This window comes from Lathyrus oleraceus, chromosome 7, assembly GCF_024323335.1.
Source record: "Lathyrus oleraceus cultivar Zhongwan6 chromosome 7, CAAS_Psat_ZW6_1.0, whole genome shotgun sequence".
NCBI classification, from domain to species: domain Eukaryota; kingdom Viridiplantae; phylum Streptophyta; class Magnoliopsida; order Fabales; family Fabaceae; genus Lathyrus; species Lathyrus oleraceus.
In genome coordinates, this window is record NC_066585.1 from 462,677,107 (window position 1) to 462,749,195 (window position 72,089).

At 38.1% G+C, this 72,089-nt stretch overlaps 2 protein-coding genes across 3 annotated transcripts; one reads left to right on the forward strand and one right to left on the reverse strand.

Annotated features, from left to right (window-relative positions):
- Positions 1-19,775: 19,775 nt before the first annotated feature.
- On the forward strand, positions 19,776-21,702 carry LOC127108274 (metal tolerance protein B). Of its 2 annotated transcripts, none has more exons than XM_051045726.1 (2): positions 19,776-20,147; positions 20,402-21,702. In XM_051045726.1, exon 2 carries the CDS (start codon positions 20,406-20,408, stop codon positions 21,678-21,680), a length of 1,275 nt encoding a protein of 424 aa, XP_050901683.1. In that variant the 5' UTR covers positions 19,776-20,147; positions 20,402-20,405; the 3' UTR covers positions 21,681-21,702. The 2 variants fall into 2 exon arrangements, with proteins under 2 accessions (XP_050901683.1, XP_050901682.1); XM_051045725.1 differs by having other exon boundaries at positions 19,799-20,147; positions 20,396-21,702.
- Positions 21,703-23,984: 2,282 nt separating this feature from the next.
- LOC127108276 (ras-related protein Rab11C) lies at positions 23,985-26,474 on the reverse strand. Its single transcript, XM_051045727.1, has 3 exons — positions 26,127-26,474; positions 25,745-25,937; positions 23,985-24,776 (listed from the first exon to the last, which is right to left on the reverse strand). Exons 2-3 carry the CDS (start codon positions 25,907-25,909, stop codon positions 24,291-24,293), a joined length of 651 nt encoding a protein of 216 aa, XP_050901684.1. The 5' UTR covers positions 25,910-25,937; positions 26,127-26,474; the 3' UTR covers positions 23,985-24,290.
- Positions 26,475-72,089: the final 45,615 nt, after the last annotated feature.

Below are 72,089 nucleotides of genomic sequence, written 5' to 3' on the forward strand. Positions count from 1 at the left end.
AGAAGTGGAAGAATTTTCTCTCCTCCAGCTACCTCAAAAAATACAGTTCTTCCAACTACTACCTCCACTTCTGAGCCAAGTACTGATGCTCGAGGCAAAGGTCCTGTGGTTGAACCTGTGCAAGCTGAAGCACCGACTGCTGAAAATCTCTCTAAACAGATGAAAGAAGTGTTGAAGATCATTCGTAAGAGTGATTATGATATTGTTGACCAGTTGGGGCATACTCCCTCCAAAATTTCCATGTTGTCTTTGTTGCTGTGTTCTGAGGCCCATGCTAAAGCCTTGATCAAATTCTTAAGGACTGCTCATGTACCAAATGAAATTTCTGTGGATCAATTTGAAAATTGTGTTGCACATCTAACTTATGATAATGGGTTAGGTTTTTCTGATGCTGACTTGACTCCTGCCAAAAGAAACCGTAACAGAGCTTTACATATCTCCATTGAATGTAGGGGCACTACCTTGTCTCATGTGTTGATAGACAATGGCTCTTCATTGAATGTACTTCCCAAAGAGGTTCTGAACAAGCTCAGTCCTGAAGATGCTGTGTTAAGATCAAGTAATATAGTGGTGAGAGCCTTTGATGGTTCAAGAAGAGTGGTGCATGGAGAAATAGATCTCCCGATCAAAGTAGGCTCTCAAGTCTTCGATTCTACCTTCTATGTGATGGATATTCGTCCTGCGTACTCTTGTTTGCTTGGGCGCCCCTGGATCCATGGGGCAGGTGCTGTGACCTCCACTCTACATCAGAAGTTGAGATATCCAGTGAAGGGAAAGATCGTAACTGTTTATGGAGAGGAAGAATATATGGTCAGTCATGTGAATACATTTAAGTATGTTGAAGTGGAAGGTGAATATGTTGAGACTCCTTGCCAGACATTTGAAGTAGTTCCTTGGGCCGTTCCCGCTACTGAAGCTCCTCCTGTGGTTAAAAGAGTTCCTGTGGTTACCAGAGTACCTCCTATAATGGCTTCCCTCAAAGATGCTAGAGCTGTGGTTGAAGAAGGTGGTTGTACTATTTGGGGTCAGCTTCCCGACATTCCTTACAAGTCTGACAAGTTTGGTCTGGGTTTCACTGCAGAGTCCCAGAAGGCTGTTCGTCGTGCTCGTGCTGTTCGTATCACCAATCCAGGGAACATGAAAGATCAAATCAATGTTGTGGGTGACTATAATGAAGACTACAATCTGGATAACTGGATTTTTCCTACTGTGGGTGATGGGCTCAACAATTGGAAGACTGAAGACGTTATTCCTATCTCCTTTAGTCAGGAGTAAATACTATTACTGTGTTGTTATTTTTAAGTTTATAATTAAACTTTTAAGCCTTGTGCCTTACCCGGGGCACAATGGTATGCTTGTTTCGGGATGTCATTTCATTTGCATACTTCATTCAATAAAAATCAATGGACGTTTCGTTTTCGTAAATATTGGGCTCTTTGTTTTTCTTTTATTTTATTTTCATCAGCTATGTGTTCTTACACACACCCACATCACTAAAATGCAGATCCTCATCCACTCTGGATCCTGTTGATAACAGTTCTACTATTGCCAATTATAATTTCGAGAATCCGATCTATCAAGCTGAAGATGGAAAGGATGAAGATTGTGAAGTACCTGTAGAGCTTGCTAGGTTAGTACAACAAGAAGAGAAAGCTATACAGCCACATGAAGAGCCAATCGAAGTTGTGAATCTGGGTACTGAAGTAGACAAGAAAGAAGTCAAAATAGGAGCAGGCTTGGAAAACAGTGTCGGATGTTACGTGACTATGTAGAGGTTTTCGCTGGAAAAATCAAGAGATGATATGGAATGATGAATGTCAAGAAGCTTTTGACAAAATCAAGAAGTATCTCCAAGAACCTATAAATCTGATGCCACCAGTTGAAGGAAGACCTCTAATCATGTATTTGATCGTGTTAGAAAATTCAATAGGGTGTGTGTTGGGGCAACATGACGAGTCTGGTCGAAAAGAGCATGCAATATACTACCTTAGCAAAAGGTACCGACTGTGAAACAAGATACTCCCAGCTCGAGAAAGCTTGCTATGCTTTGGCTTAGGCTGCTCGCCGACTAAGACAGTATATGTTGAATCATACCACTTTATTGATTTCTAAGATGGATCTTATCAAATATACATCTGAGAAACCTGCTATCTCCGGAAGAACAACAAGATGATTGCTGAACTCTGCACGCAGTTCAAAATAAAACACCATAACTCTTCTCCGTACCGGCCAAAGATGAATGGCGCCGTGGAGGCTGCTAATAAGAATATTAAGAAGATCATACGAAAGATGACAGTAACATACAAAGACTGGCATGAGATGTTACCCTTGCTCTTCATGGTTATCGCACTTCAGTGCGCACTTCGACAGGGGGCAACTCCTTTCTCTTTGGTCTACGGAATGGAAGCTATTTTACCAGTGGAAGCTCAGATTCCTTCCTTAAGAATCATGAAGGATGCAGGCTTGGATGAAGATGAGTGGATTCGGACTCGACTCGACCAGATAAATTTGATTGATGAGAAGAGGTTGGCGGCTGTTTGTCATGGTCAGATGTACCAGAAACGGATGATCAAAGCTTTCAATAAGAAGGTTAAGCCAAAGGTATATCGGGCTGGTGACCTGGTAATCAAGCGTATCATACTACCACAGGGTGATCCTAGGGGCAAGTGGACTCCTACATATGAAGGACCATTTGTGGTCAAAAGAGTATTCTCAGGAGGTGCCATGATGCTTACCACTATGGATGGTGAAGACTTTCCACAGCCTGTAAACGCAGACATAGTTAAAAAATACTACGCATAAAAAGAGACCCGCTAGGTTGACTGGCCTAGGAAAAAATAAGGGCATCCCGGCAAACCAAAAGGGTTCGGGCAAAAATTAGGGATATATATAAAAAAAAATGTACACCCGGCAAGTCGAAAACCTGAAAAGGCGGCTTGGGCAAAAAAGGGTATCCCGGTGGATTGAAAACCTGAAAGGGCAATCCAGGCAAAAGTTAGGGATTAAAGCGTATGACTATGTCTCGTTTGGATCACTCATGTAACTTCAACTGATGGTGCTACCTAAATCAAGTTCAAACAGATAAAGATCAATCCAATCGTTTCTATCTCAACAGCAGAAGATGAGATATTTGAAGATAATGGCAATAGTAGAATTGAAACTCAATAGGATCATTTTTCACATAGCTGTTTTCTTTGTTTTATAAAAAATTTACGACGAATTCCTCTTACTAGGATTTCTGTCTCCTTGTACAAACTTGCCTATGTATAGGTCACTTTGTGATATAAATAAAATTTCATCTTTGAATCCAGATTTACTTTTACTCTATTTACATAAGCGAAAACGTCCATTGGTTGTGTTTGAATGTATGTATGCTTTTGAATACGATTGATGTTTACCAGAAATGCATAAAATGCAGTAATAGTATTTACTAAGGACGAACGAGGGTAGTAGTTCAATGAAGCTTCGCCGGTTCATCCCCACTACAAATCCCCAGTAGAGCAAATCTATCTTTATAGATGCTTCGAATTACGCCTCCCCTTGTATTTATGTCCATCTCTTTTATCCTCAGTCGGGATACTCAGGAACTTATTCCTTCAATAGAAGTACGACGAACGAATACGGGAAGTGACAAATACTATACTATCAAACAAGACGGGAACGAGTTCCTCATATTCTTCAGCAACGAATCGGGATTTATTTTCCCTAGCCAGCAGTTGTTATACAAAGATATCCGGACGCTTCAGGCCGCATGATTCATACATACATCATTTACATCATACCATAGCATATCCATAAGTGCATAATACATTTACTTAGATGCACCATGCCATGCATGCATACATATTGCATAAACTAACCTTTTCCTTGCAGGATGGTTATATACAGATAAAATACTATCAACAATTCACAACAGGTCAGAAACGATCTATACGAAGATCTAGTGCTGATACTTAATCATTACTCAAGGTGTCCTTGGATAGTAGGCAAACGGTCTATACGAAGATCTATTCCCTAGTCCAGGATGTTTTCAGGAGAGTTAATCCTGATACTCTTTTGTTCTTGGATAGTAGGCAAACGGTATATACGAAGATCTATTCCCTAGTCCAGGATATTTTCAGGAGATTTCATCCTGACATTCTTTTGTTCTTGGATAGTAGGCAAACGGTCTATACAAAGATCTATTCCCTAATCCAGGATATTTCCAGAAGAGATAATCATCACGAAGATTTATTTCTACTGGTCTATTCAACAATTCAAAACAGTTCAGAGACGATCTATACGAAGGTCTAGTGCTGATACTTAATTCAGAAAGAAATCGCCACGAAGATTTGGTTCTGACACTTAAATTAAAAGTATGTTCTTAGATACGATTCGGAGACGGCCTATACGAAGACCTAGTGCTGATATCCAGTATCAACATCAAGATATTATCACCTCCTGATATTATGGATGGCATCTATAAGCCCATCTCCAGTTCTTCCAAGTGGCATCTTCAAGCCCACTTAAGCATATACAACCAGTCATCAGTGTTACTTTACGCACCGGCGAGTGCAAATTTTTGGACTTTTGTGTTCAATCCCCTTCAACCTTCCAAGTCACGAATGGCACACAGGACAATCTAACTCCTCAGGTTTCAGAAAATTGAACAGGGGCAGCTGTTGCACCCCAAAATTTGCCCTCTATTTTTAACTCTAACCAATTTTTTGTTTCACATTCATTTGCATCATCTTCATAGCATAACATTTTTTTCTGTCTTAATATTAGCCGGAATAATTTCTCGGAATTTACAAACAGACTGGTCAAATTAACTTTTTAACTGTGCCTAAAATTAGTCAACGAAAAAATGTCAAGTTTAAGTTTGCAAATGTCGGTAACATTAATCTGCGGTTCACGTGGTTTAATTTGACATGCTAAAAATATTTTTACGACTATTTTTGGTCATATGTTGATCAGTCTGAGCAGTTTAAACGGTCATAATTTTTATTTCAAAATCCGACCAAATGCTGTATTTTTCCGAGTCATTTATTTCGCGCTGATTATTTTGACGTGTTCATTTTATTTTTTCGAGTATTTTGGTGCCCGACTTTTTTTTTTTAGTCTATTTATTTTTATATTGGGTCTAGAATAAATAAATAGGTTAATTAGTTTTTATTTTAATTTTAACTATTTTAATTATTTAACTTTATTCAGTTTTTAATTTAATATTGGGTTTCAAAATAAACTTAGGCCCATTATCATTAACCTAATTTGTTCCTATATATATTTACTAGCATGACTGATAGAAGGAGGCAAAAAGACAGAACAAAAAAAGAGAAACTGAGAGTGGTTGATCTATACTATCGTACACACAGTTTGGTAATAGTTTATATATGATATATACTTTATCTATTTTGTTGATATATTTGTTACTGTGTTTCAAATACATGTTCATATGTGTGACTGTGTTATGTATTCCAGATACATGCGGTTTGGTTAAATATATCAGGATATCGCCGTTTTGCTTTTTTATGCACATAAATATAACATGTATAATAATTTGGTTCATTGTATTATGTATTTGATGTGTTTGTTTTTATATAAGTTTTACATGTCTCATAGTATATAATATAATATAATAATAATTTTGTTGTTAATAAAAATGCATATGGATCATATAATATATAATTTATAATATGTAACTAGTGTGTTAAATATATATATATTTCTATTTTATGTTATAATTTGATTATGTTTTCGGATCGGATCTTGTAAATACGCCGTTTTCACATATACGTGTATGAGGCGTGACATTTGTGTTATCCGATCCAGTTGCGATGATCGCAATTTTGCGCTAGCAACGCCGTTGTTTTTTTTTAATTCATTTTTTTTATATATATACATATATTTAGATCTGCACATTTTTTTTCATAACTAACTACCCTGATTTTTCCTAAACCCTGACAATTTCGCCACAAACTCTAAATTTCAAACCTAAAACTTTAACCGTGTTGTTTCCTCTAAACCATAAACCTTTTCTTAAACCTTAACAAACCTTATTATTATTTCCTATTTTCTCTCATATTTATGTTATTCATACACCGTAACTGTTTCGCCCTTGTAATATTTTAAGTTTTAACTTGTAATATTTTCAGTTTTACTTTTCGCCATCTTTATTATGTAACTGCACCAAAGCGTTGTAATAATTAGGGTTTTATTTTCTGCCATTTTATTTTTCTGCCATTTATTTTTCTGCCATTTAAATTCCTGTCATTGATCCTATATTAACTTCGTGGTTTAGTAATGTAGGGCGTGAAAACCTACTAAATTAATTATTTAATATTTTTCTATAACCTTTATTTTTTTTTGTAAATAAATAATAAATACTAACTATTTTAATAACTTTTTTTTTTATTACTTACTTATAATAATAAATTCTTATATATTTTGTAAATAAAATCTAATTGACCATTTTTCTAATTGAATAATAATAATAAACCTATTAATCTAATAATTTGATATTTTCTATAATCTTTATTTATTTTATAAATAACTAACTTAATATTTTTCATATAACTCTTTTATTTTATAATTTGTACATTAATGTATTTTAAATTCTTTTATTATTACTAACTTATTTTAAACTCATATTTTTCTAATAACTTCTAAAAAAATCTAACTTGTTTAACCTAAAATAATTTCTTTTAAAATTCTAACCTTTTTATTATCACTTTATTATTATTGTTATTTTATTATTGCTTTATTACCATTGTTTATTTATTATTTTATTATTATTTGCTTTTATTTATTTTTGCTTCATTATTTTCCTTATTTTAATTTTGTTTTATTTATAATATTAGGAACAAATGTATAGGTTGTAAATTTATTCTTTCTCGCCTGATTATTATGTATCTGTCCCATAGCCATGTAATAGTTTAGGAATTTATTTTTCTTGCTTTTAGTTTTGTAAATATTTATTGCGTGGTTAGTAATTTAGGGAGTGCAAAAAACTAACTGTAAATAATTGAACTTAGAAAATTAAATTCAAGACAAATATCTGAAAAATAACACTCACACACGTAAGTCGATCTTTGATCGCCATCTGTACTTCCTAGGGTATTCCTCTTGGTTGCCTTCTTTAAATGGTCAAGTCCCTCGAAAATAGGGGTGTCTTAAGCAAAGTCCCTTCAAACAGAAAAATCATCAAGTCCCTATAAACTTAAAAGATCAAGTCCCTACGAGGTTGCCTACGATATAATGATCTTGTCCCTTCGGTAAATATGATGATAGTCCCTACGAGTTGCTAAAGACACCCCTTATGTTGCCTTCATTGACCATACGATGACCCTACGCCCGTCCCTTAAACACATCCAAGGTAATGACTACCTATTCCTTAATAATAGGGACAGTCTTACCATTAAAAGAATATACGAGAACACGAAAGACTTAATCTAGGGTAGGTATCTCATAGTTACTTTCTCACACTTTTCAAAATTACTTTTACACCTCACAATTTCTAAACTAGGCTTTGTATACACCCATACGAGGGTCATTACAAAGTACTTAAAGAAACTTTTCTAATCACACACTACACTCTTGCAAACAAACAAAGTGAGCTAAGTAACTAAGAGCCCATGGATAACCATGGATATAAAGGGTGCTAATACCTTCCCTTTGTATAACCTACCCCCCGAACTCAAAATCTTTTTAAGGTCTTTCCTGTTCTTTTATGTCCTTTCCTTTTGGATAAAATAAAAGTCGGTGGCGACTCTTGCTATCCGCAACATTTAACTAAAGTCAGTTCTCCCACCGTGTTACACTTCCTTTCTTTGTTTTTCTTGGATGGAGCGTTTGGATGAGTAAAATGTTGCACTGGAGGATTCCTTAGATTACCTTACTCCTCTCTAGCCTCTTGATTCTTGGCCTTCCTCTCTTCACTCATTTTTTTCTCTAACTCTTCTTTTTCATTTTTTTCTCCACTTTTTTCAACTAATTCTTCCTTTTTATTCTTTTATTTTATTTCTTTTTCACTTTCTTCTTTTTCTCTCTGAAATTCTGGTATCAGATATGAGATGTCGAAGGTAATGTCACGACACTAATATCTGAACAATATAAACAGGATAAAAGATAAAGAATAGTAGTACAAGTGACACAAGCAATTGTTAACCCAGTTCGGTGCAAACTCACCTACGTCTGGGGGCTACCAAGCCAGGAAGGAAATCCACTAAACAGAATTAGTTCAAAGACTCTCAGTAAACAACTTCAAGTTACAATCCTTTCATCTAATCTCTACCCGTGTGACTTCTATCTAAGAACTCTTAGATAAGAGATCCTACTCACTCCCCCTCAATCACAACAGTGATGTAAAAATAAATATTACAATGAAAGAAGACACTCTTCAAGAACACATACTTGATCTTGCTTAAAAGCTTCAACCAAGTAAACACACACTCATGCTTCAAAGCTTAGAGTGGACAAATTACAACTCAAAAGTCAGTCCAATTCAATCATCTATGGATGAATGAATGGCTCACAATACACACGACCACACAAGACTAAAACCCTTATTCTCTCTCACTATTTCGTTCGTTACTTCTTGTGTGTTAAAACTAGGTTTCAAGAATAGATTATAAACTTGTGTTTTATTGATTTAATCTGTCAAACTCATGTTTGTAGTAGTAGTATTTATGTTAATGTTAAACAATAAACAAATATTATTAATTTTTGTATTATCATTTAGATGAGTGAAAATTCCAAACAAAGTTGAATTGTTTTTGTGAGATACTGAATCGAATTCTAATATGGTTGAAGGGTAGCTTTTTGGTTTGACATGACTTTAGCATGCCGTTAAAGTCTCTTCACATGTTGCAGTTGAAATACGTTAGGATTGTTAGCATGTCGAAAATGGCATGTTTCTTATTCCCAATTGTTTAAGTTAGTTTGTTTTCTAAGTTAGCTTGTGTAATGGGCATGTGTGTAAAAGTCCATTAGTTTAGTGTGTTAGTTTTCTTATAAATAACACATTAGTCTCTCATCATTGTATAACGCAAATCCTAATTAGGGTGAAAGGTTATTTCCTACTCTGTAACACTTGTAATCTTGTTCCGAAGAAAAAGTAAAGAATAGCAGTTTATAACAATTTCATTGTGTTCTTCTTGCTTCCCTCTTTTCTATCCTTGTGGGTTTCTTGCCGATCAAGGAACTGATTATACTTTGTTATTTCAGAATCATTTTTCACAACATATTGGTGCGTGAGCATGGAGAAGATGTCGTCAACAAAATATGAGATTGAAAAGTTCATCGAAATGAACGATTCTGGTCATTGGCGCTTGAAGATGAAAGTTCTACCAGTTCAACAGGGTTGTTTAAAAGCGTTGAAGGGAGTCGAAGCCATGAACATTGCGTTAACGGACAAAGAAAAAATGACTATGGTAGAGAAAGCCCGTCGCGCCATCTTATTGAGCCTTAATGATAAGTTTCTTCGACAGGTTTCGAAGGAGACGATGACGTCGGGGTTATGGGTGAAACTTGAAAGTTTGTACATGACTAAACTGTTGGTCAATCGTCTCTACCTGAAGCAAGCTCTGTATTCATTCAAAAAGAATGAAGACAAATTTTTGACTGAGCAGTTGGATATGTTCAACAAACTGATTCTTGATCTTGAAAATATCAAATGTCAAGATCGAGGATGAATATCAAGTTTTATTGCAATTGTGTGCTTTACCTAGATTACATGCTCACTTCAAAGAAACTCTCTTGTATGGAAGAGAGTTTATGATCTTTGAAGAAATTCAATCAGGCTTGAATTATAAGGATTTAAACGAACAAAAGGAGCACAAGTCATCTTCGACTGGTGAAGGCTTGTCGGTTAAGGCGAAATTCACAAAGAGAGGTGGCAAGTTCGACAAGAAGAAGGGTAAAAGTTAGCATAAGTCTTATAGTGGTGATACATATGGTATTCGATGTTGTCATTGTAAGAAGGAGGGTCATACAAGAAAAGTGTGTCCTAAACGCCTGAAAGATCATGGAGGTAAGGATAATGGAAACACATCCATTGTTCAAGACGATTTCGACTCATCTGATGTTCTTGTGGTTTCAAGCAGTGACTCGAGTAAAGATTGGATTATGGATTCATGTTGCACTTGGTACATGTCTCAAAACAAAGACTTGTTCAAGGAACTATGTGATCAAGATGGTGGATATGTATTGCTTTGAAACAATAAAGCTTGCAAGATTGTAGGTGTGTGAGATTCAAGCTTCGTGATGAGTCAATAAGTTTGTTGACTGAAGTCAGGTATGTACCTGATTTGAAGAGAAATTTGATTTCTCTTGGTGAATTTGACAAGAAAGGATATGTTTTCCAAGGATGTAAAATTATTCTAAAAATCATGAAGGGGTCAAAGGAAGTCTTAAGAGGTGTGAAGAAACAAGGCTTGTATACCCTTGAGGCTGAAGTTGTCAGTGGTTGTGCAGATGTTGCATCCACGAAACCTTTGTCGAAGACAAAAAATTGGCACATGAGATTGGGCCATGTCAGTGAAAGGGTCTGGTCGAATTGGGGAAACAAAATCTACTTGGTGGTGGAGAAAAAGTCAAAAAGATGAAGTTTTATGAACCCTGTGTACTTGGAAAATCTTGCAGAGTGAAGTTCAATAAAGGCAAACAAAGAACACATTGATCCCTTGATTATATCCATGCTGATCTTTGGGGACCTGCAAGGTGCCTATCACATTTAGAAGCAAGATATTTTATATCCATAGTTGATGATTATTTCAGGAAGTTATGGGTATTCATCCAGCAGAGTAAGGATGAAACTTTTGAGAACTTCAAAAGTTGGAAGACTCTGGTCGAAAATCAGACTGGAAGAAAGGGTCAAGAGGTTGAGAACCGACAATAGCCTTGAATTTTTTAATAAGGCGTTCGACAATTTTTGTGCAGACTCTAGTATTACAAGGCACAAAACTATTGCAGGTACTCCCCAACAAAATGGTTTGGATGAAAGGTTTAATCGAACCATTTTGGAAAGAGTTAAATGCATGTTGACTAGTGATGGGTTAAAAAGGTATTTTGGCCAGAGGCTGTTTCGACATCAACATATTTAATAAACAGATGTCCTTCGACTGTGTTAGATATAAAGACATTTGAAGAAGTTTGATCGGGACATCCACTAGATCTCGACAAACTTAGAGTATTTGGCTGCATAGCCTTTACTGATATTAGGCAAGACAAGGTCGAACCTAGAGCTTTGAGATGCATGTTCATGGGATACCCTGGATGAGTCAAGGCTTATAGGCTATGGTGTGTAGAGTCAGGTCACATGAGGTGTATTACCAGTCGAGGTGTAGTTTTAAATGAAGCTCAGATGGTTTTTAAGAAAACTGATGATGTTAGTCGAAGTGCATAAATATTTGAAGAGAAGCTGGAACAGGAAGAGATTCCTATTGAGGTGTAGCATGTCAATGCTGAATTACGTATCCCAGATCAAGTCAAAGAAGAAGCACAGGATGCTGAAGATACTGAGGAAGTTGAGGAAACTGCCAATGACTACCTGTTGGCAAGAGATAGGCCGAGAAGAGTCATCAAGCCACCTTAAAGACTTGGGCAGATCTTATAGATTATGCCTTAATCTCAGTAAGTGAGGTTCTAGATGAAAAACCTAGAGACTATAAGGAAGTTATGAGGAGTCAAAATAGGACTAATTGTTGAAGGTCATGGATGATGAGATGAAGTTTCTTCATGATAACTACATTTGGGAACTGATCAAGAAGCATGTTGGAGCCAGATTAGTCAATTGTAAGTGGATTTTCAAAGTTAAGGAAGGAGTCAAAGAAGTGACGTCGAAGAGATACAAGGCAAGATTGGTCGCAAGGGGTTTCACTCATAAAGAAGGTGTCGACTTTAATGATGTGTTCTCTCGTGTTGTGAAGCACATGTCCATTCGAATGTTACTTGCCATAATGTTACAATTTGACCTAGAATTGGAACAAATGGATGTGAAGACTGCTTTCTTGTCTAGAGATCTTGATGAAACAATCCTGATTAGGCAACCTAAAGGGTATGTAGAAAAGAGAAAGGAGGATTATATGTGCAAGTTGAATAAATCTTTATATGGACTAAAACAGTCTCCTCGGCAGTGGAATAGGAGATTCGACAAGTTCATGGTACACATAGGTTTCATTAGAAGTCAACTCGACCACTATGTTTACTTCAGATTCCGATCTGGAAATTCATTTAATATTTTGTTGCTTTATGTGGACGATATTTTATAAGGGTCAAATTATGCATATAATTAAGAGTATTTTGTGGGCCTTTTCACTTGGTTTAATTGGAATTTCATGGCAAAAACCTTAACTTTAGTATAAATATTTGGTTTTTAGTTTTATCGTGTAAATATCATAAAGTTTGATCATATTAATTTTATTTTGTAGGTTTTCTTACATAGTTGAAGCATTGGGCACTTAAAAGGCAAAAGAAAAGCTTCAAGATGATTTTTTGTTGGAAATCAAGAAACTGAGCTTGGGCTTAACGCAGTTAAAGCGCGCTTAGAGAGGGCAAGACAGAGGGTTGCATGCTAAGCGCGCTTTGAGATGGTCATGCAGGAGGGTGCACGCTCAACGTAATTTGTTGAAAAAGGCAAGCACCATATCAAAATAACTCTGGTTATCAACAAAGAGGAAACAATGCACAATATGGCCAAGGGTGGAGACAAGAAGGAGGACCATCCAATAGATAAAATCCTTATCTGAATTTTAATCAGAATCCTCAATCCCAAGAAAGACCTTATAAGATTGAGGACACTTTGAATCAATCCATGCAGATGTCTATGGCAAATCAAAAGAGCAATGAGCGGCCATCAAGAATCTTGAAACTCAAGTTGGTCAATTAGATAAGCAATTAGTTTATCAACAAAAAGGAACATTTTCTGCAAATACTCAAGATAATCTGAAAGAGCATTATAAGTCCATTATAACTCGTAATGGTAGAGAAATTGGCAAAGGCATTGGTGATGATATTGAGAATGAGGAAGTTGTGGTAGAAATAGAAGAAGAAAAAGATGAGGTTGAAGTAGAAAAAAATAAAGAGGAAGAATTAGTTGAAAATGAGAAACTTGAAAAATAAGAGTTAGAAAATAAAAAAAGAGTGGAAAGAAGAATAAAAATCAAGAGGGGAGGGAAAAGATGAAGATTATTCTGGTTCAACATTTACCTTATCCACATTCTCCTTCCAAGAAAGATAATGCAAGGCATTATGCAAGATTTCTGGATATATTTAGTCGTTTGCAGATATATATTCCATTTTTTGAAGCTCTTGAACAAATTCCAATTTATGCTAAGTTTATGAAGGACATTCTCACAAAGAAAATGAGGTATACGGATCAAGAAATCATCAATCTCGATGCTAATTGTAGTGCATGTTGGTGTAAGCCCTAGAGGCCAATACTTCTGGTACTTGTATCGAATTATTTATTAATAATAAACGGATTTTTCTTTATTATGTTTGTTTAATAAAGTCCCTAGAATAGCTAGTCCGTTTAATGTATCAAGTGTGACTTAATCATGAGATTCCATTAAGAATAAGGACATTATTCTTAAAGTATATGTAGTCGAGCTTTGTTGTAAAGTGGGATAACATTAAAGCATTAAGACTATTATGTATATAGACTGATGATCACATCTCATGGGTCATGGATAAGGAGTTATCAAGTCTTAAACATGGGTATGAATATTAAGAGTAATATTTATACTGGATTGACCCGCTATGAGAATACTATATAGAATGTTATGCAAAGTGTCATAATTTATTCTCATGGTGATAGTGGTGTATACCACCCTTCGACCTGAAACCACTATGGACCCTAGATGTAGAGTCGAGTGCCTTATTGCTGATCAAACGTTGTCCGTAACTGGATGACCATAAAGACACTTGATGGGTACTCCACGAAGCATGTTGAGGGACATGAGTGACCTAGATGAAATTTGCCCATCCTATATAACAAGATAAATGTCTAAGGGCCCAATATTGAACTGGACAAGGATGACACGATTTATGCCTTGTGTTCAATATAAAAATAAGGGCAAAAGGGTAATTGTACACATAAGTATTATCACAAAAGGATTTGTTAGATCACATGACATTTTCGTGTCTTGGGTAGCAGTGATGTGTTGCTAGATACCGCTCACTGTTTATTATGTTAAATACGTGATTTAATATAATTACCAATGTCGCGAGAACCTACAAGGTCACACACAAAAGGACGGATTGATGAGAGATAGAGTAAATAAGGAACACCGTAAGGTACGATGCACTTAAGTGAATTATAGAACATCGTAAGGTACGGTGCACTCAAGTAGAATACGAAATATGGTAAGGTACACGTGCTTAAGTGATTTTGGTATATCATAAGATATGGGCAACATATACTTAAGTGGGCTTTTAAGCTTACAGCCCACACAAGTGGTTCTATAAATAGAACCCTTATGCAGAAGCATTAGTGAGTATGAAATTTCGTCTCTCTCTCTCTCTCTCTCCCTCAAAGCCTTCATTCGTAGCAGCTAGCACTGAGATTGAAGGAATCTGTTCGTGTGGACTGAGTAAAGGCGTTGTCACCATTCAACGTTCGTGATCACTCCTTAGATATGCATCAAAGGTTTCAATCGCCACAAGAGGTAACGACTTTATCACTGATCATGCCCATTCGTAAGGATCACTAGAGGGTTACCTTACTTATCACCATAGGAAATGTATACATTAGCAATGCATTAATTGACTTAGGTTCTAGCATAAACTTGATTTCGTTGTCTGTGGTTCAAAGGTTAGGTAACGTTGAAATGGAATCAATAAAGATGACATTACAATTGGCCGACAAGTCTATCACTCGTCCACATGGAGTAGCTGAAGATATTTTAGTTAATGTGGACAAGTTCTTGCTTCCTATTGATTTCATTATTATAGACAGGGAAGAAGATGATGACGTGCCTTTGATTCTAGGTCGACCTTTCATGAAAACTGCAAGAATGATTATTGATGCCGATGATGGCTTAATGAAGGTTAGACTTCAAGATGAAGAAGTGTGTTTCAACCTCTTTGGAGCCATTAAACACTCAAAAGATAAAGGAGATTGTTTCCGGGTGGATTCCACTGATATGGATGTGAAAAGACAAGTTCATTTATCCACTCCACTTGAGAAAACTCTTACTGATGCACTCAAAGTTCTTAATGAAGATGAAGAAAAAGAGATTGAAGAATGCTTAAGAGAACTTGAGGCATTAGAAGAAATTCCTCCTCTTGAAGCCAAAGTTGAAGAATTGAAATATGAGTCAAAGAAAGATGACTCCAAACTTGAATTAAATATGCTACCCTCAAACTTTAAATATGTGTTTCTTGAAGAGGGCGGTCACAAACCTGTGATTATTAGAAATGCATTATCTAACAATGAAGAACAAAAATTGGTTGGAATTTTGAAGAAAAATAAAAAGGCAATGGGTTGGGCGCTTTCCGACTTGAAAGGAATAAGTCCAGCTTATTGTATGCATAAAATCATGATGGAAGAGGATTACAAGCTGGTAGCTCAACCACAACGTCGTTTGAATACTACTATGAAAGAGGTAGTAAGGAAATAAGTAGTGAAATTATTGGAGGTTGGCATGATTTATCCAATTTCGGATAGTGTTTGGGTACGTCTTGTGCAAGTGGTACCCAAAAAAGGAGGGATGTCGATGATTACAAATGAAAAGAATGAATTGATTCCGACAAGAACCGTGACGGGATGGAGGATGTGTATAGATTATCAGAGGCTCAACCAAGCCACTAGAAAAGACCATTTTCCTTTACCATTTATGGATCAAATGATTGAAGGATTGTTAGGTCAAGAATTCTATTATTTCTTGGATGGTTATTTCGGGTACAATCAAATTACCGTCAACCCGGAAGATCATGAGAAGACGGCTTTTACATGTCCTTTTGGTGTTTTTGCTTATAGAATAATTCCTTTTAGATTGTGTAATGCTCTTGCAAGTTTTCAAAAATACATGCAATCCATCTTTTCTGATTTAATCGAGAAATGCATTGAAGTCTTCATGGATGACTTCTCTGTATTTGGTCCTTCTTTTGAATTATGGACATCGTACTGAAGCGGTGCGTGGAAACCAATCTGGTTCTAAATTGGGAGAAATGCAACTTTATGGTCACTGAAGGCGTGGTTCTTGGTCACAAGATCTCTTCCATAGGCAATGAGGTTGACAAAGCAAAGGTTGAAGTGAATAAGAAGCTTCCACCATAATTGAAAGTCAAATGAATCAGAAGCTTTTCGGGACATGTAGGATTCTATCAAAAATTCATCAAAAACTACTCAAAAATTGCCAAATCGTTGAGCAATCTGCTCAATAAAGATAATTCTTTTGATTTTGATAATGCTTGTTTGATTTCTTTTGAGGACTTAAAATAAAAACTGATAACTGCACCCATGATCATCGCTCCTGATTGGAAACTTGATTTTGAACTAATGTGTGACGCGAGTGATTATGTGGTTGGTGTAGTTCTTGGTCAAAGAAAGACAAATAATTTTCATGTTATACACTATGTAAGTAAGGTTTTGAATATAACTCGAATTAATTATGCTACCACACAAAAAGAGTTGCTTGTTATAGTGTATGCATTGGAGAAATTTAGGTCTTATCTCATTGGTTCAAAGGTTATTGTTTATACTGACCATGCAATGATAAAATACCTTCTCACCAAGCCTGGCTCAAAGCAGAGGCTTATTAGATGGATTCTTTTGTTGCAAGAATTTGATCTAGAAGTTCGTGACAAAAAGGGTTCGGAGAATTTTGTGGCTGATCATTTATCTAGGTTGGTGAATGTTGAGGTGACCAAGCAGGTAAATGAGGTTATGGAGGAGTTTCCAGATGAAAATTACTCATGGTACATGAAAGACCGTGGTTTTCCAATCTAGCAAATCACAAAGCAACTGGGATGATACTTAAGGATTTGACTCGGAGCCAGAAAAATAAATTCCTTTTTGATGCAAAATACTATGTTTGCGATGAGCCTTACTTGTTCAAGATTGGAGCTGATAATCTTTTGAGAAGGTGTGTTACAAAAGAGGAGGTTAGAAGTATTCTATGGTACTGTAACAATTCACCTTATGGTGTTCATTATAATGGTCTAAGGACGGAAACAAAAGTTCTTCATCCGGGCTTTTATTGGCCTTCCTTGTTCAAAGATACACATATGTATGCTCAGAATTGTGATAGTTGTCAAAGGGTCGGAGGAATAACCAAACAAAATGAAATGCCTTTACAAAGCATGTTGGAGGTGGAAGTCTTTTATTGTTGGGGTATTGATTTTGTTGGTCCATTTCCCGCATCCTTCTCAAATGAGTACATTTTGATGGTGGTATATTACGTAAAGATTCAGTGATAACCATATTGGAGATCCAATTTGGAAAAGAATTGTGCACCATACAATTCGTCCAATAATTCATCAACATTAGGTAACGGAAAGTTGTCCTTCACCGTAATTGCATTTAACGCGCTGTAATCAGTGCAAAACCGCCATGTGCCATCCTTTTCTTAACCAATATAATTGGTGATGAAAATGGATTAGTATTAGGTTGGATAATACCTCGTGCAAGCATATCTGCCACCATTATCTTAATTTGTGTCTTTTGACTATGCGGGTACCGATACGATTCCACCCTGATGATTTGAGAAAATTGATGAAATAACTATTTTGACTTGTGGAAAGTTTAATTCACAGATGTGTTGATACAATCAAGATTACACAAGATGCAAGATTATATCGATGGTTGAAGAGCTTCCGACCAACATGGAAGTTGCACCATAAAGTTTTAACCTGGTTTTCGACATGTGAAAATTCTTGAAGTGATTTAATTTCAAGTGAAGTATACTCTTCTTTAGGTGAAGTGTGATAGTTTTTTAAAACTATGATTGTCGGTGAAGACAATGTGAAAATTATTGGAGTCGTGTAGCTTCAAATGACTAGACTCTTTATGGTGAAGTATGGTTGTCGATGAAGACAATGAAAGTTAATGTATTATTTTCAATCAAGGTGGAGATTATTGGGGTTGGTTAAAAACATACATGTTGAAGAAGTCCTACATCGCTTAATTTTGTGAATGAAGAGAAAGTCCAAGGCTATATTGAAATCCCACATCGCTTAGTTTTGTGAAGGAAGAGGGAGTCCAAGGCTATATATATAATTCAAGTTCTTCATTCCAAGATGCATCAGTCAAAAGCACTTTAAGTTTGTATTTGACTTTCTTTTTTCTCTCTTATACTCTTGTATTAGAATGTTGTGAGATGTAGTTAAATATTTATTTTGGAGAGTGTGGGTGTACTAGGGGTTTGGGTTAGTTAAGCGTATATTATGTGTTGTAACAATTTTCACATAATGTTATTCTTTGGTTGTATATGTTCTTGTGTTGTGATTGTGTTCCTCTTTTTTCTTTATGCTTTGTTTATTTTTTTCCTAACAACTAGTATCAGAGTCGTGGTTCGGCTTAGTGGGGGAGCAGGAGTTGGATCCGGTTTTGGATCCTGTTATAGGATGTGAAGGACTCACACTTGTGGGGGAGAATGTTTGGTGCAAGTGTGCGTGGTTAAAGTCCCACATCGCCTATGAATGAGTGAAATCTTGGATTTATAAGAGAGATGATTCATTTACCTAACACCTTAAGGTTTTAATTGAGATGTGATGTCTTTGTCTCTTGTGGTCTTAGAGTTTTAGTCTCATTGGTGCTATCGACTCTTTCGAACTTCCGATATCATAGTCGTGGTTTAGCTTGATGGAAGAGCGGGAGTCGGATCCGATATTAGATCTTGTTATAGGAGTCTGAGGACTCAGACTTGGCATCCAGAAATTTTGGTTGATGGAGGGAAAAAAAGAATTTTATAAATATTTTGATTAAAAAAATATTATAAATTATACATATTACATGGTTATAATTGTTTTTTTATAAAAATTACATTTATTCCTTATTCATTTTCATATTCTAAAAAATATTTAATGATATTTTTAGTATTAATATTATCAAATATATTCTTGAACTTTGAAAGTCCACCATAACTCCAATGAATTTTAGAAGTTCAATTCACCTAAAATTTTAATAATTAAAAAATAACATGTATTGTATATAAAATTAAATATTCGTTCACCCACTCGTCATTTTACGAATATTCTATTTTCTTCAAAACTGACGGTAGAAATTTTTTATTTTTTCTAACAGAATTAACCATATATGTAATACTTTTTCAGAAAATAAACTATCTAATTAAAAAAATCATTTTTACAAATTTGGAAATTTTTTAATTTTTTAATTAAAAAGGAAAAGTAGTTACAATAAAATTTAAGAAATGAAAAATTAAAATAACTTTAAATTAAAAAAAACATAAAATTATGGTGCATAATAAAGTTTAAATTATTGGGAGTAATTAAATTTAATGGAGGCTAAACTTGTCCTACTTAGGACATATATCAATAATATAATTCAATAAAAAAAATTATATATAATAATTTAAACATTTATTTTTTAAAACAAAATAAGTAATTTTAAAATTCTAATTTAATATATTTCTATTTTTAATATATATAATAATTTATATTATTATTAAAATTAAAATAACTAAAAATGAGATGGAATATCAATTAGGTCAACTAACCTCTACTCATAATCAAAATTAATTGTCACGTCAGAGTTTGAAATAAAAAGAGATTAAAATCCAGATAAAATTAAAATAGAAAAATAATAAATTGGATTTTAAAAAATAGGATCAAAATTTTAAAAAATAGAGAATCAAAGTTGGCCTTTAAAAAATGCATCGATATAATCTCTTTTTATTTTCCCCTAATTTATGTCGGAAATCCATATAAGAACACATTTTGTTTGTAATTTAGTATAATTATGCTAATTCTCTGCCGAAGGATGTTCAAAAAGACAATATACGAGGTCGTTAACATCAACCTATGTCTGATAATAATTTGACTCTTCGTCTTCGTCTTCGTCTTGCTTCTCCATAATTTTTTTAATTTATTTATTCATTTTCGACCTTTTCTCAACTACCTCGTTCCCTCTTCAACCATTCTCAATTTCCAATTTTCAATCGAGTTCTTTCTCTCCTTGCCTCCACACGTTATCTTGTTCTCTACAGGTACATTTTTGTGTTTTTTTTTTCCAATTTGTGTTTTTTTTTAATAAACCTATATGACTTTTTTACTTTACCAACTTTACGATTATATTCATAAACCTTATAATTTTATGTTTATTATTTACATTTCTTCAATTTGAAATAGTCAATTTTGTTAAATAAAAAAGATTGTCAAAGGTGAATAATTCACCTAACCGTGGCCTTGATTGTGATTGCTTATTTTTCTGAATGACTTGTTTGTTTTTATGAAGACTCAGTTGAATGAAGCAAATGGAACAAGAAAAAGCACATATCTTGGAAGCAAGAGCGGGAGAGGAAATTGAGATGCCAATTGTGTCTGACTCAGACAGACTTGATCTTCTGACAACGACGGCGTCGGTCTGTCGTTTTTCGAGAAAGGAAAACAGTGATGGTGCGTCGAATGAATCGGTGAAGAAACTTTCTTTACTGATAGTTTTCTATGCTGTTGTTATGGTTGTTGAACTTATTGGAGGAATGAAAGCTCACAGCTTGTCTGTTATCAGTGATGCTGCACATTTGCTTTCTGATATTGCTGGATTTGCGATATCTCTGTTTGCAGTGTGGGCTTCGGGTTGGGAGGCAACGCCTCGTCAATCTTTCGGATACAATCGTCTTGAGGTTTTGGGGGCTCTTTTATCTGTTCAGTTAATTTGGTTCATATCTGGTTTTTTAATATATGAAGCAGTTGGTAGAATTCTTTATAGAAATGATAGTGTGAATGGAAAACTCATGTTTGCAATTGCAACATTTGGTTTTGTTCTTAACTGTATCATGGTTTTATGGCTTGGTCATGATCATAGTCATCATCATGGATTTGGAGATTCACATGGTCACGATCATGATCATGATCATAGTCATCATCATGGATTTGGAGATTCACATGGTCACGATCATAATCATGATCATAGTCATCATCATGGATTTGGAGATTCACATGGTCACGATCATAATCATGATCATGATCATAGTCATCATCAATGTCGTGGAGACGCGGATCATGATCATGGGATAGAGGAACTGTCTAAAATAACTGATGAGGAGAATCTTACTATGATTTCAAATGGTAAGAGAAAAATGAATGTTTTGAACATTAATCTCCAAGGGGCTTATTTGCATGTGATGACTGATATGATTCAATCTATCGGAGTGATGATTGCCGGAGGAGTAATATGGGCTAAACCCGAATGGTTTATAGTAGATCTTTTATGTACTCTCGTTTTCTCGGTTTTATCCTTAAGTACTACTCTAACAATGCTTAAGAATATTTTTGGCATTCTGATGGAGAGGACGCCGAGTGAGATTAACATCATTCATCTCGAAAATGGTCTTAGAAGTATCAAGGGAGTGCAGGAGGTTCACGATTTGCACGTTTGGGCTATAACGGTTGGTAAACTTTTTCTATCGTGTCATGTAGTAGCCGAACCGGGCATTAGTTCTATTGATTTACTTGATACGATGAAACAGTATTGCGAAAACACTTATCAAATACAACATGTAACCATACAAATTGAGTAAGAGTATGTTCTTTTCTGTTCCATTATTTTCACCTTATTGTTCATCTGTGTGATGCTTTTTAGTTTTTTTTAAGGCTAAAACATAATTTTATTGAAGATTGGCATGAGTCATACTGATACCAATATATATTCATTATCAGTACAAGATAAAAGCCTCATGACAGTAAACAGACAGAAATCTAGCAGGTTAGAACAATACAAACCAGACCAATATCAAGCTAATGCATGGAAGAATGCAAATTGTGGTGCTCTTTAGTCTATTTGCAAGAACTTTAGATAGTACTTTGTGCAGGTATTCATCGAAGAATACACATATTTTAATATGGACTAGTATTTTGATAAGTGGGATGCATATGTTTTAGACAAATTTTAACATGGATATCGATATAATAGAATAATAAAGAGTTGGATAAAGATCATGAGTCAGTTTGGTTAAACTTAAAAAAAAAATAGATTTTTATATATTTTAAAAATAATTTTTATTAAAATAATTTTTAAAATATTAAAAGTTTATTTAAATTTGTTTTATATAAATTAAAATATTAATTTTCACATACTATAACATAAATCTACGAAGATTAAATTATAATTAAAATCACAATTTTTTTAAAAAGATAAATTTTAAAAATATTTGAAATATATTCAAATTTATGTGTGTATCAAATTTTTATATAAAATAAATTATAGCAAAATAATAAAATATCTAAAATAAAATTTTGAGAATGACTATATAAATCAATTTTTGATTTAGAATTTATTTTATAAATTTTTTTCAACAAAAATATGTAACATTATAAAAATTATTTAAAAAAAAACTGAAACAAACCTATTCAATTATCGTGTTAGACAATATTCTATTATGTTGAGAAAAACATGATAAGAAATATAATAATATTATTTTATATATTTATTACACACTTAATAATAACATGATAAATAATTAATAAAATCAAAATAAATAATAAACAAATAAGTAAAATTATAGAAATAATAACATAAATTTAGACAATTTCAAAATAATATTATTGACATCAGTAAATAATCAATTCCCGTTGAAAACAATCATGAATAAATAAATTATTTTATTATATTTGTTAGATATGTCATATAAGAAGTATTATATATTATATACAAATTGAAAAGCTACTATTGTAATAAAATTATATTTAAGTTTGAAAACTTTAAATTATATAACTATTTTTTTATATTTTTAATTATAATTATAATTATAATATTTTATTTTTAATAAACATAATTATTATTTTTTAAAATATTATATATTATTGTATATTAATATTTTTCTTTATTTATAATTTTTTAATTTTGATTATTTTATATTTTAAAATATATCTTATATAAATAAATAAATTATTTATTTTCTTATCTTATTTTGTTAATTTCTAATCCAACTTAAATTCAAAATAAATTTATACTTGATAAAAGAGAGTGGGTGGAGTAGCTCAATAAATACGTATTATTTGACTTAAAAGTTTTTAACCACTTAAAAATAATATGATATACAATTATCATATTGTGTCATTTTCATTTATATGATTGAAATAGTAATTTAATGATAATTATTTCAATAAAAACAAAGATACATTGAATAATCAATATATTTGAAAAGTATAATAGATTTAATATATTGATTATCCATTGAATCTAAAAAATTATTTTTTTAGTTTATAAATAGAACCGAAGAGAATATTATTTTTAAAAACATCATGGACCAAAAAAATTGGAATTTTAATAATGATAAGTATTGGTCAATGGTGAACAACCTAAAAAATTTACCCCTTTCTTAACCATTATACACTTTAGTTATTTGAACATCACTATATTGTCTAAATAGAGTACCTCTATTGGTATTTGATCCTTTTGCTATTGAAAGTTCAGAAATCATTTTTCATTCTCTTTCCTTTTTTTTTCCTCCTTAAAACAGCATTTCTCTCGTTCCCACTAAAATGCAGCTATTTTTCAGCTAATGAGGTGCAAATTTACCTCCCAAAGTAGGTGGCGGGTGGTAAAAAGATACAAGAGCCTTAAAAAGTACCCTTAAAACATTGTTTAAGGAACTAAAAGAGATAACTTTTAAGAAAAAACATTGTAATAATAATTACATTTGAAAGTGTTTAAGCTGTATTTCAGGATGAAATCTCTTTATTATCTGATTTATTAATGTCCTTTGGACACAAAAAGATATGGCAAAAGGAATGATGATAATACATTATGTCAGAGAGATCTCAAGTAGAGCCTTAAATACAACAAAAATCTAAAACAGGTTTTATTTAAATCTTACACCACCTCCCTGAAACGTCAGATTCTCATTAACCATGCTATATAATCAAATATCTGTCAGCTCCAATAATATTACATCAATTCAAAAGAAATTATCACATCAAGGAAGAAATAACCAAAAGAAACTAGCAACACTATAGTTTTGAATCTTTCACAGGCTTCCTCATCGCAACTCAACAAAGTAAATGTACTCTACATGTTTCTATCTCACCCATAAAGAAGGAAATAAAAATAGAGAAAGAGAAAGGGGGCAAAAACAGAATTGGGGGGAAAAATACTATCTGCTAGTAACAATTTTACTGAAAATCTCACATTACGCGGTGCAACAGCCTCTCTTTGTATTGGCAGAGGTATCTCCAACATTGATGGTGGTTCCTTGGCCAGGAAGTGGGGTACCAGAAGCTGCTTCCTGAGCAGCAAGTGCTTTTTTGCTTACAATATGATAGATCTCTGTCAATATGGTTTGGAACGCCTTCTCAATGTTGGTTGCTTCCAATGCGGATGTCTCAAGAAAAGAGAGACCTTCCTTCTCTGCCAATGCATGACCGTCGTCTTCTGAAACAGCTCTAAGATGGTTCAAATCAGACTTATTTCCAGCCATCATGATCACTATATTAGAATCCGCATGGTCCCTTAATTCACGCAGCCACCTATTAACATTGTCAAAGGTTTGCCTCTTAGTTATGTCATATACAAGAAGAGCACCAACAGCGCCTCTATAATAGGCACTGGTAATGGCACGGTAACGCTCCTGACCCGCTGTGTCCCATATCTGTGCTTTTACAGTCTTTCCCTCTACCTGTGGAGGAAGTCAAGGAAACAAGCATCAGTAACATTGTAATACAAACAAGTATTCATAAGCATAACTTCATATTAGTGTATGTTTGGTTTAGCTTTTGGAAGAGTCAAAACCAATTCTAAATACATAGAATTGATTTTGAAATGATTTTAAGGTGTTTGGTTCTTTTGAAGTAGAATTGATTTTGTCTTTAGAATTGATTCTACTTGAAGCTAGAATTTGTAGTTTTTGAGTTTTAACGTGATTTTTACATTGAAATTTAATGTTCACCTCACTTCTCCATAAATTTATCCAAACATAAATCAATTACCTTCAACTCACTTTTAACTAATTTTACAAAATCAATTCTTTTCACCACAGAACCAAACACGCTGTTAAAAATAACTTCAACCCTAGCAAGTAACAGAAAGTTTACTCTCAATAAAAGGGAGTAAAATATAATACTAGTACTAGTTTAAGTTTTAACACTAAAAGTCAATGAATTCAGAATATTCTTTGAAATGGGAATGTTTAGAGACACCCTAGTCTTCCTGTAATCACGAATAAAATTTCATTGACTTCTCCCCTAGGGACTAGTGGGAACTAGAGCCTGCAACATGTCTGATACAAGCCCTGTCATGCTTCTATAGGTCAACCCTTTCGAATTTAGAACTCAGAATATTTGGTTACTGATATGCTTGGACACAAAAGATGAGTTTTCTTTTGAGAAAGGGAATCTAAAAATCTAACAGTACAACTAAACATCAACCAAAAATATACATTTGCCAACGATAATATGAACTTGAAGCTAAAGTCATTCCTCTATGAAAAACTAGTCTCACAGAATAGATGATCCTCATTAGCTAAAACTTGAAAATTTCTAACCAATCAATGCTTATGATAAACGGCAACATACTCAAATAACTTGAAAATTCAGAAATATGAAAAAACAAGCCATAGCTTCCATCGCACAGAGAAAGTTCTGATACCTGAAGAGTCCTGGTGGCGAACTCAACTCCAATAGTAGATTTAGACTCCAAGCAAAACTCGTTTCTTGTAAACCTAGAAAGAATGTTGGATTTACCAACACCAGAATCTCCGATCAAAACGATCTTGAACAAGTAATCATACTCATGATCCACCCTATGCGCCATAGATCTTCTCCTCTCCGATCTCTAAAACCTATACCAGATCCAACCACAAACACCGCTCAATCATCATACAGATCCAAATTGAACACGTCAAAAGCGTACGAACGTCACAAAACGCAAATCAAAACGAAAAACGAAACAAGCCAATTTTCACACAAACATGTATGTACGAAACGAAGTAACAGATCTAAGAACTAAATCGGAAAGCGATAGAACTTACTGTGAAATGGATTGATTGATCAAAAAAAGATGACAACGACGGGTTGATGATTGAAAGGTTTTGGAGAAAGAAAATCTTCGTAGTGAAGTTGGGAAGTTGAGCGAGTGTGGAAGAGGACGGTTCGGGTAAAAAACCGAACCGCAGAGAATTTTAGTGGAGAAGATAAAGAAAAAGAAGAGGAAGAGGTAGAGGGTGGAGGCTTTTTTTTTTCAGAGTTGTCGAATTGGCCAATTGGAGAAAACGGAAATATCGATGAGTGAGAAAGCACTTCCAACGGCAAATAAATAAAAACGTATTATTTAATTAATTAATGTTTTTTTTTTGTTTGAAACAAATTATAATCTTTTAATAATATATATTTTTTAAATTTGGTGTGGTTTTTATATACAGGGGAGGAACGGTGTCGTATTAGAGAACAAGACAGTTATGCTGACGGTAAGCATTGGCAAGCTGGCTGGTGGGTGAACTAGTATGAAAAGTACACCATGTCAATTGCCAGAGATTTTACACGCTTTTCTTTGTTGGCGTTTTTTCTTTTCTTCTTTTTTTTTTGTTGTGTTTTAAATTAATTTATAATTAATGTATTTAAAGACCAAACATATAGAGTTCTATTTTTATTTTTATTTTGTTGTACTAAAAATGGTGATGGCAATTGGAAATTTAAATTGCATAAATATGTAAAGAGATAGTTATTGACTCAATCCAATGCAGTTGTCAATTTGTTTTTTGATATCTATTTTTACTATTTTTTATTTTGCATCGTGTATTCGTTTTAGGCATGGGAATGTTTGTTTTGTATAAAAAAAGAAAATCATGGAAATGGAATGTTGGAAATTTTGTCTGGAACCCTTCCAATTAAACTGACAGCCCCTAAAATCATTTTTCGGATCTTTCATAAAAATTGTGTTACTTACAGGATATTTTGAGACTTCTACCGGATTTTTATAAGCAAGTCAAATTTCAAAGCTTCGCAAATTTATAGACATTTTTATGTTCATGCCACATTTTTTAGAAACCAATTAACTTTTATCGACATTTCGGGTAAAATCCCATTAATTGCATGAATTTATATAGATTTTTTTTTAAAATCCAGTAAATCAACATGCATTTTATCTATATTTTTGAAATATTCGATAAAAATGCATATATGTGTATTGTTTTTTTCAAAAATACTAGTAAAGAGGTTGTAGGTAACCGAATTTTTCAAAAACTCCGAAAAAATTGTGTCTTTTTCTAAAATTTTAAAAATCGGATAGGTTATATTTCTATTTTTTATGTAGTGAGGACCAGAGGACGACATGATATTTATACCATACTGGTCGGGAGCCTCACATACCATGAAACCAGTCTCAACTAAATCGTCATCAAACAGTCAATCATAGGCATAACACAGACTATCAATTAAAACGGATATTCCATAATAGTGAGGACCGTAGTATGGATCGAATGTCAGATGTTTTCTGATACACAACTTTCTCAGTTGAGACAGGTGTAGAGCATACTTGCATCTATGTGGGGAATTATGATATGAATATAGTAACTAAAGCTTTTAGGGAGAAAGAAAGGATACTTAGAACATAGTTGTTCTTGAACACACAAAGAGTTTTTATTTGTGATTGCTTCATGAAAATATGTTACAAGAGCTCTCCTTTTATAGGCAAGGAGGAGCATAAAGGACAAAAGAAACACTATTTACAAGCATGGCATTATATAAATGTATTTTTCAAAAGTCGGACACCCTTATCTCTAAAGCACCCATAATGGAATTACTTTTACACAAAAAGACGAGAAAATATTATTCATAAGCATGCTAATGGCGTATAAGGGACACTTGTCACCTAGCCTTTGAAAATGGGTTCATGAGATGGGGACATGTTCTGATCGGATAAGTTCTCATCAGAAAAGCAATCTCCATATCGTGATGACTCATGTTGCCAGATGTCATCCATCATGTAAGTGTGATCCATCAATTTTCTATTAGCTTCTTCCACTTGTCCTTCTGAGAATTCAGCTTCCATTGGAGAATCTGGATTCTGTTGTGTGGCTTGAGCTGAGCTTTCTCCAACTTCTGGTCTTCTGAATTTTCTATGACTTATACAAGTTGTACTATCATCAAGGTTCTTTGGGTCATAAAGATTGATGCAGTTGACATATTCCATTAATTCCCTTGTAATTTTTAGACTGGGAGGATAATCATCAATTGTTTCCCATAAGTGAACATAACTCTTACAATCTAGTAACTTTGTCCCGGGATCTGTCTAATAAGGCATGTGTAGAAAGAAAACAGACTTGAGCTTGTTAATAGCTTCTAAGGCTAATCTTCTCTCTTTGACCTCGTCTATGACTAGTTTTAATTGATTCCTCCACCATGGTAATGGAGAATACCATTCAAGAGTAGTCCAAATCAAGGACTTGTGATTTTCGGGATTCATCAAGTGTTGATACATGGCTTCAGTGGGAATAAGAACATGCATAAAATATAATATTGTGGCACACCAGATATACCATAAATGGTTTTTTGTGAATTTGACATTTGGGTTTATTAAAATTGGTAGGAGGAAAGGTGTGTTAGGGAAATAAGGAGTATGATTCGGGAGTTTATTCCTTATGATTTTTGTCATGTAATAAAAGAGATTGTTCCTGGCATATTGTTTGAGTTGAGATGGTGAAGAGGAGACTGTTATTCCTGGAGGAAGATTTCTGGTTGTGGATGCATGAGTTAGTAGTGTTGGTGTAAGCCCTAGAGGCCAATACTTTTGGTACTTGTATCGAATTATTTATTAATAATAAAAGGCTTTTTCTTTATTATGGTTGTTTAATAAAGTCCCTGGAATAGATAGTCTGTTTAATGTATCAAGTGTGACTTGATCATGAGAGCACATTAAACATAGGGACACTATTCTTAAAGTATCTGTAGTCGAGCTTTATTGTGAAGTAGGATAACATTAAAGTATTAAGACTATTATGTTTGTAGACTGATGATCACATCTCATGGATCATGGATAAAGAGTTATCAATTCTTAAACATAGGTATGAATATTAAGAGTAATATTTATACCGGATTGACCCACTATGAGAATACTATATAGAAAGTTATGCAAAGTGTCATAAGTTATTCTCATGGTGATAATGGTGTATACCACTCTTCGACCTGAAACCACTATGGATCCTAGATGTAGAGTCGAGTGCTTTGTTGTTGGCCCAACATTGTCCGTATCTGGATAATCATAAAGACAGTTGATGGGTACTCCACAAAGCATGCTGAGGGACATGAGTGTCCTAGATGGAATTTGCCCATCCTGCGTAACAGGATAAATGTCTATGGGCCCAATATTGAACTGGACAAGGATGACACGATCTATACCTTGTGTTCAATATAGACATAAGGGAAAAGGGGTAATTATACACATAATTATTATCACAGAAGGACTTGTTAGATCACATGACATTTTCGTAGCTTGGATAGTAGTGATGTGTTGCTAGATACCGCTCACTATTTATTATGTTAAATACGTTATTTAATATAATTGCCAACGTCGCGAAAACCTACAGGGTCACACACAAAGGACGGATTGATGAGAAATAGAGTAACTAAGGAACATCGTAAGGTACGGTGCACTTAAGTGGAATATGAAATATGGTAAGGTACCAAATACTTAAGTGATTTTGAGCATATTATAAGATATGGGCCAAAATACACTTAAGTGGGCTTTTTAGCTTGAAGCCCACACAAGTGGTTCTATAAATAGAACCCCTTGGGTAGAAGCATTGTAACTCAAACTCATCTCAAGTGAAGACTTGGAATTTCGTTTCCCTCTCTCTCTCACTCAAAGCCTTCATTCGTATCAGCTAGCACTGAGATTGAAGGAACCCGTTCGTATGGACTGAGTAGAGACGTTGTCATCGTTCAATGTTCGTGATCGCTCCGTGGATTTGTATCCAAGGTTTTGATCGTTACAAGAGATCTGCACCAAAGTTCTGAATCGCCACAAGAGGTAACGATTATATCACTGATCATGCCCATTCGTAAGGATCACTAAATGGAGAAATTTTTAAATTCCGCTGCGCCTTGGATGGCAATTCTCCTTCAGTGGTATCAGAGCCACTTACGAAACCATGAATCTGATAACTGTTTTTGTTCTGTATTAATATGATTAAAGACAGAATGGATCAAAGATTAAATTGAGATCGATCAAGTTATATATATATATGATATATGTAATCCTGATGCAAAATACATTATATATGATATAGTGTTCTCGTTTCGTTCATTCAAACCCTCAATGGTTGTTTTCCTTTGAGCAATCAATGATCATTTGCTTCTTGATCCGACATTAGTATGGTGAAGCAATGACGTGTTGATCAATCATACTGAATTAATAATCGAGATGTGTTTGACGGTCTGAAATTGGTGCATCAGGGTTAGTGACGGCACAAGGGTTGTGTTGTTAGAGAGTTATGCGATTGGGGTTATGACTGCACAAGAGTTGTGCTTTCTAAACACTTTTTGGAACAGTGTTAACCGGTTAACGCATATGGTTAACCGGTTAACGCAATACGAAATAAAAATTTTAAGTTTTTCAAACAGTGTTAACCGGTTAACGCATTTGGTTAACCGGTTAACGCAAGACGGAATACAGTTTTCCAACAGATTTTCAAATAGTGTTAACCGGTTAACGTATTTGGTTAACCAGTTAACGCAAGGCAGAAAACAATTTTTGAGCAGATTTTAAACAGTGTTAACCGGTTAACGCATATGGTTAACCGGTTAACGCAAGGCAAAATTCACCCGTTTGGCTAACTCAGTGCTTTAAAGTATCAAGTGTTGATGCGAAAAGCGACGTCGATTTTAAATGAATTGTTCATTAAAAATTTCGGCCAGGGGCGCTGCCCCTTCAACCCCGCAAGGGGCGCTGCCCCCTTGACCCCCATCCGCTGAACGGTCAGCGGACCCCCGGCTAACTCTGCGTAGTGTGATCGGTCGTCGAAATTTAATTTGGTTTTAATTAATTAAAAGAATTAAAATTGATAATAATAATAATGTGTTTATTATTGTCTTGTGGTGATCGGTTATGGCCTTAGTTTTCCTTTATTTTGTTTTGGTTTTTAAAATACGACATGCGTGTCGTGCCTCTCTTTTAATCTCTCAATGTAACTTCTTTTCTCATCTCACTCCCTCGTATGTAAAACGAGTTTCTTTATGTAATGTAATGTTATGAAGAAAGCAACGAAGTCAGTGCCAAAGGAGGACAACCTTGAAGATCTTGCTTGGAGAAGCTTAGATCGTTGTTAGGTTAGCTTAGGTTCTCTCATTGGCTTGGGAGAACAATTGCGCTAGGGGCCATAACTGTTTCATTATGTATGTATGTATGTTGATGCATGTGAATGTATGTTGATGCATGTGAGAGGCGATTTATATGATAAATAAGCCGGTGAGATCATAAAAATTGCAATTCCCTCAAATTAAATATTAAGTTTATGCTTTCCAAGTTTTAACACTCATCAAGACTAGTATCGGATAATGTAGGTTTCGCCTACGCGAGGTGCATGTTCTATAATAGTAAGGTGCGATGGGATAATTGTAATATCCAACTGTTAAAACAATGGGTCAAACTTAACTAAACAAATTATAATAATATTATATATGTTTGCTTTCCAAGTTTTAGCACTCATCAAGACTAGTATCGGACAATGTAGGTTTCGCCTACGCAAGGTGCATTTTCTATATTGGTAAGGTGCGACGGGATAATTGTAATATCCAACTGCTAAAATGATGGGTCAAACTTAATTATAATAATATTATATATGTTTAGAAGCAAGAGTTGGGAATGATCCATATGATGGATTGGAATAAGGAGTTATTCACCCAACTGAAATTTTCGAGAGTTGTATGAGATACAATTGGAAGGAGTTACTACCTAAATAACCTAGTTTTGTGTAATCCGCCTACGCGGACTTAGAACAAAGTGAAATATGGATCTCGACCCACTAGAAAATCTTCCAACGGGATTTTCCGAATCAAATGATGAGGGTCATTTGTTTTGAGTAAAATAATGGGAGCATATTTGATTAAAGGTCTAATTAAATATGTCAATGATACTTATATTTTCATTAATTCTTATGTAGATTACCATGACAGCAAACACCTCTAACAACATTTTGCGATCAATCCTTGATAAGGAAAAATTGTCTGGGACAAATTTTATGGATTGGCACCGAAACCTAAGGATTGTCCTCAAACATGATAAAAAGTTGTATGTCTTGGAGACACCTGTTCCTGAAGAGGAACCTCCTAGTTCTGCACCTAAGGCAGAAAGAGATGCTTATAAGAAGCATGTCGATGATGTCAATGAAACTGCTTGTCTCATGCTAGCTACCATGAACTCAGAATTGCAAAAGCAACATGAGAACATGTCAGCGTTCGATATGATCGAACACCTAAAGATGCTCTATCAAGAGCAAGCAAGGCATGAGAGGTTTGAAGTTTCAAAAGCCCTTTTTCAAGGCAAGTTAGCTGAGGGAGCCCCTGTAGGTCCCCATGTGCTCAAGATGATTGGGTATGTGGAAAACCTTGAGAGATTGGGTTTTCCCCTCGAAAAGGAACTTGCGACTGACTTGATCTTGCAATCGTTGCCAAATAGATTCAGTCAATTTGTCCTAAATTTCAATATGAATGAAATGGACAAATCTTTTCCTGAACTACTCGCCATGTTAAGAACTGCCGAGCAGAATCTGAAGTCAAAAGGGAACTCCATTCTGATGATCGGAAATGGAAAGAGACAGAACAAAAGGCCCACTAAGCGGGGTGATAAAGGGAAAGGCAAGGAAGTTGCCAAACCCAAACCCACCGTTGCTGCTTTAAAGCCTAGTGGAGGCATAGCAAAAGAAGGCACCTGCTTCCATTGCGGTAAGACCGGACACTGGAAGAGAAACTGCCCAAAGTACCTGGAAGATAAGAAGAATGGAGTAGAGACTTCAACTTCAGGTATTTTTGTTATTGAAATTAATTTATCTACTTCAGTATCATGGGTATTATATATTGGATGCGGTTCTCACATTTGTACAAATGTGGAGGGACTAAAAAGGAGTAGAGATTTGGCAAAAGGTGAAGTCGACCTACGAGTTGGCAATGGAGCAAAGGTTGCTGCTTTAGCCGTAGGAACTTATGTATTGACTTTACCTAGTGGTTTAATAATTCAGTTAGAGAACTGTTATTATGTACCTGCAATTAGCAGGAATATTATTTCTGTTTCTTGTTTGGACAAGTTTGGTTTTTCATTTATAATAAAGAACAATTGTTGCTCAATTTATTTGAATGATATATTCTATGCTACTGCGCAAATGAACAATGGACTTTATGTCCTTGATCTTGAAATGCCTATTTATAACATTAATACTAAAAGGATGAAACCTAATGAGTTGAATCCAACTTACCTTTGGCATTGTCGATTAGGCCACATAAATGAGAAGCGCATTTCCAAACTCCATAAAGATGGACTCTTGGACTCTTTTGATTATGAATCATATGAGACATGCAGATCTTGTTTAATTGGAAAGATGACAAAGTCTCCATTCACAGGAAAAGGTGAAAGAGTTAATGATCTTTTGACCCTCATACATACTGATGTATGTGGACCACTGAACATACCAGCCAAAGGAGGTTTTCAATACTTCATCATATTTATTGATGATTTTAGTAGATATGGTTATGTGTATTTAACGAAACACAAATCATAGTCCTTTGAAGAGTTTAAGGAATTCAAGAATGAAGTACAAAACCAACTAGGTAAGAATATTAAAGCTCTTCGATCAGATCGAGGTGGTGAGTATTTAAGCCTAGAATTTGATGACCATCTGAAAGAGTGTGGGATCTTATCCCAACTTACTCCTCCTGGAACACCCCAATGGAATGGTGTATCTGAGAGAAGAAATCGAACCCTATTGGACATGGTCCGATCCATGATGAGTCATGTAACACCCCGATGAAATAAGGATAATTAATTAATTTAAATTAATATAATATTTATTAATTTAATTGATTAATTGGATTTTATTATTGGAATTATTATTATTGGGTCATTATTTTATTTTATTGGAATAAAAGTTGGAAGTTAGAAAAAGGTCCCATTTAGTAAAAAGGTTCATTTTCACGTGAAAAGGGAAAAGAGACAGAAAGTGGAAAAGGGCAAAGAGAGCCAGAGAACAAGGGTTGAAGAGAGGAAGAGCTTGAAGCTGCAGGATTGCCGGATTAACTCAGGTAAGGGGGGTTTATCATCGATTAATGGGTATTATGGGATAATATGTGATGGGTAGTGAGAAACCATTGATTTGCCTCTGATTGAATGATGTATGATGAATTTGTGAACTTTTGGGATGAACGAAATTTGGATTATAATTGAAGAAATTCGTAGGAATTAGAGGTAGAAAGGTTAGCAAATTGTGAAATCGAAAGTGTATGATTCGTATTAGATGAGATGAATGAATTGTGTGTAAAATTTGGACTGTGGAAGGTTGAATCGGATAGATCTCGTAACAGAGAAAGCCATTGCAGATCTGGAAGTTCTGGTTTCTGGTCATACGCGTATGGCACTAGGCAATACGCGTATGAGATGGCATGGTACGCGTATGGCACTAGGCAATACGCGTATGGATGAGGAAGATGATGTTTTGAACGTAGATTGGTTTCTGTTGGTACGCGTATGGGGAAGTGGTACGCGTAGCATACGCGTATGAGACAGGTGATACGCGTATGGGATTGGCGTGGAAATGCGCCATACGCGTATGGGCATAGGCAATACGCGTATGGGCAGGATTGTGATTTTTCTGAACCTTGGTTGCGCAGTTTTGGTGTTTTCTGTAACACCCTTCTAAAATACCCCAATTATTTAAATTAAAATAGCGGTATATCATCAGAGTAATTATGCCATTTAAGGGTGTCACAAAATATTCCACACCATTCAACAATATAAAGGTCATGCTCTTTTATTAATTTAAAACTTAAACAATTGCATAAAACACAGCGGATATAATTTCATCAATCATGTAAAACATTACATGTAAAATGGTTCTCAACCAACAATAAAACGTTTAAAACAAGTTAAACAACCCATCCCGATGTTACATCTATCAGAGCACGACCCACTAAGGAGACTACACTAGACTCCAAGCATTAACTTCTACTCAACTCATTGCTCGTTACCTGAAAAATAGTTGTAAGGGTGAGTCCCTCAATCAATATAATAAGCATTATAAAACATTATGTAATGCTAAGTAATTTTAACACATTTCATCACCCTAATCCAGACACATATTCAGTAACAGCACATCAACTCAACATAATACTCAACACCAACACAAACACACGTATAATATTGGAATACATCCATTCATATTATACGCCATACATATATTATGCAATGAGACTCCATGCATGCGGTACCGACTATTCATGAACATATAGTTCAACTTCACCGACCAAATCCAGGTACGGCTACCAAGCTCACTAGTCCCACTCATTTGAGACCCAGTGACTCACATCACTAATTCCTCACCATGGGAATTAGCTACCACCCCAAATGGGCCATGCTATGCACGCTAATTCACCTAGCATGCAAATATCAACAACAGTCCAAAATGACTAACATCACTAATTCCTCACCATGGGAATTAGCTACCACCATAAAGGCCACAATATGCATGCTAATCACCTAGCAATGCAACAACAACAACAACTCAAGAGTAGACATATGCTCACACTCTAAGCCATAAAACAGTCTATTCACAAATGCATACATAACTGATACATTCACAGCATCATGCATACCATCACACATCATCAACACATTTTATCACAAAAGCATATCATATCATGCCGCATAATCAAACACAGTATTAGCACACTCTACTAATACCTATACTACTCAAAACAACGGGAAATGATCCCTACCACGTCATACATCAGCTAAGTTACATCACTCAGCCTAAACAACCAAAAACTGCACAACAACAGTTCAGAAAACCACAAGTCTGCCCATACGCGTATCGCCTATGCCCATACGCGTATTGCCCATTCCTGACTAAGTCCATACGCGTACTGCCTATGCCCATACGCGTATGGCGCGTTTCCTCGCCCAACCCATACGCGTATCATCTGCCTCATACGCGTATGCTACGCGTACTACTCTCCCATACGCGTACCAACAGAGACGAATCTACGTTCAAAATATCATCTTTTTCACTCATACGCGTAAGGCCTCATCCATACGCGTACCAGCCATCTCATACGCGTATTGCCTAGTGCCATACGCGTATGACCAGAACCCAGAATTCCCAGATCTGCTGTGGCTTTCTCTGCTACGAGATCTATCCAATTCCAACCTTCTACAGTCCAATTTTCATACATGTTCGTTCGTTTTATCAATTACAGATCATACACATTCGGCTTCCCAAATCGCTAACCTTACTACCTCTAATTCCTACGAATTTTCGTCAATTATCATCCAAATTCGTTCATCAAATATTTCACAATTTCAGCATACATCATTCAAATCAAAGGCAAATCAATGGTTTCTCACTACCCATCACATATTATCCCATAATACCCATTAATCGATGATAAACCCCCCTTACCTGAGTCAATTCCGGCAAATCTCTGAGCTCTAAGCTTTTCCTTCCTTCAACCTTCGTTCTCTGGCTCTTTGCCCTTTTTCCCTTTCCGTCTCTTTTCCCTTTTCACGTGAAAACCCTTTTCCAAAAATTAGGACTTTTTATTATTCCAACTTATATACTCAAATAATAAAACCCAATAATATTATCCCAATAATAATATTAATAATCCAATAATTTTCTAATTATTTAATTAAATTAATAAATAAAATATTAACTTAATTTAAACAATTATCTTAATTTCATCGGGGTGTTACAACTCTCCCCCACTAAAAGAGTTTTCGTCCTCGAAAACATACCTCAAGCGAACAACTCAGGATAAGACTCCTTCATCTGACTCTCAAGTTCCCAAGTCACATTGCCACCTGCTGGTCCTCCCCAAGCTACCTTCACCAAGGCAATCTCTTTACCCCGCAACCGCTTCAACTCTCGATCCTCGATCCTCATAGGTGATGTTTCAACAGTCAGGTTATCTCTCACCTGTACATCATCTACTTGGACTACATGCGACGGATCATGAATGTACCTCCTCAACCGAGACACATGAAAAACTTCATGCAAATTCGCAAGCGACGGCGGTAAAGCGACACGATAGGCTACCTCCCCTATCCTCTCCAAAATCTGATAAGGACCAATAAATCGAGGTGTCAACTTCTTCGACTTCAAAGCTCGACCAACACCAGTTATCAGAGTAACACGAAGAAACACATGATCTCCCTCTTGGAACTCAAGTGACTTCCTCCTCTTATCATGATAACTCTTCTGACGACTCTGAGCAATTCTCATCTTCTCCTGAATCATCTTAATCTTTTCTGTAGTCTGTTGAACAATCTCAGGTCCAACCACAGCACTCTCACCGGACTCATACCAACATAAAGGTGTCCGACATCTCCTACCATACAAAGCTTCAAACGGTGCCATACCAATGCTCGAATGAAAACTATTGTTGTAGGTAAACTCAATCAAAGGTAAATAACTATCCCAAACACCTCCCTTTTCCAAAACACAAGCTCTCAAAAGATCCTCTAGCGACTGAATCGTCCTCTCAGTCTGGCCATCAGTCTGCGGATGATATGCAGAACTCGATCTCAGCTTAGTTCCCAAAGCCTTCTGCAAACCTTCCCAAAACTTCGATGTAAATCTAGGATCTCTGTCCGAAACAATACTAGACGGAATACCATGCAAACTTACAATCTTCTCAATAAACAACTCGGCTAATCTCTCTAACGGATAATCCATTCTGATCGGAATGAAATGAGCCGATTTCGTCAATCTATCAACAATCACCCAAATAGCTTCAAAATTCCTACTTGTCCTCGGTAAACCCGAAACAAAATCCATACTGATACTATCCCACTTCCACTCTGGAATAGCCAACGGTTGCATTAGCCCAGACGGCTTCTGATGCTCAATCTTTGACTTCTGACAAGTCAAACAGGAATAAACAAAACTCGCAATTTCTCTTTTCATTCCCGGCCACCAAAATAACTTTTTCAAATCATGATACATCTTCGTAGCTCTAGGATGAATACTCAAGCCACTACGATGCCCTTCTTCAAGAATACTCTTCTTAAGTTCGGTAACATCCGGAATACACACCCGATTACCAAATTTCAAAACACCATTCTCATCAACTCTGAATTCACCACCTTGACCTTGATTCACTAAAGTCAACTTATCAACCAAAAGCATATCGGATTTCTGACCCTCTCTAACCTCATCCAAAATATTACTCGTTAACTTCAACATTCCCAATTTAACACTATTGTGAGTACTCTCACACACCAAACTCAAATCTCTAAACTGCTTAATTAAATCCAATTCCTTAACCATTAACATAGACATATGCAATGATTTCCGACTCAATGCATCAGCTACTACGTTTGCTTTACCCGGATGGTAATTCAAACCAAAGTCATAATCCTTCAGAAATTCTAACCATCTCCTCTGTCTCATATTCAGCTCTTTCTGATCAAACAAATACTTTAAACTTTTATGGTCACTGAAAACCTCAAATCTTGACCCATACAAGTAATGCCTCCATAATTTCAGAACAAATACCACAGCTGCCAACTCTAAATCGTGCGTCGGATAGTTCCTCTCATGAACTCTCAGTTGTCTCGAAGCATAAGCTATAACCTGCTTGTTCTGCATCAACACACCACCCAAACCCAACAATGAAGCGTCACAGTAAACCTCAAACGATTCCGACGGACTCGGTAATATCAGAATAGGAGCAGTAGTCAACCTCCTCTTTAACTCTTGGAAACCTTCTTCACATTTCGAATCCCAAACAAACGCTTGCCCCTTTCTAGTCAACATCGTCAACGGTAACGCCAACTTAGAAAATCCCTCAATGAACTTCCTATAATAACCAGCCAAACCAAGAAAACTTCGAATCTCCGCAACAGACTTCGGAGCTTCCCACTGAGATACCGCTTCTATCTTAGAAGGATCAACAGCAACACCACCTCTTGAAATCACATGACCAAGAAAACTAACCTCTTCTAACCAAAATTCACATTTGGACAGCTTAGCAAATAACTTCTTTTCTCGGAGAACTTCTAAAACCACTCTCAAATGCTCAGCATGCTCTTCTTCAGATTTCGAATACACCAATATGTCATCAATAAACACCACAACAAACTGATCTAGATACGGATGGAAAATCCTATTCATATACTCCATAAATACTCCAGGCGCATTAGTCACACCAAAAGGCATTACAGAATACTCATAATGTCCATACCTTGTTCTGAAAGCAGTCTTTTGGATATCCTCAGTTTTCACACGTATCTGATGATATCCCGACCCCAAATCTATCTTGCTGAACACACTCGCACCAACCAACTGATCCATCAAATCATCAATCCTCGGCAAAGGATACCGATTCTTGATCGTCACTTTATTCAGTTGCCTGTAGTCCACACACAACCTCATAGTACCTTCTTTCTTCTTAACCAATAACACTGGTGCACCCCACGGTGACACACTCGGACGAATAAATTTCTTATCCAACAGATCTTCCAGCTGACTCTTCAATTCAGCTAACTCAACGGCAGACATACGGTACGGGGCCATCGATATCGGTCTAGTACCAGGTACCAAATCAATTGAAAACTCAACTTCACGCTCTGGTGGCAATTCATTCACCTCTTCCGGAAACACATCAGGAAAATCACACACCACAGCTAGGTCACCAATCACCAGTTTATCTTTAGCCTCCATAGTCGCTAACAGCATAAACAACTCTGCCCCATCTACTACTGCCTCATTCACCTGCCTTGCAGATAGAAACAAATTCTTTCCTTCCTCAATCTCAGGAAAAATCACAGTCTTATCAAAACAGTTGATATAGACTCGGTTAAACACCAACCAGTTCATACCCAGAATAACATCAACCTGTACTAGTGGAAGACACACAAGGTCTATCCCAAAGTCTCTACCAAAAATACTCAAAGGACAATTCAAACAAACTGAAGTAGTAGTCACTGAACCCTTCGCAGGAGTATCAATCACCATACTTCCAAGCATCTCAGATATCTCTAACTTAAGTTTCACAGCACAATCCAAAGATATAAAGGAATGAGTAGCACCTGTGTCAATAATAGCTACAAGAGGAAAGCCATTAATATAACACGTACCTCGGATCAAACGATCATCTGCAGAAGTCTCAGAACCTGATAAAGCAAAGACCTTGCCTCCCGACTGATTCTCCTTCTTCGGCTTAGGACACTGTGGGCTAATATGTCCCAACTCTCCACAGTTGAAACAAGTCACAGTCTTCAACCGGCAATCTGCAGCCAAGTGACCACCTTTTCCACACTTGAAACACTTTTTCTCAGTACTGGCACACTCGTGGAAACGATGTCCAGCCTGACCACATCTGTAACACTTAGCAGGGGCACTAGAGTCTCCCCCACTAGGCCTTTTTATCCCACTCTGTCTCTGAAAACCTTTGCCAGCTGCATACGGTTTTCCACGGTCATTCTGATTCTTGCCTCGTCTATCAACCCTTTGCTGATAGCTCTCTGCCCTGGCTTTGGAATCCTGTTCAAAAATCCTGCAACAGTCAACCAAGTCAGAAAACACTCTGATCCGCTGATATCCAATAGCCTGTTTGATCTCGGGACGCAACCCGTTCTCAAACTTCACACATTTCGAGAATTCTCCAGCAGCCTCACTATAGGGAGTGTAACACTTTGACAGCTCTGTGAACTTAGCAGCATATTCTGTAACAGACTTGTTACCCTGCTTCAATTCCAAGAACTCTATCTCTTTCTTCCCTCTACATCCTCTGGAAAATACTTCCTCAGGAATCTCTCTCTGAACACAGCCCAAGTGATTTCAGCATTCCCAGCAGTTTCCAACTCAGTGCGGGTAGCAACCCACCAATCATCAGCTTCTTCTGACAGCATATGCGTACCGAACCTGACCTTCTGGTTATCGGCACACTCAGTCACTCGGAAGATCCTCTCAATCTCCTTCAACCACTTCTGAGCACCATCTGGATCGTATGCTCCCTTGAACATTGGAGGATTGTTCTTCTGGAACTCACTCAGTTGACGAGCAGCTCCCATTCCCACAACATTCTGATTTCCTCCAAGTACTCCAGCTAGCATACCCAGAGCCTCAGCAATCGCAACATCATCTCTACCTCTTCCAGCCATCTCTATTCTGAAAACCCAAACAAACTAAAACAATAAGTACTGATAGGGTTACACAACACCTATCCCGTACAGGGAAACGGAATAATTATGACTCGACTCGACCGACTATGCTCTGATACCACTAATGTAACACCCTTCTAAAATACCCCAATTATTTAAATTAAAATAGCGGTATATCATCAGAGTAATTATGCCATTTAAGGGTGTCACACAATATTCCACACCATTCAACAATATAAAGGTCATGCTCTTTTATTAATTTAAAACTTAAACAATTGCATAAAACACAGCGGATATAATTTCATCAATCATGTAAAACATTACATGTAAAATGGTTCTCAACCAACAATAAAACGTTTAAAACAAGTTAAACAACCCATCCCGATGTTACATCTATCAGAGCACGACCCACTAAGGAGACTACACTAGACTCCAAGCATTAACTTCTACTCAACTCATTGCTCGTTACCTGAAAAATAGTTGTAAGGGTGAGTCCCTCAATCAATATAATAAGCATTATAAAACATTATGTAATGCTAAGTAATTTTAACACATTTCATCACCCTAATCCAGACACATATTCAGTAACAGCACATCAACTCAACATAATACTCAACACCAACACAAACACACGTATAATATTGGAATACATCCATTCATATTATACGCCATACATATATTATGCAATGAGACTCCATGCATGCGGTACCGACTATTCATGAACATATAGTTCAACTTCACCGACCAAATCCAGGTACGGCTACCAAGCTCACTAGTCCCACTCATTTGAGACCCAGTGACTCACATCACTAATTCCTCACCATGGGAATTAGCTACCACCCCAAATGGGCCATGCTATGCACGCTAATTCACCTAGCATGCAAATATCAACAACAGTCCAAAATGACTAACATCACTAATTCCTCACCATGGGAATTAGCTACCACCATAAAGGCCACAATATGCATGCTAATCACCTAGCAATGCAACAACAACAACAACTCAAGAGTAGACATATGCTCACACTCTAAGCCATAAAACAGTCTATTCACAAATGCATACATAACTGATACATTCACAGCATCATGCATACCATCACACATCATCAACACATTTTATCACAAAAGCATATCATATCATGCCGCATAATCAAACACAGTATTAGCACACTCTACTAATACCTATACTACTCAAAACAACGGGAAATGATCCCTACCACGTCATACATCAGCTAAGTTACATCACTCAGCCTAAACAACCAAAAACTGCACAACAACAGTTCAGAAAACCACAAGTCTGCCCATACGCGTATCGCCTATGCCCATACGCGTATTGCCCATTCCTGACTAAGTCCATACGCGTACTGCCTATGCCCATACGCGTATGGCGCGTTTCCTCGCCCAACCCATACGCGTATCATCTGCCTCATACGCGTATGCTACGCGTACTACTCTCCCATACGCGTACCAACAGAGACGAATCTACGTTCAAAATATCATCTTTTTCACTCATACGCGTAAGGCCTCATCCATACGCGTACCAGCCATCTCATACGCGTATTGCCTAGTGCCATACGCGTATGACCAGAACCCAGAATTCCCAGATCTGCTGTGGCTTTCTCTGCTACGAGATCTATCCAATTCCAACCTTCTACAGTCCAATTTTCATACATGTTCGTTCGTTTTATCAATTACAGATCATACACATTCGGCTTCCCAAATCGCTAACCTTACTACCTCTAATTCCTACGAATTTTCGTCAATTATCATCCAAATTCGTTCATCAAATATTTCACAATTTCAGCATACATCATTCAAATCAAAGGCAAATCAATGGTTTCTCACTACCCATCACATATTATCCCATAATACCCATTAATCGATGATAAACCCCCCTTACCTGAGTCAATTCCGGCAAATCTCTGAGCTCTAAGCTTTTCCTTCCTTCAACCTTCGTTCTCTGGCTCTTTGCCCTTTTTCCCTTTCCGTCTCTTTTCCCTTTTCACGTGAAAACCCTTTTCCAAAAATTAGGACTTTTTATTATTCCAACTTATATACTCAAATAATAAAACTCAATAATATTATCCCAATAATAATATTAATAATCCAATAATTTTCTAATTATTTAATTAAATTAATAAATAAAATATTAACTTAATTTAAACAATTATCTTAATTTCATCGGGGTGTTACATTTTCAGCTGAGTGATGTATTTTAGCTGATGTATGATGTATTAGGGATTATTTCCCATTGTTTTGAACAGTGTAGGTATTAGTAGAGTGTGCTAATACTGTGATTACTAATTGGCATGATATGATATGATTTTGTGGTAATATGCTGATGATGTGTGAAAATATGCATAATGTTGTGAATGTATATATATGCATGTATTTGTGAATGGACTGTTTTATGGCTTAGAGTGTGAGCATAGGTCCATTGTTTGTTGTTGTTGATGGTTGTATGCTAGGTGAATTAGCATGCATATGGTGGCCTGTATGGTGGTAGCTAATTTCCATAGTGAGGAATTAGTGATGTTAGTCATTTTGGACTGTTGTTGATGTTGCATGCTAGGTGAATTAGCGTGCATAGCATGGCCCTTGGGGTGGTAGCTAATTCCCATAGTGAGGAATTAGTGATGTGAGTCACTAGGTCTCAAATGAGTGGGACTAGTGAGCTTGGTAGTCGTACCTGGATTGGTCGGTGAAGTTGAACTATATGTTCACGAATAGTCGGTACCGCATGCATGAAGTCTCATTGCATAATATATGTGTAGTGTATAATATGAATGGATGTATTCCAATGTTATACATGTGTTGTGTTGACATTGAGCATGAGTATGATTTGTGTTGATATTGAGTATGACATTTGAATTGATGTGCCGTTACCGAATGTGTGATGTGATTAGGGTGATTAATGTGTTAAATTACTTAGCATTACATGATATTTTATAATGCTTATTATATCGATTGAGGAACTCACCCTTACAACTATTTTTCAGGTAACGAGCAGTGATTGAGTAGAAGCTAGTCCTGGGAGTCTAGTGTAGTCCTTAGTGGGTCATGCTCTGGTAGATGTAACATCGGGATGGGATGTTTTACTATGTTTTCTTTTGGTTGTTGAACAACTTTACATGTAATGTAGTACATGATTTGAATGTCGTTATTTTGTATCCGCTGCGAATTATGCAAAAGTGTCTTATTTTGATTAAATAAATGAGCATGACAGGATATTTTGATGATTGGTGTGAAATGATTGTGTGACACCCTTCAGGGCATAATTACTCTGATTGATATTTTATTATTTTAATTAAATATTTGGGGTATTTTAGAAGGGTGTTACATTAGTGGTATCAGAGCATAGTCGGTCGAGTCGAGTCGTAATTATTCTGTTTCCCCCGTACGGGATAGGTGTTGTGTAACCCTATCAGTACTTATTGTTTTAGTTGTTGGGTTTTCAAAATAGAGATGGCTGGAAGAGGTAGAGATGATGCTGCAATTGCTGAGGCTCTGGGTATGCTAGCTGGAGTACTTGGAGGGAATCCGAATGTGGTGGGAATGGGAGCTGCTCGTCAACTGAGTGAGTTCCAGAAGAACAATCCTCCAATGTTCAAGGGAGCATACGATCCAGATGGCGCTCAGAAGTGGTTGAAGGAGATCGAGAGGATCTTCCGAGTGACTGAGTGTGCCGATAACCAGAAGGTCAGGTTCGGTACGCATATGCTGTCAGAAGAAGCAGATGACTGGTGGGTTGCTACCCGCACTGAGTTGGAATCTGCTGGGAATGCTGAGATCACTTGGGCTGTATTCAGAGAGAGATTTCTGAGGAAGTACTTTCCAGAGGATGTCAGAGGAAAGAAAGAGATAGAATTCTTGGAATTGAAACAGGGTAACAGGTCTGTTACTGAGTATGCTGCTAAGTTCACAGAGCTGTCGAAGTATTATACTCCCTATAACGAGGCTACTGGGGAATTTTCAAAGTGTGTGAAGTTTGAGAACGGGTTGCGTCCCGAGATCAAGCAGGCTATTGGGTATCAGCGGATCAGAGTGTTTTCTGATTTGGTTGACTGTTGCAGGATTTTTGAACAGGATTCCAAGGCTAGAGCAGAGAGCTATCAGCAAAGGGTTGATAGGAAAGGCAAGAATCAGACTGATCGTGGGAAGCCGTATGCAGCTGGCAAAGGTTTCCAGAGACAGAGCGGGCTGAAGAGGCCTAGTGGGGGAGACTCCAGTGCCCCTGCTAAGTGTTACAGATGTGGTCAGGCTGGACATCGTTTCCACGAGTGTACCAGTGCTGAGAAGAAGTGTTTCAAGTGTGGCAAAGGTGGTCACTTGGCTGCAGAGTGCCGGTTGAAGACTCTGACTTGTTTCAACTGTGGAAAGGTGGGTCATATCAGTCCACAGTGTCCTAAGCCGAAGAAAGAGAACCAGTCGGGAGGCAAGGTCTTTGCTTTATCGGGTTCTGAGACTGCTGCAGATGATCGTTTGATCCGAGGTACGTGTTATATTAATGGCTTTCCTCTTGTAGCTATTATTGACACAGGTGCGACTCATTCCTTTATATCTTTGGATTGTGCGGTGAAACTTAAGTTAGAGATATCTGAGATGCTTGGAAGTATGGTGATTGATACTCCTGCGAAGGGTTCAGTGACTACTACTTCAGTTTGTTTAAATTGTCCTTTGAGTATTTTTGGTAGAGACTTTGGGATGGACCTAGTGTGTCTTCCACTAGTGCAGATTGATGTTATTCTGGGTATGAACTGGTTGGTGAGTAACCGAGTTTATATCAATTGTTTTGATAAGACTGTGATCTTTCCTGAGATTGAGGAAGGAAAGGATTTGTTTCTATCAGCGAGGCAGGTGAATGAGGAAGTAGCAGATGGGGCAGAGTTGTTTATGCTGTTAGCGACTTTGGAGGCTAAAGATAAACTGGTGATTTGCGATCTAGCGGTGGTGTGTGATTTTCCTGATGTGTTTCCTGAAGAAGTGAATGAATTACCGCCAGAGCGTGAGGTTGAGTTCTCGATTGATTTGGTACCTGGTACTAGGCCGATATCGATGGCTCCGTACCGTATGTCTGCTGTTGAGTTAACTGAATTGAAGAGTCAGTTAGAAGATCTGTTGGATAAGAAATTTATTCGTCCGAGTGTGTCACCGTGGGGTGCACCAGTGTTATTGGTTAAGAAGAAAGAAGGTACTATGAGGTTGTGTGTGGACTACAGGCAACTGAATAAAGTGACGATCAAGAATCGGTATCCTTTGCCGAGGATTGATGATTTGATGGATCAGTTGGTTGGTGCGAGTGTGTTCAGCAAAATAGATTTGAGATCTGGGTATCATCAGATACGTGTGAAAACTGAGGATATTCAGAAGACTGCTTTCAGAACAAGGTATGGACATTATGAATATTCTGTAATGCCTTTTGGTGTGACTAATGCGCCTGGAGTATTTATGGAGTATATGAATAGGATTTTCCAACCGTACCTAGATCAGTTTGTTGTGGTGTTTATTGATGATATTTTGGTGTATTCGAAATCTGAAGAAGAGCATGCTGAGCATTTGAGAGTGGTTTTGGGAGTTCTACGAGAAAAGAAGTTATTTGCTAAATTATCCAAGTGTGAATTTTGGTTAGAAGAGGTTAGTTTTCTTGGTCATGTGATTTCAAGAGGTGGTGTTGCCGTTGATCCTTCTAAGATAGAAGCGGTATCTAAGTGGGAAGCTCCGAAGTCAGTTTCTGAGATAAGGAGTTTTCTTGGACTTGCAGGTTATTATAGGAAGTTCATTGAGGGATTTTCTAAGTTGGCGTTACCGTTGACGATGTTGACCAGAAAGGGGCAAGCGTTTGTTTGGGACTCAAAGTGTGAAGAAGGTTTCCAAGAGTTAAAGAGAAGGTTAACTACTGCTCCTATTCTGATATTACCGAGTCCGTCAGAACTATTTGAGGTTTTCTGTGATGCTTCATTGTTGGGTTTGGGTGGTGTGTTGATGCAGAATAAGCAGGTTATAGCTTATGCTTCGAGACAACTGAGGGTTCATGAGAGGAACTATCCGACCCACGATTTAGAGTTGGCAGCCGTGGTATTTGTTCTGAAGTTATGGAGACATTACTTGTACGGGTCAAGATTTGAGGTTTTCAGTGACCATAAAAGTTTAAAGTATTTGTTTGATCAGAAAGAGCTGAATATGAGACAGAGGAGATGGTTAGAGTTTCTGAAGGATTATGACTTTGGTTTGAATTACCATCCGGGTAAAGCAAACGTAGTGGCTGATGCATTGAGTCGGAAATCATTGCATATGTCTATGTTAATGGTTAAAGAATTGGATTTAATTGAGCAGTTTAGAGACTTGAGTTTGGTATGTGAGAGTACTCACAATAGTGTGAAATTGGGAATGTTGAAGTTAACGAGTGGTATTCTGGATGAGATTAGAGAGGGTCAGAAATCCGATGTGTTTTTGGTTGATAAGTTGACTCTAGTGAATCAAGGTCAAGGTGGTGAATTCAGAGTTGATAAGAATGGTGTTTTGAAATTTGGTAATCGGGTGTGTATTCCGGATGTTACCGAACTTAAGAAGAGTATCCTGAAGGAAGGACATCGTAGTGGCTTGAGTATTCATCCTGGAGCTACGAAGATGTATCATGATTTGAAAAAGTTATTTTGGTGGCCGGGAATGAAAAGAGAAATTGCGAGTTTTGTTTATTCTTGTTTGACTTGTCAGAAGTCAAAGATTGAGCATCAGAAGCCGTCTGGGCTAATGCAACCGTTGGTTATTCCAGAGTGGAAGTGGGATAGTATCAGTATGGATTTTGTTTCTGGTTTACCGAGGACAAGTAAGAATTTTGAAGCCATTTGGGTGATTGTTGACAGATTGACAAAATCGGCTCATTTCATTCCGATCAGAATGGATTTTCCGTTAGAGAGATTAGCCGAGTTGTATATTGAGAAGATTGTAAGTTTGCATGGTATTCCGTCGAGTATTGTTTCGGACAGAGATCCTAGATTTACATCGAAGTTCTGGGAAGGTTTGCAGAGGGCTTTGGGAACTAAGCTGAGATTGAGTTCTGCATATCATCCGCAGACTGATGGTCAGACTGAGAGGACGATTCAGTCACTAGAGGACCTTTTGAGGGCTTGTGTTTTGGAAAAGGGAGGTGCTTGGGATTGTTATTTGTCGTTGATTGAGTTTACCTACAACAATAGTTTTCATTCGAGCATTAGTATGGCACCGTTTGAAGCTTTGTATGGTAGGAGGTGTCGGACGCCTTTATGTTGGTATGAGTCCGGTGAGAGTGCTGTGGTTTGACCGGAGATTGTTCAACAAACTACGGAAAAGATTAAGATGATTCAGGAGAAGATGAGAATTGCTCAGAGTCGTCAGAAGAGTTATCACGACAAGAGGAGGAAGTCACTTGAGTTTCAAGAGGGAGATCATGTGTTCCTTCGTGTTACTCCGATAACTGGGGTTGGTCAAGCTTTGAAGTCGAAGAAGTTGACACCCCGATTTATTGGTCCTTATCAGATTTTGGAGAGAATAGGGGAGGTAGCCTATCGTATCGCATTACCGCCGTCACTTGCGAATTTGCATGAGGTTTTTCATGTGTCTCAGTTGAGGAGGTACATTCATGATCCGTTGCATGTGGTCCAAGTAGATGATGTACAGGTGAGAGATAACCTGACTGTTGAAACATCACCTATGAGGATCGAGGATCGAGAGTTGAAGCAGTTGCGGGGTAAAGAGATTGTTTTGGTGAAGGTAGCTTGCGGCGGACCAGCAGGTGGCAATGTGACTTGGGAACTTGAGAGTCAGATGAAGGAGTCTTATCCTGAGTTATTCACTTGAGGTATGTTTTCGAGGACGAAAACTCTTTTAGTGGGGGAGAGTTGTAACACCCCGATGAAATAAGGATAATTAATTAATTTAAATTAATATAATATTTATTAATTTAATTGATTAATTGGATTTTATTATTGGAATTATTATTATTGGGTCATTATTTTATTTTATTGGAATAAAAGTTGGAAGTTAGAAAAAGGTCCCATTTAGTAAAAAGGTTCATTTTCACGTGAAAAGGGAAAAGAGACAGAAAGTGGAAAAGGGCAAAGAGAGCCAGAGAACAAGGGTTGAAGAGAGGAAGAGCTTGAAGCTGCAGGATTGCCGGATTAACTCAGGTAAGGGGGGTTTATCATCGATTAATGGGTATTATGGGATAATATGTGATGGGTAGTGAGAAACCATTGATTTGCCTCTGATTGAATGATGTATGATGAATTTGTGAACTTTTGGGATGAACGAAATTTGGATTATAATTGAAGAAATTCGTAGGAATTAGAGGTAGAAAGGTTAGCAAATTGTGAAATCGAAAGTGTATGATTCGTATTAGATGAGATGAATGAATTGTGTGTAAAATTTGGACTGTGGAAGGTTGAATCGGATAGATCTCGTAACAGAGAAAGCCATTGCAGATCTGGAAGTTCTGGTTTCTGGTCATACACGTATGGCACTAGGCAATACGCGTATGAGATGACATGGTACGCGTATGGCACTAGGCAATACGCGTATGGATGAGGAAGATGATGTTTTGAACGTAGATTGGTTTCTGTTGGTACGCGTATGGGGAAGTGGTACGCGTAGCATACGCGTATGAGACAGGTGATACGCGTATGGGATTGGCGTGGAAATGCACCATACGCGTATGGGCATAGGCAATACGCGTATGGGCAGGATTGTGATTTTTCTGAACCTTGGTTGCGCAGTTTTGGTGTTTTCAGCTGAGTGATGTATTTTAGCTGATGTATGATGTATTAGGGATTATTTCCCATTGTTTTGAACAGTGTAGGTATTAGTAGAGTGTGCTAATACTGTGATTACTAATTGGCATGATATGATATGATTTTGTGGTAATATGCTGATGATGTGTGAAAATATGCATAATGTTGTGAATGTATATATATGCATGTATTTGTGAATGGACTGTTTTATGGCTTAGAGTGTGAGCATAGGTCCATTGTTTGTTGATGTTGATGGTTGTATGCTAGGTGAATTAGCATGCATATGGTGGCCTGTATGGTGGTAGCTAATTTCCATAGTGAGGAATTAGTGATGTTAGTCATTTTGGACTGTTGTTGATGTTGCATGCTAGGTGAATTAGCGTGCATAGCATGGCCCTTGGGGTGGTAGCTAATTCCCATAGTGAGGAATTAGTGATGTGAGTCACTAGGTCTCAAATGAGTGGGACTAGTGAGCTTGGTAGCCGTACCTGGATTGGTCGGTGAAGTTGAACTATATGTTCACGAATAGTCGGTACCGCATGCATGGAGTCTCATTGCATAATATATGTGTAGTGTATAATATGAATGGATGTATTCCAATGTTATACATGTGTTGTGTTGACATTGAGCATGAATATGATTTGTGTTGATATTGAGTATGACATTTGAATTGATGTGCCGTTACCGAATGTGTGATGTGATTAGGGTGATTAATGTGTTAAATTACTTAGCATTACATGATATTTTATAATGCTTATTATATCGATTGAGGAACTCACCCTTACAACTATTTTTCAGGTAACGAGCAGTGATTGAGTAGAAGCTAGTCCTGGGAGTCTAGTGTAGTCCTTAGTGGGTCATGCTCTGGTAGATGTAACATCTGGATGGGATGTTTTACTATGTTTTCTTTTGGTTGTTGAACAACTTTACATGTAATGTAGTACATGATTTGAATGTCGTTATTTTGTATCCGCTGCGTATTATGCAAAAGTGTCTTATTTTGATTAAATAAATGAGCATGACAGGATGTTTTGATGATTGGTGTGAAATGATTGTGTGACACCCTTCAGGGCATAATTACTCTGATTGATATTTTATTATTTTAATTAAATATTTGGGGTATTTTAGAAGAGTGTTACAAGTCACGCCGATCTTCCAAACTCCTTTTGAGGACATGCACTATTGACATCAGCTTACACACTTAACCGTGTTCCATCCAAAAAGGTTGAAAAGACACCATATGAGATATGGAGTGGTAAGAAACCACATATGTCTTACATGAAGATTTGGGGTTGCGAAGTTTATGTGAAACGACAAATTTCAACTAAGCTTGAGCCCAAATCTGACAAATGCTTATTTGTGAGGTATCCTAAAGAAGCAAGAGGGTATCACTTCTACAATCCTTCTGAGGGCAAAGTGTTTGTCGCTCGAACTGGAGTTTTCCTAGAAAAGGATTTTATTTCCAAAGGAATCAGTGGGAGGAAAGTAGAGCTTGAAGAAATTCAAGAATTACAAAGCATCGATACACCTATGAAGGAATTAGAGCAGGAAACACAAATGGTTGTGTAAAGAGCAACCTGCTCAAGTAGAACAAGACCAGCGTAGGTCAGGCAAGATACGTCACCTACCTAAGAGATATTGATATCTCATAACTGATCAAGGTGATGTATTACTCATGGATCAAGTATGAACTGTAGGAGAATTGCCATCCAAGGCGCAACGGAATTTAAAAATTTCTCCATTTAGTGATCCTTACGAATGGGCATGATCAGTGATAGAATCGTTACCTCTTGTGGCGATTCAAACCTTTGGTGCAGATCTCTGATAATGATCAAAACCTTTGATACAGATCCATGGGGCGATCACGAACGTTGAACGATGACAACGTCTCTACTCAGTCCACACAAACAGATTCCTTCAATCGCAGTGCTAGCTATTATGAATGAAGGCTTTGAGTGAGAGAAAGAGGAAAAAAAATTCCAAGTCTCTACTTGAATTTCTGTCTGAGTGGAGTGGAGTGACAATGCTTCTACCCAAGGGGTTCTATTTATAGAACCACTTGTGTGGGCTTCAAGCTAAAAAGCCCACTTAAGTGTATTTTGGCCCATATCTTATAATATGCCCCAAATCACTTAAGTACTTGGCACCTTACCATATTTCGTCTCCCACTTAAGTGCACCGTACCTTACGGTGTTCCTTAGTTACTCTATCTCTCATCAATCCGTCCTTTGTGTGTGACCCTATAGGTTTTCGCAACGTTGGCAATTATATTAAATCACGCATTTAACATAATAAACAGTGAGCGGTATCTAGCAACACATCACTGCTACCCAAGTCACGAAAATGTCATGTGATCTGACAAAACCTCCTGTGATAATAATTATGTGTATAATTACCCCTTTGCCCTTATGTCTATATTGAACACAAGGTATAGACCGTGTCACCCTTGTCCAGTTCAATATTGGGCCCATAGACATTTATCCTGTTACGCAGGATTGGCAAATTCCATCTAGGACACTCATGTCCCTCAGCATGCTTCGTGGAGTACCCATCAACTGTCTTTATGGTTATCCAGTTACGGACAATGTTGGATCAGCAATAAAGCACTCGACTCTACATCTAGGATCCATAGTGGTTTCAGGTCGAAGAGTGGTATACACTATTATCACCATGAGAATAACTTATGACACTTTGCATAACTTTCTATATAGTATTCTCATAGCGGGTCAATCCGGTATAAATATTACTCCTAATATTCATACCTATGTTTAAGACTTGATAACTCTTTATCCATGATCCATGAGATGTGATCATCAGTCTACAAACATAATAGTCTTAATGCTTTAATGTTATCCCACTTCACACTAAAGCTCGACTACGGATATTTTAAGAATAGTGTCCTTATGTTCAATGTGTTCTCATGATTAAGTCACACTTAATATATTAAACAGACTATCTATTCCAGGGACTTTATTAATCAACCATAATAAAGAAAATGCCTTTTTATTATTAATAAATAATTCGATACAAGTACCAAAAGTATTGGCCTCTAGGGCTTACACCAACACGAACATGAGCCATGTGTCTACAAGAAGGTTAGTGGGAGCATGATCGTTTTCCTGGTATTATATGTAGATGACATATTACTCATTGGAAACGATATCCCTACCCTGCAACAAGTAAAGTCTTGGTTGGGGAAATGCTTTTCTATGAAGGACCTAGGTGAAGCAGCCTATATATTAGGAATCAGAATCTATAGAGATAGATCACAAAATGCTTGGCCTAAGTCATAGTACATAGACAAAATGTTGAGACGCTTTAATATGAATGGTTCCAATGGTTATGTGTTTTACTTAAATGGTGGCACTGTGAGCTAGAAAAGTTCAAAGCAAGATACAGTTGTTGATTCTACAACCGAGGTCGAGTATATTGCTGCCTCAAGTGCAGCAAAGGAAGTTGTTTGGATCAAAAGTTCCTTAGTGAACTTGGCATAGTTCCTGGGATTGTGGATCCCATTGGTCTCTATTATGATAACAATGATGCTATCGCACAAGCTAAGGAGCCTAGATCTCACCAATGATCCAAACAGATGCTTAGGTATTATCACCTCATACGAGAGATAATAGATAGAGGAGATGTGAAAATATGTAGAGTACCTACACTTGACAATATTGCTGACCCACTGACAAAGCCTCTTGCGCAGCAGAAGCATGATGGTCATACTAGATCAATGGGCATTAGGGGTATGCCTGATTGGCTCTAGTGCTAGTGAGAGATTGTTGGTGTAAGCCCTAGAGGCCAATGCTTTTGATACTTGTATCGAATTATTTATTAATAATAAAAGACTTTTTCTTTATTATGGTTGTTTAATAAAGTCCCTGGAATAGATAGTCCGTTTAATGTATCAAGTGTGACTTGATCATGAGAGCACATTAAACATAGGGACACTATTCTTAAAGTATTCGTAGTCGAGCTTTATTGTGAAGTGGGATAACATTAAATCATTAAGACTATTATGTTTGTAGACTGATGATCACATCTCATGGATCATGGATAAAGAGTTATCAAGTCTTAAACATAGGTATGAATATTAAGAGTAATATTTATACCGGATTGACCCGCTATGAGAATACTATATAGAAAGTTATGAAAAGTGTCATAAGTTATTCTCATGGTGATAATGGTGTATACCACTCTTCGACCTGAAACCACTATGGATCCTAGATGTAGAGTCGAGTGCTTTGTTGTTGGTCCAACATTGTCCGTAACTGGATAACCATAAAGACAGTTGATGGGTACTCCACAAAGCATGCTGGGGGACATGAGTGTCCTAGATGGAATTTGCCCATTCTGCGTAACAGAATAAATGTCTATGGGCCCAATATTGAACTGGACAAGGATGACACGGTCTATACCTTGTGTTCAATATAGACATAAGGGCAAAGGGGTAATTATACACATAATTATTATCACAGAAGGACTTGTCAGATCACATGACATTTTCGTGACTTGGGTAGCAGTGATGTGTTGCTAGATACCGCTCACTATTTATTATGTTAAATACGTGATTTAATATAATTGCCAACGTCGCGAAAACCTACAGGGTCACACACAAAGGACAGATTTATGAGAGATAGAGTAACTAAGGAACATCGTAAGGTACGATGTGTCGCATCGCGCGAAAAACCGGCGGGAAAAGAAAGAACAACAGAGCCGCCACCGCGCGTTATTTATCCCAGAAGAGGGAAAGGAAACGCTCAGAGTAAACCTAGGAAAGAACATGGTCTCGCGACCAAAAAGAATGGGTTCGGGAGTCGGTTATGCGAAGGGAAGGTATTAGCACCCCTACGCATCCGTAGTACTCTACGGAATCCACGCACAATAGAAAGGAAAATTGGTTGCTAAACACTGCTTAAATACTCACACACACTGGCTGAAAGAGACAAAAGAAACTGACTGAAACTGACTCGGCAGGACATCGTATCCTGGGCCTACTTAGTCTATCAGGCATAGACATCAGAGTCGAAGTAGTTCGGACTGGGGAAACGACACATGCTCGCTAGGATGTCGCATCCTATGCATACGTATCTTCTCGGACGAGAGAAGAATCAGAGCATTCGTAGCTCGGCTGACACGCGCACAAACAAACAGACAAAGGCAAACGTGGAGCCCGAATGCCAATCACTGGATTTACATCAGCATCCGAACCAAAACACACACAAGAAGGCAAACATGGAGCCTGAATGCCAATTGCTGGACTTACATCAGCATCCGGACCAAAACGCACGCACATTGGAACCCAAATGCCACTCGATGGACTTACATCGGCTTCCAAGCACACAACAACAAAACAAGTTAGTAGGGAGTCGGGGACTCGAGCCTATAACTGTCAAGCACACACTCAAACAGACAGACAACAAATTGCTAAGGAGTCAGGCACTCGAGCCTAGCAACTGTCAAACAACACACACAAAAAGAAAAAAAAGGCGCCCGGAGAGATCAGCTCAATCTCCTGCCTACATACTTCATCTGGTATGAAGATCAGGGCGATGTAGTTCCCCTACGCAGGGAAAAGGATGAACAAACAAACTAAAAGGGAGACTAGAGCTCGAGCCTAATAGTTGTCACACCCACAAGAAGAGACGCTGAGACGTCGAAAGGAACACAAAAGGTTGAAAGGATGAACTAAAAGGGAGACTAGAGCTCGAGCCTAATAGTTGCCAAACACGCACAAAAAAAAGAAAAAAAGGCGCCCGGAGAGATCAGCTCAATCTCCTGCCTACATACTTCATCTGGTATGAAGATCAGGGCGATGTAGTTCCCCTACGCAGGGATAAAGGACTAGCCTAACCAGATAACAGAGGGAGACACAACACTAGGGAGACTACGACTCGAGCCTAGATGTTATCATGCAAAATCATCCCTAAGTTAAGGTTTCTAGCTAAATGGCACAAGGGCCAACCTATCCTAAGCATGGCTCACACAGGAAGCAAGCCACACACACACTTAACTTGCACAGGAAGCAAGCCAAGCAAAACCTAACTTGCACAGGAAGCAAGTCAAACAATCCTATCTTGCACAGGAAGCAAGTCAAACAATCCTATCTTGCACAGGAAGCAAGTCAAACAATCCTATCTTGCACAGGAAGCAAGTCAAACAATCCTACAAGCACAGATAGCACACGCTATACACAAACAAGTGGCTCAAACAAGGGTTAGGTTTTAGTCAAGGGGTCATATCAACCTCAACAAACAAACCTCTGGAATGGGGTGAATGTGCTCTTAACCTTGCCATTGAGGGGCTAAGGTGAAGCAGATGAAAGGTGAGTGAAGATAAGACTTCACATCTCTTATCCCTGGCCTGGGAGAGCTCAAGACAAGAATGTGTGGGTTCAGAAAGTGGGAACCCTTCTACACATTTAAAACTGACTCAACTGTACAATTGTACAAGATCTTGGGTTTGTATCTGCAATGCATCAACACAGTGGTGTGAGCAAAGCAAATGACACACTGAATAGTGGGGGATAGATTGCATATCCCTACCTTCCACCAATTGCCTCTTCACTTAGGAGGACTTTGACTCTATGCAAGGACAAAATTAAACATCCGCAAACATTGCCTCTTAAGGAGGATTTCAGACAGTTGCCTGGCCAAGTAACAGGCCAGGTCTTCCAGACTACATGAAGACAAAGAGACATACCTCAATGCAAATTGCTTATACAAGCAAAGCAAAGCAAAAGTTCACAAGGAACTACAAGCAACTAAAGTACCTGAAATCAGTCAAGCACAGTTAGTATACAAGTCAGGGTTAAATCAAAATGAAACAAACATCAACCAGTCAACACAAGCTAGTGAATGTGCAAGGCACAAAGCTTAAGGCATGTGAGCCAAGCTACCTACAAGACAAAGAGGTTAGACAATGATATTTAAGCAAGGTCAATCAAAAGAATTGGTCTCAATGGCCGTTTGATGGTCAACCTGAAAACACAAACTCAAAGGTGAGTAACAGGACCACTAGGGCAAGCCTAGGGTCAAAAGAGAATGAAAAAGTCAAAACAGCAAAGGATGAGTATCCAAAATCATGTTCCAACAATCAAGAAACAAAACCAATTGGGTTCACATCCATATCAATCACTGTCATCATTTCATGAACCATTTAGGTCAAAGTATGGCAAACAGAAGCTCATAGAAGTCAACAGAAAGACTTAACTCAAAAGCAAACCACAACATTTCCAAAAATCACCAAATAAATCATGATCAATCCTAACACATAGCATGGTAAGCATGTCAAATTTCATCTCATTTGGACAAGTGGAAGGCAGTCAATGAAAATCAGAAAGTCAAAGCCATTTTGAACATGCTCAATGAAGTCAACCAAACATGCATCAACTTGGAAAAATCATAAGTCAAGAATGGTGTATGATAAATGAATGGGACTAAAACCATGGCAAAGATGAGGATGTCTAGTTATCTCATGTAAAATTTCATGTCCATCTAATAAAGTATGAGAATTTCACAAATGAAATGGGAACATGTGTCACACAAAGTCAACAATTGACTAGGCAGGGGAGAAAATCTCAAACAATTAGGAAATGCCACAAATAATTCCAAGAAAATTCACATATAAACTAGACATACAAGAGTAGGTTCATGCAAAAAATTGGATCAATTGGAGGTCAAGAAGCATGGCTATGAAAATCATGAAGTTGGACATCAATGGTGTGACACAAATTGTCACACCCTAATTCAAAAAATCATAACTCACAAACCACAAATGATAAATTCACAAACTCTACACCAAAATCACCATGAATGTGTCTAGTTTAAGCACAAAAAATTTAGGAGCCATTGGATACATTCTCATCATTCCACAATTGATTTGGCAAAGTGTACAAAATTTGGTCACATGTCACAAACCCTAGCAACATTTAAAAACCACTCATCCAAAAATTCTGGAAAAATAATGATAAAAAAGTATAGATCATGATGAACACAACACAAAAAATCCCATTGAATTTGGATCAAAAATGAGCAAGTTATGATTTTTGCAAGATTGGTAATTAAATGTGAATTTAGAATGGAATAAATGAAGCATGAATGGCATTTTTGTAATTCCATGATCTACTTAATTAAACACGGTCGTTTTGGCCAGGTAATGAAATGTTTCTATTGGTTGGTGAAATGAAACCATGCATACACGTGAAAGGAGCAGAAAAATCTGGGAAAATATAATTGGGAATTAGGGTTCATGTTCATCCCTCTCAAAAATCATGATTTCACAAACTTGCCCAAAAATCAAAATTGAATATATGGAAATGATCAGCATGGCAAGGTCAACAAGAATCCATCATCATTTTCCATTAAAACAACAGACAAGTCAAGAATCGAGCAAAAACAAAACTTGACATCAAACTTCAAAGCAATATATCTTCATGAATAAGCAACCATTTCAAAAAGTGAAAGCATCATGACAATCAGCATAGAAAGACCTTTTGAAAGCATGTGGTAATTTGAAAAATCATGGAGATCGAATCCATACCTATTTTGAAGGACAGTTGTGTACAGATGCTCTTTGATGGTTTTGAAGTGAAACAGTTGTCCTAGAGCCCTCCTGATGATGAATGGTGAAGGTTTTGTGACTTGTGGATGCTTCAATCTTGGATTGCCATGGATGAATGTTCTTTCAAAGCAGTAGTGGAAAAGGGATTTTCAGGTGGAAAATGATGATTGCCACAGGTCCATAATGTTGCTTTAATGATGTTTCAAACCAAGCAAATTTGGTCCTTTGGAGGTTTTGGACAGGAAGTTGAAAAAATGCAAAAGTGAAGTTTGAGAGAAATGAGTGATTTCCACTGTGTGTTTTGTGGCTGCAATTGGCTTACAATGTTGGAATGGTGGTGAAACATCAATGCCATGCTCATCTCATTGAGAATTTTGGACAGAAAATGAGAAAGTGTCAAAATGTGATTTTTGAGTGAATGAGAGCCAAGGTTTGTCTACTGTCCTATGTGTGTGAAAGTTTGCTGTCATGGTTGCTTTGTGGTGGGAGAGCAAGGGCCAGGCTAGGTTTTGGAAGTTCTCTTGGACAGGTTTTTGGAAAGAGTGATTCTTTGAGAGGAATAGCCAAGGGTTTGTGGTTTGTGTTAGGTGGTGCTAGGTTTCATCTTTGATAGCACATGATGAAGGGAAAAGCCAAGGCCTGGTTTTGTTTCATTGAGTTGTGACAGACTTCTCTTTGAAATGCAACAAGTGAAGTGTGTGTGGATGTGAAGTTGGTTGGTATTGTGGGCTAGCAGGGTTTGAAGAAGCAATGCAGGGCTCAGGTTTTGTTGGAAGTTTAGACAGGTTTTTGGAAATGCAAGGCAAGGTGAGATTTTTAGTGAGAATCTCCAATGAGAGCAAGTGAGGATTTTTGTATGAGTGAGAGAACCAATGAAGTTCTACCGGTTTGGCTGTCAGTTATGTTTCCATAAGATGAAAGGATCATCAAGGTACAGTGCAAGGCTTGGTCATTTTAATGTTTGGACAGAAAAATTTGGAATCAAATAGCAAAGTGAGGGCAGTTGTAGGATGAGGGAGTTAAGCAAGGCTTTGTTGCTGGTCTGCTATGTGATGTTTGATGCCATTGTGCTTTGGACAGAGAAAATCAAAATGCCAATAGCAGGGTTCCTTTTCTTTTGGATCTCAGCAGAATGAATTTCAAAAAAAAGCCAATGTATTTTGATGGATGCTTTTGGTTTTGCAATGTCTTGACAGTTTTTTGGAGTTTGGCCAAAGCAAGATGAATGATTTTCTGCTGCTGGATGCTGCTCTTGGATGCTGCAGGGTTTGGTTCCTAGAGGTTCTTGACAGAAGATTGGAAAATGCCAAGCAAGGTGTGTTTGTGTTTTTTGATGGAATTTTGCTATCCTTGCCAAATGAGAGAGAGTCAGCCTTTTAGCATGAGTGAGTTGGTTTTTCTGCTGTGCTGTTGGCTGCAGTATTTGTGTTCAAAATGACAGAAAAAAATATGATGATCAAGGCTGCTATGGTCATGGCATAAAGCATGGTTTGGAAGTATGGATGAAATGTACTTTCGCCCATTCTTAAGCAACTAGGACATGGCCTCTTGTTTTGCTGTTGGTTAGGCTGCTAATCAGGTCTCAAACTGACAGAAAATGATCAGTATAAACTCTGTTTGAAGGTACCAAGGCATGGTTCAAATGCAAGTATGGATAGCATGGTGAAATTGTACTTTTGCCACATTTCAAACAAGTTAAAGAATGGCTTCATGTACTGCATAATTGAGCTTGCAAACATGTTTTAAATGACATTTCTGAGCTGTTCCAATTGGCCAAATGTTAAAAAAATGTTTATATCAAAAAGTCAAACATTGGTCAAACTTGCATTTAAATGAGATAGGTCAAAAAATGCCATTTTGATTGGTGAAGTTTTGGCTCATGAAATTTATATTTTGGAAAGAGGGGATCAAATGTGACTTGTAGGAAAAAACCCCACCAAAATTGGCCAAATGGTTTGAGAGATATGGCCCTTTGAAGTTCAAGATTTTCTGAAATCGATTCGATCATAACTTGCCAACCACACATGGGAATTGAGAGTTCTTGGACTTTTTGGAAATGGGAGAACAAGATCTTCAACTTTTATGTTGGGCAAAAATTCATTTGAGGCTTGTATCATGATGTAAGTTTGAGGATCAAGACTTTCCATTTATGGCAGGTTTCAGTTACAGGTTCAGTTTCCATTTTTGGAAATTTTTGATCTGGCTTCAAATTCTTCCATGATGGTGTTTGACATGATATATGAGGCCTATTTGGACATGAATAAACTCTCTCAGACCAAATCCAATCATCAAATCACTGATTAAATGGACAGTTGACCAACAGTTGACTTTTAGGGTTTCTGCCTGACTGAACCTCTTCTGGTGAACTCCAAACCCTAATTCCTTGAGAACCTGACTTCAAATGATGTATCAAGACATATGAACTCTTGATTATTGATCATGGTGCCTAAATTCCACAAGAATGGCCACCATCCACTGCTTTGCCTGACTGTCGACTGTCTTTGACTTTCTAGGGTTTTTGACTGTCTGTGTATGAACTGATGACTTCTGAGCCTTCAACCCTTGACTTGAACACTTCAAATGAACCTCCAAGTCATGTGAACTTGTTGGACAAACCCTAGGGCCTTGGCTCAATGAGAAATGCACCTGCTTGCTTGGTTGACTGATCTCCTGACCAGTTTGACCTAATTTCTTGATTGGCTTGCACTTGAGGCAAAAGAGGCAATGCTATGCTATGCAATGGACCATGATATGCTATGACCTAGTATGAGAATGTATGTACAATGATGGGTGCAAATTTGAGGTGCTACAGCTGCCCCTATTCAATCAGCTGGGAACCCGAATGGATGATAGCAACGGCTGTCAGACTTTCAGGGTAAACAGGGATTGAATACCAAGAACCGTAGAATTTGCATAATACAGGGATCCACCAATGGAAACGTCCACTGGGATCTGATATTTATTGCTGGGTATATAGATTTTTTTGGTTTTGTTTTCAAAGGGTACGGCTACATCCAGACATCACAACGACGGTGAATGGGAACAACAATCACAACTAGATGCCAACGGACAACTAGGAAAAACTCGACGTTTATCGGGACCAACGGAGAGGTAACCAGACGCTATTGAATAACTGGGAGGGATACAACCATACGTCAACGGACGAAATGGGAAAAACTCAATGTTTACCAAGACCAACGGAGAGGTAACCAAACATTAATGAATGAATGGAAGGGATACAACCATACGTCAACGGACGAAATGGGAAAAACTCAACGTTTACCAAGACCAACGGAGAGGTAACCAACTGGGGACGACCAGGAAAAACTCGACGTTTATCGAAACCAACGGAGAGGTAACTAACTGGGGACGACCAGGAAAAACTCGACGTTTATCGAAACCAACGGAGAGGTAACCAGACATTAATGAATGACTGGGGGGACTCGACCAGACATCAACGGATGAATGGGAGAAAACTCGACGTTTACAGACATCGGAAGATGATGTTTACAGACACCAAAAAGATCGACCAGACATTTACTGATGAATGGGAAGACTCGACGTTTACAGACATCGGAAGATGATGTTTACAGACACCAAAAAGATCGACCAGACATTTACTGATGAATGGGAAGACTCGACCAGACATCGACGGATGAATGGGAGAAAACTCGACGTTTACAGACATCGGAAGATGATGTTTACAGACACCAAAAAGATCGACCAGACATTTACAGATGAATGGGAATAGAAATCACAACTAGATGCCAACGGACAACTAGGAAAAACTCGACGTTTACCAAGACCAACGGAGAGGTAACCAGACATTAATGAATGACCGGAAGGGATACAACCATACGTCAACGGACGAAATGGGAAAAACTCAACGTTTACCAAGACCAACGGAGAGGTAAATCCACATGGGGACAGGTACAACTAGACGTCATAGGACGAATAGGAAAAACTCGACGTTTATCGACACCAACGGAGAGGAGAAAACTCTACTGGGGAGAGTGAACACAACCAAATCATCAACGGATGATCGGGAAAAACTCGACGTTTATCGACACCAACGGAGAGGAGGAAACTCTACTGGAGAGAGTGAACACAACCAAATCATCAACGGATGATCGGGAAAAAACTCGACGTTTATCGACACCAACGGAGAGGAGGAAACTCTACTGGAGAGAGTGAACACAACCAAATCATCAACGGATGATCGGGAAAAACTCGACGTTTATCGACACCAACGGAGAGGAGAATACTTCACTTGGGAAGGAGGACACAACCAAATCATCAACGGATGATCGGGAAAAACTCGACGTTTATCGACACCAACGGAGAGGAGAAAACTCTACTGGAGAGAGTGAACACAACCAAATCATCAACGGATGATCGGGAAAAACTCGACGTTTATCGACACCAACGGAGAGGAGAAAACTTCTTCGGTCTGAATACCGGAAAAATTGGCCTTGTGCCGTGAGTACATCGACCTGATCGTCGGAAACTCCTTCGGTCTGAATACCGGAAAATTGGCCTTGTGCCATGAGTACATCGACCTGATCGTCGGAAACTCCTTCGGTCTGAATACCGGAAAATTGGCCTTGTGCCATGAGTACATCGACCTGATCGTCGGAAACTCCTTCGGTCTGAATACCGGAAAATTGGCCTTGTGCCATGAGTACATCGACCTGATCGTCGGAAACTCCTTCGGTCTGAATACCGGAAAATTGGCCTTGTGCCATGAGTACATCGACCTGATCGTCGGAAACTCCTTCGGTCTGAATACCGGAAAATTGGCCTTGTGCCATGAGTACATCGACCTGATCGTCGGAAACTCCTTCGGTCTGAATACCGGAAAATTGGCCTTGTGCCATGAGTACATCGACCTGATCGTCGGAAACTCCTTCGGTCTGAATACCGGAAAATCATAAGTACATATTATCTATAGCCGTCAAAACGTAGATAATACACTCGCATGGAAGATTATCCATAACCGGGTTGTAGGTTGTGAGATGGATAAACGACCGAACAGAAAGGCATCGGGGGACCAGGCTGGGTATGCAAAGATGACCGATCAAAAGAGGATAAAGCTGCTTACTCGGAGCAAGTATCCAAAAAGAAAGGGGAGACCCAATGAGGACAATACTGCTTGATCAAGGCAAGTATCCAGAGGGGAAAGAATATCAATATCACAAACCGGATACTGATAACTGCAAAGAGGGGATTACATCTGCCGGTTAGTAGGCAGGAAACCACGGAAAAGTAACCAGTCACCATCGGGATGAGCACAAGGGGTTAACTCCACCAATGGGATGAAAAGTGGGATTTTACAACTACCAGCTAGCGGGTAGAAAACCACAAAGATAGGACTTACAACTACCGGTTTGTAGGTAGAGGCCACTGGAAAAGTAACCAGTCATCATCGGGATGAGCACAAAGGGTTAACTCCACCAAGGGGAGAACGTGGGATTTTACAACTACCAGCTTGTAGGTAGGAAACCACAAAGATAGGACTTACAACTACCGGTTTGTAGGTAGAGGCCAACAAATTCCGCTGAGGATAAGATGAATGAGTGCCGGTTAGTGAGCGACTATTCATTTATGCCCCAGGGAAGCACAGGAGACAGCCGACAAAAAGCCAATTTAGGATCGATCCAAAAAGGCAGACTGAATCAAGACTCATCCTAATGAGGAAAGAACTCAATAGGGAAAACCCATCCCATTAGGGAGGGAACGGAAGCAACCGTCATCCACGAGGATGTATCTCAGTGGGGAAATGGCAGGAAAAGATTGACACTTTCTGCTTAAGGGATAGACTCTACATGGAGAGATCAGACACACCCATATCTGCTTAAGGAAAAAAGACCCAAGCTGGCAAGACGCTAACAATTGGGGAGTAACACTGCTGGGGATACCCACTCGACTGAGGAATCACTTGTTGGGAAAACACCAACCTCTCAACCATGCTGATGAACCCGATTCTGAAGCCGATCCAGTGGCGCGATGCTAAACTCTTTCCAACAACCCAACCTCGGCTGGTCACCACGGCCTAGGGCTAATGGATATGCTTGCTATGTTGATGCATGAGTTTTTCCTTGTTTTACACAATGCCCCATGATCATGGAAATGCTATGCACTAATGATGCAATATGCTATGCTTATCTAAATGATGAATGCTTAAACACACGTCTCCTTCTGAGACAACACCGGGGAATTCCAGGAACTGTGCTGGGGAATGGTAAAGCGACTTCACTGGGAGGAAGACTCAACCAATCTTCAGATAGGATAAACCCTGCTTTGGAGAATGTCTGTTACTCTGCTAGGGATAACCCACGCGATCCATGGGTAGAATCAACTCAGCTGGGGATGCAGATATCAGTCTACTACAGAAACCCGTCCAATCTACTGGTAGGATGAACTCTGCTGGAGAAATAAATACTACTCCACTAGGGACGACCCAACCAATCCATATGTAGGAGAATCACTGCTGGAGATGTATTTCATGAGACCCGCTCCACTCGGGGAACTTGCTGAGGAAAAACCACACCATTCTGCTGAGGAGAACAATCCTAGTGGAGAGAACAACAACCGTAGCAGTGAGAGTAACAAACTCTGTTGAGGATGATAACACGTCATATCATACCGGAGATGAATTCCCACAAACCTGCTTGGGATGAACACTCACGGCCATACTGGAGATAACAGCATCATAAACCCAATTGTTGAGGAACACACAAACAGTCTACTGATAAACTCCACTAGGGGACTCCCGGGGAAAATAACTGCCAGGCGCTCAGCGGGGATTCTCAACTGGGGAAATCTGCAAGCATAGGCCTGCCGGGGAGAGGAGAAGACTGCTCTGCTGGAGAGAGGAACGCTAACGTCTTCAGCAAACACTCTGCTTGGGGAACTGCCCCACAAAAATATTTCAACAGCAACCTTGCTGGGAATGCCCCACGGTAGGGCTCAAACAAACCTATATTGGAGATGCCCCACAATAGGGCTAACAGGGACCTGGAGGAAGAATGTTGTACTGCCGGGAACATGAAGATAAACAACTTCAACCAACACTGTCCTGAGCAAATTCACTGAGGAGAGACCATACGAGGTTCTGCAGGACAAAGATACAGTCATGCTCGAGATACGAACAATTGTCTTACCTGCTGGTAATCATACCACCCCCGGGAGAGCACCGTGGGTCTCCTAAGTATCCTTCCATCATTGTGAACGTTCACTTTGTTTAAGAACAATTTTTTTGAAAAATTTGTTTATTTTGAAAACAATGATACTTTATCAATTAAAACATGCAAAACGTTTGTTGAGTTGAAACAAATAAGAGTGCAAATAATTGGATAAAAGCTCAAATTGATGTGATGGAATGGTAGTCTGCAAAGGGCGAGACTCCATGGATCTGTACAAGTTTGAAATCGGTGATATATATTGGAGAGGGCTACATTGAACATAATGACCTTTCCTCTACCATTCTGAATTTTCGATGTATTCAGAGCTTCAGTCGACGACGAATCGAGAATTCCTGACGGATGACAGATATAGAGCACAGTCTTGTCAAGATGCAGTTACTTGCCAAATCCCTAATTTTTGCCTAGATTGCCCCAGTGTGAGGTGCTCAATCTAGCGGGATGCAAATTCTTTTTTCAATGTCTCTAACTTTTGCCTGGATCGCCCTTTTGGGTTTTCAATCCACCGAGACGCTCCTTTTTGCCTAAGTCGCCTTTTGGGGTGTTCGACTTAGCGAGCTTTTGCTTTTTTGTCTTAGGCGAAGTATTTCTTGACTGCATCGGGATTCACAGGACGAGTGAACTTCTCCATCCATTGTTGTAAGTGTCGAAACATTGCCTGAAAAGGCTCTCTTGACAACATATGGACATTCATAGCTTGGGGGTTCACTTGCCCCTGGAATCGGGCGCGAAAGACAAGACCTTCTCGAACACAAGGTCACCTTCTCAGAACACACGAGGCTTGACCTTCTTATCAAATGCTTTTTCACTCTTTGCTGATATGACTGACCATAACACATGGCAGTTGATCTCTTCTTTTCGATCGAATTCAGCATCAGTCAACTTGGGACTTTGAGGGTGCTATTTCTCCTTTGTTTTTTTTTCTTTCTTTTTCTTTCTTTTGATTTCTTTTGATTTTGATTGATTTCTTTTTTTAATTTTGCACCCTCCTCTTTCTCTTTTTTCTCTTTTTTTTTTATAATGCCCCAGTTGGCTGTTCTGCTGATTCTCGAGATGCAGCTGAGTGATCTTCTTCTCTTGCTCAAGAAGTCGGGAAATCTCGTCAGGAATCCCTTCAACATCATCTTCGTCCGCTTCGAATACAGGGAATTCAAAATTGGGAGATGACGTCCGATCACTATGTTCAATGGGTTTGAGAAACAACCTGCATAATGATTTGATATAAAAAGCTCTTTGAAAATCAAACAAGACAATCGTTATGCAGATGAAAAGACTGCTTTTATTCCTGTTTTTAAAGGTTTTTTTGTGATCACCAATTTCATGCAAAAAGCGAAAAGGGAAAACAAATGGAAAAACAAATGTTTTAACATGAATTATTTGAATGAAAATATCATTGCACAAAATGTCGCCAACAATGTCATCACTTCTCCTTTTGGCATGGGAGAAGGGTTTTTAAACAAAGTGATTATTACAAGGACTTATGAACAACTGTAGGAACGCCCACAGTGACCCAATTGTGATAGATCCCACCAGGGATGACAACTGTCAGTATTTCTTGCATTAGCAGCTTCTGCTCTCTGAACAACTCTTCTGAAGAAAAAGTCGGCGCCAGCCCGGGATTTGTTATCTTCAAGCTTGATTAGCATTGGGACCTAAGTCTTCCAAAATCAGAATACCTGACCTCACAAGGTCTTGAACCTTCATCTTCAGCTGGAAACAACTATCCATGTCATGACCGGGAGCGCCCGAATGATACACACAATGCTGTTCAGGCCTATACCAACACCGAGGGTTGACGGGTATGGGCGGCGGGTCTCTGGGAGTAATCAAGTTCCGCTCTATCAACGAGGGACAGAGCTCGGCGTAGGACATGGGGATTGGATCAAAAACGATCTTCTTCCTCTCGTTACTTGTACCAGCCTGATTATCATTCTGAGGTTGGTAAACCTGCTGCTGAGGACGATGTTGTTGACGCTGATGCAGCTGAGCTGGTCTTCTCTGTTGTTGTTGAGTAACTGGAATAGTCACAGCAGCGACCTGACGATACTGTCCTTTGTTGATTTAGTCTGGTCGCGGTGCGGACGATGATCAACAATCCTTTCTCAGTCAAAACCCAAAGTGAGAAGTCACGTCCCCAAACATGTCTGTAATGCAAGGATGATATGTGTATGATATGCATATGATGCGAATGCTATTTTATCATGAATGATCCTGAAAAGGATATGCGTATGCGAGTTAACTTTTTTCCATGCATTACTATTTTTTGGAAAATAAACATGCTATGATGCAAATGATGCAACATGACTGGTCAGGCTGTGCGTCTCAAGGCACAGGGTCAAAGCTTCGGCTTGAACTCTGATCACAAACATCTGAAACCCAAAGTCAATCTGATCAACTGGCATCTGAAACCAATCTGAGGAACCAAGTCACCATAAATCCGACTTGGGGAGTTCCGAAATAAACGAAACTGGAGATTACATCACTATCATCACAGGAACATCCATTGAACGGATGACAGCCAGCTCCTCTGAACAGGTACTCTCAATTCAACCCGGGGATCCGAAGTAAACGGAACCCGCTGATAAACCACGAACAGAACTCCGGCGTCCCAGAAATAAATGTCCATAAATTCGGCTGAACCAAAGTCACCATCTGTACCGGGAGTCACCAACTGTACCTGTTAAAATGATCAATCCCCCCCACTCACGGGTGTCATCTAGGCCAGGGTAAGGTCGAGAGAAACGCAACATAAATAACCTTTCGCAGAATATCATCCTGTGCACACCCGATGTATGCACCGATAATATCCCACCAGGGTCTGAACTGCTCGTGATATCAATGTTCCGCTAAGTGGCGTACACCACCCGCTTCCCATGAATCACTCTATTCCTAGGTTTCCTAGATTTCACTCATAGCCTGGGTATTGGGCCTTTTACCTCGAGTAGCTCCCACCCCAAACAGAGAAACACAGCCAGATGAACAGATGAATATGAATGCAAACATCAATGCAAACAATAAATGCAAATAATAAATGCACATATATACAATGAATGCAATAAATAACAGCACAAAGCAACCAAAGCCCTAACCTAGAGAGCGCTAGGAGAGACTCGCTCAGGGAAGATGGACCAGCATAGGTCAACTTCTTTATATTCCCCAGCAGAGTCGCCAGCTGTCGCATCGCGCGAAAAACCGGCGGGAAAAGAAAGAACAACAGAGCCGCCACCGCGCGTTATTTATCCCAGAAGAGGGAAAGGAAACGCTCAGAGTAAACCTAGGAAAGAACATGGTCTCGCGACCAAAAAGAATGGGTTCGGGAGTCGGTTATGCGAAGGGAAGGTATTAGCACCCCTACGCATCCGTAGTACTCTACGGGATCCACGCACAATAGAAAGGAAAATTGGTTGCTAAACACTGCTTAAATACTCACACACACTGGCTGAAAGAGACAAAAGAAACTGACTGAAACTGACTCGGCAGGACATCGTATCCTGGGCCTACTTAGTCTATCAGGCATAGACATCAGAGTCGAAGTAGTTCGGACTGGGGAAACGACACATGCTCGCTAGGATGTCGCATCCTATGCATACGTATCTTCTCGGACGAGAGAAGAATCAGAGCATTCGTAGCTCGGCTGACACGCGCACAAACAAACAGACAAAGGCAAACGTGGAGCCCGAATGCCAATCACTGGATTTACATCAGCATCCGAACCAAAACACACACAAGAAGGCAAACATGGAGCCTGAATGCCAATTGCTGGACTTACATCAGCATCCGGACCAAAACGCACGCACATTGGAACCCAAATGCCACTCGATGGACTTACATCGGCTTCCAAGCACACAACAACAAAACAAGTTAGTAGGGAGTCGGGGACTCGAGCCTATAACTGTCAAGCACACACTCAAACAGACAGACAACAAATTGCTAAGGAGTCAGGCACTCGAGCCTAGCAACTGTCAAACAACACACACAAAAAGAAAAAAAAGGCGCCCGGAGAGATCAGCTCAATCTCCTGCCTACATACTTCATCTGGTATGAAGATCAGGGCGATGTAGTTCCCCTACGCAGGGAAAAGGATGAACAAACAAACTAAAAGGGAGACTAGAGCTCGAGCCTAATAGTTGTCACACCCACAAGAAGAGACGCTGAGACGTCGAAAGGAACACAAAAGGTTGAAAGGATGAACTAAAAGGGAGACTAGAGCTCGAGCCTAATAGTTGCCAAACACGCACAAAAAAAAGAAAAAAAGGCGCCCGGAGAGATCAGCTCAATCTCCTGCCTACATACTTCATCTGGTATGAAGATCAGGGCGATGTAGTTCCCCTACGCAGGGATAAAGGACTAGCCTAACCAGATAACAGAGGGAGACACAACACTAGGGAGACTACGACTCGAGCCTAGATGTTATCATGCAAAATCATCCCTAAGTTAAGGTTTCTAGCTAAATGGCACAAGGGCCAACCTATCCTAAGCATGGCTCACACAGGAAGCAAGCCACACACACACTTAACTTGCACAGGAAGCAAGCCAAGCAAAACCTAACTTGCACAGGAAGCAAGTCAAACAATCCTATCTTGCACAGGAAGCAAGTCAAACAATCCTATCTTGCACAGGAAGCAAGTCAAACAATCCTATCTTGCACAGGAAGCAAGTCAAACAATCCTACAAGCACAGATAGCACACGCTATACACAAACAAGTGGCTCAAACAAGGGTTAGGTTTTAGTCAAGGGGTCATATCAACCTCAACAAACAAACCTCTGGAATGGGGTGAATGTGCTCTTAACCTTGCCATTGAGGGGCTAAGGTGAAGCAGATGAAAGGTGAGTGAAGATAAGACTTCACATCTCTTATCCCTGGCCTGGGAGAGCTCAAGACAAGAATGTGTGGGTTCAGAAAGTGGGAACCCTTCTACACATTTAAAACTGACTCAACTGTACAATTGTACAAGATCTTGGGTTTGTATCTGCAATGCATCAACACAGTGGTGTGAGCAAAGCAAATGACACACTGAATAGTGGGGGATAGATTGCATATCCCTACCTTCCACCAATTGCCTCTTCACTTAGGAGGACTTTGACTCTATGCAAGGACAAAATTAAACATCCGCAAACATTGCCTCTTAAGGAGGATTTCAGACAGTTGCCTGGCCAAGTAACAGGCCAGGTCTTCCAGACTACATGAAGACAAAGAGACATACCTCAATGCAAATTGCTTATACAAGCAAAGCAAAGCAAAAGTTCACAAGGAACTACAAGCAACTAAAGTACCTGAAATCAGTCAAGCACAGTTAGTATACAAGTCAGGGTTAAATCAAAATGAAACAGACATCAACCAGTCAACACAAGCTAGTGAATGTGCAAGGCACAAAGCTTAAGGCATGTGAGCCAAGCTACCTACAAGACAAAGAGGTTAGACAATGATATTTAAGCAAGTTCAATCAAAAGAATTGGTCTCAATGGCCGTTTGATGGTCAACCTGAAAACACAAACTCAAAGGTGAGTAACAGGACCACTAGGGCAAGCCTAGGGTCAAAAGAGAATGAAAAAGTCAAAACAGCAAAGGATGAGTATCCAAAATCATGTTCCAACAATCAAGAAACAAAACCAATTGGGTTCACATCCATATCAATCACTGTCATCATTTCATGAACCATTTAGGTCAAAGTATGGCAAACAGAAGCTCATAGAAGTCAACAGAAAGACTTAACTCAAAAGCAAACCACAACATTTCCAAAAATCACCAAATAAATCATGATCAATCCTAACACATAGCATGGTAAGCATGTCAAATTTCATCTCATTTGGACAAGTGGAAGGCAGTCAATGAAAATCAGAAAGTCAAAGACATTTTGAACATGCTCAATGAAGTCAACCAAACATGCATCAACTTGGAAAAATCATAAGTCAAGAATGGTGTATGATAAATGAATGGGACTAAAACCATGGCAAAGATGAGGATGTCTAGTTATCTCATGTAAAATTTCATGTCCATCTAATAAAGTATGAGAATTTCACAAATGAAATGGGAACATGTGTCACACAAAGTCAACAATTGACTAGGCAGGGGAGAAAATCTCAAACAATTAGGAAATGCCA

Bases quoted from the DNA above. Each gene is read 5' to 3' on its own strand.
- LOC127108274 (XM_051045726.1), top strand. From the start codon at position 20,406: ATGAAGCAAATGGAACAAGAAAAAGCACATATCTTGGAAGCAAGAGCG.
- LOC127108276 (XM_051045727.1), bottom strand. From the start codon at position 25,909: ATGGCGCATAGGGTGGATCATGAGTATGATTACTTGTTCAAGATCGTT. The intron at 24,777-25,744 runs GTATCAGAACTT...CTTCCTCCACAG, and splicing joins TCGCCACCAGGACTCTTCAG to GTAGAGGGAAAGACTGTAAA.